The sequence below is a fragment of the Protopterus annectens genome, chromosome 10.part0, assembly GCF_019279795.1.
Source record: "Protopterus annectens isolate FY-2018-M chromosome 10.part0, PAN1.0, whole genome shotgun sequence".
In the NCBI taxonomy this organism is placed as follows: Eukaryota; Metazoa; Chordata; order Ceratodontiformes; family Protopteridae; genus Protopterus; species Protopterus annectens.
Genome location: NC_056744.1, coordinates 966426996 through 966499084, shown reverse-complemented (window position 1 = coordinate 966499084; position 72089 = coordinate 966426996).

Sequence of the window (72089 nt, the reverse complement as noted above, 5' to 3'; positions counted from 1 at the left end):
TTCACTCATGAATTTTCATAACAAGTATTTACAAGTTCTACTTATTCTATATGCATCCATAATTTCCTACTTCTTTTTATGACTTATCAAATGCCTTCTATACATCACATGTAACTAACCATGCCTCATTTTTCTATGAAAATCATACTTATTTCCTTTACTATTAACATTTCCTTTACTTCTCTCCCTTTTACAACACACAAATTCCTATTACTTAATTCTACATTTTTTGTATTATTCTCATAAATATTTTATAATCAGTATTCCCCAAAGTTACTGGTCTTCAGATTCTTATGTCTTTCATCTTTTTTCCATACAAATGTTACCACCCCCACTGCATACTTCTTTATACACCATCCTTTTATCTAACTTTTCATTTAATACTTTACAGAAAACCACATTTTCTTCCATTACCATTAGCTTGCAAATGTTTTCATTTAGTCCATCTAATCTTGGTGCCGACTCATTTTCCCTTCTTTTATTACTTCCTGTATTTCTTCTATAGTAATCTACTTTTACTGTTTTGTCTTCATACCTTTGGATATCTTAACACACTATTTCAGTTTTTAAACATATCCTCTTTCAAACATTTTATCTACAAATCGTTCCAGTACTTCCATTATTTATTTATTTTGTTTGTAACTTATAACACCCTCTTCATTATATATCACATCCATTCTGCCTTCTTTTATTTTCATTAGTTTTCTTAAATAAGGTAACAGATCCTCTTTCTTACCTTTCAAGAAAAAAATGTGCCTAAATAATAGATTTTTAACCTTCTCTTTGCTTTAGTAATATAACTTTCTTTCTACCTCTTTCTTATGCATTGTCTAAATTTCCTATCATTGCTCTTCCATTATTTCTTTATATTCCTTTTTATTTTTATTTTTTATTCTATATCTACTATCAAAACACTTTCTTCTACTTTTCTTTAAACACTACCTACCAGACAGATCAATTTTCATAAAATTTCCTTATTATCATATGTTATTCCTATAATTTCTTAATCTCCAGCTTCATTGCTTTTGGCTTGCTAACATCACCAGTTAACATTGTTATTCATTTACTTATTCTATTATCTCTTTATTCTTACCCACACAGCACTGTGATCAGAAATCTCTGCAATTTATTTTATTTACTCCATTCCATTACAACATATTACATAAGATATATCAGTTTTAAATATTTCTTTCTGATTAGTCCATTCTCTTTTTTCCCTAGCTGTAGTCTTCCACATTTCATAACTTCCCTCAGTACATTCGCATCTTATTTTACTCCAGCCTTCTACTTCCATAAATTACAGCTAAAGTCTCCTATCATAACAATAAACATATTACCCAAAACATATTTTTAGGCCTCAAACATACTTTTCTGTCTGTCATATTTGTGTATACATAAATTGCAAATAATCTTACACATCATTCTCCTTTTCTTATATCACATATCACCATCCTACTTGGTATTAGTATTGTAACATCTATTATTTTGATTTCTTCATTTTTTACCAAATTCCCTATCCAGAACATTCCTAATTTCTTACATATACTATAACAGTCTTTCTCCACACAGCCTAAAATGTATCTCTTTTTTCTTTATTAACATACTTTACAGCTAATAAACAGGGGTATGTCAGGTCGACAAAGGGAGTCTTGGCAACTGGAAAAATTTGAATAATATTCACCAAAATCAGTTTAATTGACAGTGGATTTTGTCTTTTTCTCCACTATTGTGCGACTGAGTTGATATATATAAGTACAGGGGTGTTGCTGGTGTCCCCCCACAAGGGGATATAGGAAACTTGTCTCCCTGAAAAAGTAAATTTCTTCCATTGTTCCCTGAAGATACTTCCAGAAAATGGCTTCTGCATATGCCAAAACTACCTTCAGTGACTCAATATGAATCCCTAATAAACATAATTTCTGCCCTCACTTTCTTATACCATTAGTTTCTAATCTCATTTCCAATATCTATTTATATTAACACTTGGTGTAGTTGCATCATTCTTTCCCTTCCTTTGCTTCTTTTTTTCCATTATTTTTCATTTTTCTTTTTCCTTACCATACCCTTCCTCCTAATGATTTTTCATTATTTTGTTCTTGTTCTTCTCCTTTCTCAAAATATCCATCTAGTCCTTCATCACTTCCTGGTACTTCATATCTATTCTCTTCTTGAATAATAACATATTTTTTCCAACATTTAACTCAATGTAATCCTGATGTATCTGTTCTTCTTCTATATTTTATTCCATATTATTCTGTATTTAATCTTCTTTACTATTCCATAAATCCATCCACAACCCCTTTTTCCCATTTTTGCACATGGGATTAGTGTGTCACTTCAACAGTGACAAGCATCTTCTAGAACCAATGTTAAAACCACCGGGTGGCTAGCCCTGCCCTGGATGTTCTTTCGTACCACACACACACACACACACACACACACACATGCACACCTATGTCCAATTTAGAGTGTACAGTCCACCTACTGCATGTCTTTGGAATGTGGAAGGGGATGAGAGCACCCAGAGAAAACCATGTGAACACAGGGGGATCATGCAGACTCCACACAGAAGGTACCCCAGCTTAGAACTGAACCCAAGAACCTCTTGCTGTGAGGCAACAATTATTTTCATTATTTTCTTCTGTTATTCCTACAACCTGTGGTATAGGACAATCAAACTTAAAGGTGTCCTACATTTTGATGCACAATATTTTTTCCTATATGTCCCATCTCTTCACAATGCCTGCATTGTCTTTTTTCATAGCCCAGTACCAAATGCCTTTCATTTCCAAAGAAAAAGGCCTTAGGTTGCCCCCCCCCCCCAGTATCTTACAGTCTCCGTCTTTCCATTAACATTTATACTTTTTGAGCATGCTGTATCCTTCCATCTGTAATATTTAATGTTATTAACACTTCCTGTCCCCCAGTTGAAACAATTCTTTCATCAAGAAATAGTTTATATCATGCATTTCTTTACAAAGTAATAGGAAAAAATATTTAAAGGGAATTTATAAAGGTACCATAATGTGTACACCTTCATATACACATTGTCTTAACCTTTTTGAATTCAGAGAAAGCCCTGTCACTGGAGGCAAAGTATTAGTACTTATTCATACTTCAGAAAGTACATTCCAGTAGGAAAGTAAACTATAAAGTTAGACAGCAACCCGAAAAGGGAAAATAAGAATAAGTCAATCATATGTGTGATAAAACCCTGTTAGGAACAAGCAGTAAAGAGAAAATTAGAAAAAATCTACCACTTGAATGTGTTAAAACTTCATAAATACAATAATAGGAAATCCCAAATGTCAGGTTCACTCAAAAATGAATGAATGACAACCTAAAATGAAGGCAACAAACAACATACAAACAAAAAAGAGCAGTAAGGAACCTTCTGAAAACAGGGATATTTTTTCAATAGTGCCAAGAAGGGTCAGTCATCCAAGGTGGCTATAGGGTGAACAGCTGATTCATTACAGCTCTCATAGTGTGAACAACATGAACTTGTTTAAAAAAACATTCAAAGTTATCAAATTGCATAAAATTAACTTACTAATAATTACACAGCCCAGATGACAGGAAAGAAAAAAATTGGGATAAGTAAGAGAAAATCAGCTATAAAAGGAGGAGAAAAACTTTGCTAAGAACCTTGCAGCTATTTAGAACAAGTCAGTTCAAGTTTCATCTTTACTATTAGAGATAGCTTCCAGTAATTTCAAGGAAAAATGTACCCAGATATCTTCAAAATAATCGAAACACTGGGTGAATATATAAAATCAAATGACAAAAGGCTGAAAAAAATAGAAGCTTTATGGGACAATTCACACGAGCTGATAAAACTGTAGAAATCAGAGGCTGAAATGAAAGAAAGACTGCCTTACCATGAAGCTTCTCAAGAAGTTCTCTTTCAAAATATCACAGAAAATGGAAGGAATAGACTGCGTGGATTTAATGAAAGTACAGATAAGCAACTGAACTGGTGTTACAGAGCAGGATTGGTTAACTGAGAGACCACACTATATGTGTGTTCCAAATCTAGCCACAAGAAAACAGCCAAGACCTATATTAGTAAAGATGGAATCAAACCAGCAGAAAGAGATTTTCCTGCAAAACTATGGAAAAGCATTTAAAAATGGGGACATTAGAGTGTTTGTGGAAAGTGATTATTCACTGTATACCAGACAGAAGAGAGGCAAGTTCATACTGGCAATCAGGGAGTGTTAAGATGCTGCTGTGAGATTCAAGTTACTGAAGCTAGTTGTCATCAGCATATTTTTCATGGAGAATCAAAGACATTTTTGAATGCAGAACAAGCTAAGGAGGAGATAAACAAAGTGTGAGACAGCAAGTAGCAGGCTGACGGGGTCTCTGTTTTTCAGCACACTGACAATAACAAAGCCCATAGACAGATTTTGCCAGTAAAATATTTCCAGTTGTTCTAAACAAGATTGCTTCAGTAGCAGAAAAAAGCCCAGGAGCTGACTAGAAGACTTAGGAATACCTTAGAATTGAGTCAGAGACCAGTGCGGGGAGGCAAAAATGATCAAGAAGAAGACCAGCAACAATGGAAAATTAGTGAATAACCCAGAGAACTGCTAGACATCAATCTCATTAGATGTAGTTTAGACACACAAACTGTGGTTCTGCAAAAATAAGTAACTGAAAAAGGACTGGAAGTTTGTTGACTCTCTTAAACAGGTGCGAGGACTCTAAAGCCTAGACCCCACATCATGCCAGTAATACTTAAAAGGACACTGTAGGGACTGAAGAAGCAACTGTAAAAAAAATAATTTTTATTCTTATCAATATTTCTCCAGAAATGTCATGTAAATTGAATTTTGTACTGGAAATCAATTTTATATACTAAGTAATCAGGGGGGGTTTAAATATGAAGTGAAGGTGCTTTATCAGTGGCTGCTTTAAATGCTAGTGATGTAAAAGTAAAAAGTGCTTTTTCTTAATTGTAATGTATCCATGCTTTACAATGTAAAAAAACACAAAAACCTGAAGTTAAAGTTAATCTAATGATTTGATCTTGGGCTGCTGGGGATCTAAATATATACTGATTATATTATATGTGGAATTAAAAGACATTAATTTCCATTTTTTGTGTGTTGTTTTTTTTAAGGGTGGCACAGTGGCACAACAGATAGCATTGTTGCTTCACAGCAAGAGGTTCTCTGGTTTATTCTGGAAGGTAAGGATAGCTTATTCTGTTGGTAGATAAAGGTAATGGCATTTCTAAGCCAGGAGGATGAAGTCACTTTGGAAACAGCTTTACCCAATCTGGGTCCTGCAAAGGCCACAAACAATTGATATGTTTTCCTGAAAAATGTAGTCCTGTCCAAATAACAATGAAGCTGCCAATGCACATCAAGGGTGTGCAAAAGGTACTCCCCTCTATTAGAATGCTCAGGGAAGAAAACCAGCAGGTCAGTAGATTGGTTAATGGAAAATCCAGAAATGACCTTCGGCAAGAAAGAAGGGTCAGTACGAAGGGATACCCTATCCGTGTGGAAGATCAAGTAAGGTCTCTTGACACTCAATGCCTGCAGCTCAGATACTCTTCTCGCTGAGGTAAGTGCTACTAGAAGTAAGGTTTTCCATGACAAAAACTTTAAATCGCATGTATCAAAAGGCTTGAAAGGAGGACCTGTGAGAGATTGAAGCACCAAAGTCATGTCCCAGGGTTCTGAGGGAGGCTTGACCAGAGGTTTAACGTGTAATACTCCTTTCAAAAATGTCTTGCATAGGTGGTGTGACATAATCAAAGAATTATCAAATCCATTATGAAAATTGGCGATAGCTGCTAAATGTACAGTGATTGTCGATACTGAGGCTCCTGCAAGTAAGAGAGTCATCAGGTATTGAAGGATCTTTTGAATAGACATAGAGAAGGGATATATGTTCTGATCTTTGGCTCAAATAGAGAACCTAGTCCATTTACTAGAATAAACTTTCCTGGTGGAAGGTTTGTGTGAAGCTAGAAGAATTTCATGAACAGGAGATGGGATGTCAGGCAGCCTGGCAATCTTTGTAAGTGGAGGAGCCAAGCTGTGAGCTTGAGACTGTGGAGACTGGGATGAATCAGTCCCTGAGGATGAGATAACAGGCCTTGAGAATGATCCAGGATCCATGGGCTGTGAATCAGATGAGGCCATAGAAACAGCAACCAGACTTGATAGGGCCAATAGGGCCAATGAAGATAACTTTGCTTCTCAACCTTTGAGCTTTCTGGAGAAATTTTGGAATGAGGGGAAATGGGGCAAAGGCATACAGTAGACCCGGGGGCTAATCGTGCAGTAGACCGTCCTTAGGGGGTTCTTCCTGAGGGGGGATCAGGACAAAGTAGCTTCTGCATTTGTTGTTTAGGAGAGAAGCAAACAGATCAAAGCAAGGCTTGCCCAGCATCAGAAGATCCGATCCACTGTTACAGGGATGAGGGACCACTCGTGAAGCATCAGGGTGTTCCTGCTCAGATTGTCTGCAATATGGGAATGTGCATTGCTATAAGAAAGTGGTTGGAAACTATCGCTCAGTGCCAAATCCTCATGACTTCCCTGACACAGGGAGTAAGACCTGGTTCCACCTTGCTTGTTGATATACCAGGCGACTGACATGTTGTCTGACTGAATTGCAATAGTCCCAGAAGGTAGGGATGTATGAAACACTTGCAATGCTAAGAGAACTTTCCTCATTTCCAAGACATTTATGTGCAAATTGGCCTCCATGGGGGACCAGGTGCCTTGGACCATCTTTCCCTAGAAATGCCTCCCCCACCCTAACAGGGAAGCATTCATGGTCATCGTGGCTGTGGGCTGGGGAAGACAGAATGGACGACACCAAAGATTTGTTTGTGACTTCATCCACCATAGCATTTCTTCCTTGCAACAGTTTGTAAGACATATCATGTGGTCAAGTGGGTGATATAAAAAAAAACATTGTGCGGAAAGGAGCCATTGCAAGATTCTCATGTGCAGCCTCGCCAGTGGTACTAACATAATGGCAAATGCAATGGAGCCTAAGAGTTGCAGTACAAGGCGTGCTGGTACACAGGTGTGAGGAAGAAGGTCTTGGATTTGGTGTCTTATTTTCGAAAGCCTGTGAGGAGGGAGAGGAGCTTGACAGGATGTTGTGTTGAAGACTGCTCCAATAAATTCCAGTGTCTTTGTTGGGGACATTTGAGATTTGTCCTTGTTGATTGTAATCCCCAAGCGGAGCGTGAGACCTTGAGTGTAAGAGAGGCTGTGGACTAGGAGATTCTTGGTCGGAGTGGTAAGGAGCCAATCGTCTAGATACGGAAATACCTGGAATCCTTGTAGTCGAAGAAGAGCTACCACAACTGCCATACATTTGGTGAACACTTGGGGGGGGGCTGTCGAGAGACTGAATGGTAGTGCCCTGAACTGGTAGTGATTGGCTCCCAGCCAGAAGTGGAGAAACCTCCGGGAGCAGTGATCCATCTTTATGTGGTAGTACACGTCCTGGAAGTCTATAGAGCACATCCAGTTGTCCCTCCCTAGGAAGGGGAGGATGGACTGTACCATGACCATCTGGAATTTTTGAGGTTTGATAAATTTGTTCAATAGGCTGAGATCCAGGATTGTCCTCTAGTCCCCTGTCATTTTTGGCACTAAAAAGAACCTCGAGTAAAACCCAGATCCTGTCTGGTCTGGTGGGACTGGTTGGATGACTCTTTTTCTTAGCAGCTGTTCTATTTCTAAGGTTGCTAATTCCCTCTGATTGGGTAGTACATCGGGGATTCATTTGACAGGTCTGGGAGTTAAATTGAATGGTATTTGGTAGCCTCTGGATATTAGTCTCTGCACCCAAACATCAATAGTAATAACTTGCCAGGCTGGTAGGTGCAGAGAAAAACAACCCCAGACTTCTTCCAGAGGAAAGTAATCAGGAAGCTGCTCAGGAGCGCTGGTAGGGTCTGCTGGAGAAAGAATCTCTAGCACCCTGGTTATGCGGACCCCCTCTACCCTGAAAGGGGCATCTTCCAGACGAGTTGCCCCTTCTGCTCCGATGGATTGCTCACCACCAGTGTCACAAAAAGATCCTTGGGATTTCTTGAACTACATTTTCCTCCCTTCTGGTTCCTGGAGTAGGATCTCTGGGGGTTGGAAAAGTGTATGCCCACAGCATACAAGGTCTTTCTGTCTTTTTCTCTTTGTGCAAGTGTGTCTCGTTCTTTGGGTCCAAAAAGTGCAGATTCGTCGACAGGTGCATTGACGAAGGAAGATTTAAAGGGTTCTGCAAAGTCACACAACTGCATCCAAGCATTACATCTCATGACAATGCCTGATGCGGCAGCTCAAGCTGCCCCCTCGGTGGTGTGAGATATCAAACACATCGAAGAATTTGAGATGGATTCAAGAGTAGCTAGCTGTGAGGTGACAGTGTCACACATTTCATCAGGCAGTACCCTCACCAACGAGGAAGACATTTCAGGCATTAGGTCTCTGTGGAGGTGAGTGAAGTGTGCCAGATAGTTCAGCGACCGAATGGCTAAGGTCGCTGAAGCATAGGTCCACTTCCCTAGTTGTCCATGGTCTGAGACTCCCTGTTCGGAGGATGAACAGTGGAACTATCTTCTGCCAGTTCCCTCTTGGTGGCCTCCATCATGACCATGGAATCAATTGTCAACTGCTTGGATCAGTGGGGCTGGTCTTCAGGTGTAGATAAAATTTTGTCTGGCCTCCGGGGGATAGGTTCTTTGCTGCCTGGGGCCTTCCAGGCACACTGCACAATGAGCATAACAAGGTCATTTGCTGGTGGGGTCACCCAGGAAGTAGATGGCTGGGCATGGAAGGTCTGCAATAACACCGATTCCTCAGAAGAAGGGTTAGAGGACATCCGGTCTTCCCACTGCTTGAAAATTTCAAGAATGTCTCTGAATGAGGTGACGTCTGGGGGAGACCATGGGGACCTTACCCCCATCACAAGCGGTGTCTTCAGTGATAGATTCCTCTGGGGAATCAAGGTGCTTCCTCTTGCACCATTTCTTCTGGGGTGGCTCCCCAGTGGAATCTTCATGTTCTGATCTTTGGCTCAAATAGAGAACCTAGTCCATTTACTAGAATAAACTTTCCTGGTGGAAGGTTTGTGTGAAGCTAGAAGAATTTCATGAACAGGAGATGGGATGTCAGGCAGCCTGGCAATCTTTGTAAGTGGAGGAACCAAGCTGTGAGCTTGAGACTGTGGAGACTGGGATGAATCAGTCCCTGAGGATGAGATAACAGGCCTTGAGAATGATCCAGGATCCATGGGCTGTGAATCAGATGAGGCCATAGAAACAGGAACCAGACTTGATAGGGCCAATAGGGCCAATGAAGATAACTTTGCTTCTCAACCTTTGAGCTTTCTGGAGAAATTTTGGAATGAGGGGAAATGGGGGAAAGGCATACAGTAGACCCGGGGGCTAATCGTGCATTAGACCGTCCTTAGGGGGTTCTTCCTGAGGGGGATCAGGACAAAGTAGCTTCTGCATTTGTTGTTTAGGAGGGAAGCAAACAGATCAAAGCAAGGCTTGCCCAGCATCAGAAGATCCGATCCACTGTTACAGGGATGAGGGACCACTCGTGAAGCATCAGGGTGTTCCTGCTCAGATTGTCTGCAATATGGGAATGTGCATTGCTATAAGAAAGTGGTTGGAAACTATCGCTCAGTGCCAAATCCTCATGACTTCCCTGACACAGGGAGTAAGACCTGGTTCTACCTTGCTTGTTGATATACCAGGCGACTGACATGTTGTCTGACTGAATTGCAATAGTCCCAGAAGGTAGGGATGTATGAAACACTTGCAATGCTAAGAGAACTTCCCTCATTTCCAAGACATTTATGTGCAAATTAGCCTCCATGGGGGACCAGGTGCCTTGGACCATCTTTCCCTAGAAATGCCTCCCCCACCCTAACAGGGAAGCATTCATGGTCATCGTGGCTGTGGGCTGGGGAAGACAGAATGGACGACACCAAAGATTTGTTTGTGACTTCATCCACCATAGCATTTCTTTCTTGCAACAGTTTGTAAGACATATCATGTGGTCAAGTGGGTGATATAAAAAAAACATTGTGCGGAAAGGAGCCATTGCAAGATTTTCATGTGCAGCCTCGCCAGTTGTACTAACATAATGGAAAATGCAATGGAGCCTAAGAGTTGCAGTACAAGGCGTGCTGGTACATAGGTGTGAGGAAGAAGGTCTTGGATTTGGTGTCTTATTTTCAAAAGCCTGTGAGGAGGGAGAGGAGCTTGACAGGATGTTGTGTCAAAGACTGCTCCAATAAATTCCAGTGTCTTTGTTGGGGACATTTGAGATTTGTCCTTGTTGATTGTAATCCCCAAGTGGAGCGTGAGACCTTGAGTGTAAGAGAGGCTGTGGACTAGGAGATTCTTGGTCGGAGTGGTAAGGAGCCAATCGTCTAGATACGGAAATACCTGGAATCCTTGTAGTCGAAGAAGAGCTACCACAACTGCCATACATTTGGTGAACACTTGGGGGGGGGGCTGTCGAGAGACTGAATGGTAGTGCCCTGAACTGGTAGTGATTGGCTCCCAGCCGGAAGTGGAGAAACCTCCGGGAGCAGTGATCCATCTTTATGTGGTAGTACACGTCCTGGAAGTCTATAGAGCACATCCAGTTGTCCCTCCCTAGGAAGGGGAGGATGGACTGTACCATGACCATCTGGAATTTTTGAGGTTTGATAAATTTGTTCAATAGGCTGAGATCCAGGATTGTCCTCTAGTCCCCTGTCATTTTTGGCACTAAAAAGAACCTTGAGTAAAACCCAGATCCTGTCTGCTCTGGTGGGACTGGTTGGATTACTCTTTTTCTTAGCAGCTGTTCTATTTCTAAGGTTGCTAATTCCCTCTGATTGGGTAGTACATCGGGGATTCATTTGACGGATCTGGGAGTTAAATTGAATGGTATTTGGTAGCCTCTGGATATTAGTCTCTGCAGCCAAACATCAATAGTAATAACTTGCCAGGCTGGTAGGTACAGAGAAAAACGACCCCAGACTTCTTCCAGAGGAAAGTAATCAGGAAGCTGCTCAGGAGCGCTGGTAGGGTCTGCTGGAGAAAGACTCTCTAGCACCCTGGTTACGCGGACCCCCTCTACCCTGAAAGGGGCATCTTCCAGACGAGTTTCCCCTTCTGCTGCAATGGATTGCTCACCACAAGTGTCACAAAAAGATCCTTGGGATTTCTTGAACTACATTTTCCTCCCTTCTGGTTCCTGGAGTAGGATCTCTGGAGGTTGGAAAAGCGTATGCCCACAGCATACAAGGTTTTTCTGTCTTTTTCACTTCATGCAAGTGTGTCTCGTTCTTTGGGTCCAAAAAGTGCAGATTCGTCGACAGGTGCATTGACGAAGGAAGATTTAAAGGGTTCTGCAAAGTCACACAACCGCATCCAAGCATTACGTCTCATGACAATGCCTGATGCGGCAGCTCAAGCTGCCCCCTTGGTGGTGTGAGATATCAAACACATCGAAGAATTTGAGATGGATTCAAGAGTAGCTAGCTGTGAGGTGACAGTGTCACACATTTCATCAGGCAGTACCTTCACCAACGAGGAAGACATTTCAGGCATTAGGTCTCTGTGGAGGTGAGTGAAGTGTGCCAGATAGTTCAGTGACTGAATGGCTAAGGTCGCTGAAGCATAGGTCCACTTCCCTAGTTGTCCATGGTCTGAGACTCCCTGTTCGGAGGATGAACAGTGGAACTATCTTCTGCCAGTTCCCCCTTGGTGGCCTCCACCATGACCATGGAATCAATTGTCAACTGCTTGGAACAGTGGGGCTGGTCTTCAGGTGTAGATAAAATTTTGTCTGGACTCCGGGGGATAGGTTCTTTGCTGCCCAGGGCCTTCCAGGCACACTGCACAATGAGCATAACAAGGTCATTTGCTGGTAGGGTCACCCAGGAAGTAGATGGCTGGGCATGGAAGGTCTGCAATAACACCGATTCCTCAGAAGAAGGGTTAGAGGACATCCGGTCTTCCCACTGCTTGAAAATTTCAAGAATGTCTCTGAATGAGGCGACGTCTGGGGGAGACCATGTGGACCTTACCCCCATCACAAGCGGTGTCTTCAGTGATAGATTCCTCTGGGGAATCAAGGTGCTTCCTCTTGCACCATTTCTTCTGGGGTGGCTCCCCAGTGGAATCTTCTGAGGAGGACTCCGGAGAAGGAGTTCCCTTCAAAAGAGGGTCTTGTGGCTCCCATGCCTGGGATCCCAAAATAGGGGGTTGGGACAGCTGCATGCTGAGGGGGGTCTGATGCTGATTTAATTGGTGCTGACTGCAAGCCTGTGGAGGCAAGGACCCTCTCCATCACCTGGAAAGCAGGCCCATCCGAGGAGGGATGGGAGCCCGGAACCAAGATGGACAACCTCAGAACTGGGGTCACACCCCACCCTGAGGAGCCCACCTCCAGGTGAGGAGCTCTGAGAGGACTGGAAGCCATTAGAGCCATGGACATAGATGGCGCCAGTGAGAAAATAGGCACTGGGCTAGGTACCAAGGTACAGATGGTCCAAGCACTGCTCCAAGAGAGAATCAGCTCCACCGGAGCCGATGCAGCAAGGGTGGTCATTGCCAACAGGGGAAAAACTGCTGTCGGAGCATTGGTACTGAGATCTCCAGGACCTGGGTAGAGGCCAGTGGAGGATAAACAGGGGAAGATGTAGTAAATAATTCTGAGCCAAGAGGGATGGAAGGTCAAGCTAGAATGGGTAATCCCCTAGCTGCCAGAAGATGGTCCACAACCCGCACTAGGTCTAATTCAGAAAAACTCCTGGTGGATCTAAAGGAGGTTGCTGAAGAAGAATTGGGTCTTTCTAGAAAGGGGCTAAATCTCTGCCCCAAAAAAGGGTAGTAAGTTGGAGAGTATCTTGTCCTTGGTAGATATTCAACTTTAGGAGCCGATGGAGCTGAAGAAACTATCGGCACCATGGCCGGGGATGGTGCCGAAGCAGGTACAGTCATAGGAGCCAATGTTGGATCCAAGACCAGCACCGAAATTAGTGGTGCCAAGGTTGGAACTGAAATGGGGTGAATATCATAGACAACACCGAGGGAGAAGATACAGAGCCTGGTGCCGAAGAGGTCTGCGCCAAGGGCCCGGAGAAGCACGGAGCTGTCTGGGTTCCATAACTGATGGAGATGGAACAGAGTGACTCCATTTTTCCTTATGTTTTTTGGTCTTTGGAGGGGGTGAGACCTCCGACCCAGATAGAGCCTCTGAAAAAGGTGTCTTAATTAAACCTTTTAAAATAAGCTTATTTTTATGTTCTGCTAGGGTACGATTACTTAAACTAGCACAAATGTCACAGTCATCTTTAATATGGTCCACGCCCAAACAGTAGACGCAACGAGCATGTCCGTCCGAGTTGGGCATCTTACACCCACGCTTGTCACACTTTTTAAACCCCAACTTAGGTTTGTCTGACATAGTAAGGCAACAAGGCTATCCTAATAGAAAAAAACAAAAGAAGGGAGAGAAAAAAGTGAGAGAATGCCAACAATGGTATTTAAAAAGTACCACAAGTGGTAAGGAAGGGCCTACCAAAGGCAGGAGAGAGGGACAGTACCAACAATGGCAGGAATTTAATTACCAAGGTGAAAGGTAGGAAATAGAAGTAGGTTATAGGCGACAGTGAGAAAAGGCTAAATTGACTAAAAAGCAAGAAATTTTGAGGAGAAACTATATTAAAATTCACAATTTTCCACTTAGGTTTGAAAGAGATGGCTAGCACATCTAATGAGGAACCCGGCAAATGAGATCTGGAGTAACTAGGAGAGGGGCATTGTGGGTAGGTCTTAGCTGAGAGTTTTTGGCTGGCGCGAGCTTGGAAATGGCCATATCGGTTCAGAGGACTGAACCAAAGTCCTGATAGTAAGGAATGAACAAAGATTTACAACATCACATCATACATTGTAGGCTCATAGTTAAGCATTAGGTAATCACTGTGCAGACCACTGCAAGCCTAACCAGAAAACACTTATTCAAAAATTTCCTCCAGCCTCAAGGAGGGAAAGACAAGATAGACTGGGGAGAATTTGAGGCAGTCCATCTAGTAATCTAGATTTGCCTTAAAGGTGGTATACATGGCACTCTACTTGACATGTAGTGGAAGTTTTCTTTCCAGAGGTGAGAGGATACATTGGGATATGAATTTATCATGCCAATGTGTCTTGTTTATCTGTTAATGAAGGTTTATTCCTTTAACATGTTAATTGAGGTACCATTTATTCTGTGAATTAATGGAAGAAAGATGGCTGGATCTTTTATGGTTCAACACAGATCATGGAATAGTCTGTATGAGAGAGAGTACCGAAAGAGAGCTGCCAGTCTGTCCTAATAAGTAAGATTTTAAGGCCACTAACATTTTTAGTTATGAATCTCAAGATTTCTCAGGTTGTGTGATATCTTTAAGCAAATACATGCCAAATGGTGTATTACATTCTATAATGCGTCTGATGGGATATTAGTAAAGAGGAATTCCTTGGATGTATTAGAGATGCCTTTGGAAAATAGATGAGCCAGACAAAAACTTTCTGAAGTGCTGTGGAAACATGATGATCAAAAAGAGTGTCTACATTCCTTGCAACAGTGTCAGATTTGAGGTGTGTGTGTCATCTATATGGTATGTGAAAATGTTTTGTTTACCCAAATGAACTATGCCATATTTTTCACATTTAATTTGAGATCAATGTACTTGCACTAATTGTTAACATGGTGTAATCCATGTTGGAGTAATTGTGAGTCAGTGGATGATTGAATAACAATACCCAATTTACTGTAATCTGCAAACTTAGATAACCATAGACCATTAGTATTGGTTTGAAGGTGGAGAAATAGATGCCAAATAGGCGATGGCCCACCACTAAGCCCTATAGTACACCACTGATAACTTTTTTCCTTTCAGAAGTGGCACTTCTGACTGTAACCACATGGGTACTGCCAGACAACCTGTTATCTATCCATCCACAGCACAAAATAAAAACTTCTATTCAAATTTACAACCCTGTCAGTAATGCCTGTGCAGGGAATAATATCAAAGGCTTTGGCCAGGTCTAGATATGCTTCATGTGCTGCATAACCACTATCCACTGCATTTACTTTAACAAAGAACTTAATGAGGTTAAAAACTCAGGACCTCCCTGACTAATGTAGTCTGAGATAATACCCTCCTTAGCTTTACATATGAAGCTAGTGAGACTAATAAATCTGTAGTTACAAGGGTATCTGGTTAGACTGCCTTTGTGTAATGGCATTGCAATGTTTTTTTTTCCCAGGCTTCAGGAATGTAACCAGTGGAGAAGCTTAGATTAAAGAAGTTAAGTTGTGGTTCATATAGGTTATATTCCACACTGATGACCAGGCAACCTGATATATTATCATCTGAGTTTTTTTTTTTTTAAAGTGAGATGGGTGGATGATGGAACATATATCTATTGGAAGTTTATTCCAAGCTTGGGCAATGGAGTGTTTATAAAGGAGTTTGCCTGCAGTGTTTTTAGGTTGGTAGATGTACAGTAGTTGCTGGTTAGAAGTGCAGAGAGTCCGAGGTGGAGTATAGATAGAGACGAAGGAAGAGAGAGCAGGACAAGATGAAGGCTTATAAAGAAAAAAGGAAGTTGAGATAGTAGTAGAAGTTGGGGGAATTCAAGCCACTGGAGTGAGTTTAGGACAAGGCAGTGATGTGAATTGTAATGAGAGTTTGTGGCAATCTATCTTATGGTAGGTTTGTTGGAGTTTGTTCAAGGTTGTGGTTTGAATGTTAGTGAGCACTGGGGGTGCATACAGGGGGGAGTAGAGGAGTAGGGCATGTGCAAGAGAGAGTCTAGCATTTGTGGAAAGAGATTTTTTATTGCGGTACAGTAAACCAAGTTTCTGGTGTGTCTTTTTTATACATTGGAGCATGTGAAGACTGAATTTAAGTTCATCATCAATGATGACTCCATGGCGTTTTGTGTGAGTTTTGGGTTGGATAACAGTCTTGTCAGAGGATGTAATAGCAAAGGTGGATTTGTGATGAATGAGAGACTGGGGAAGAAAGATTAACAGTTTGGTCTTTTTGGGATTGAGGATAAGTAGATAGAAATGTATGTTGAGTTAGAGTGTGGAGTTCAGAGATATTGTCAGAGGTGGAGATGAGGGTTGAGTCATCAGCATATTGGATGAGGGAGGATTCTTTACATCGTTGGTAAAGATGTTGAATAGGAGGGGACCCAGGATAGACCCTTGCAGTACACCGGTAGGGACAGGTATAAATGGAGAAGTGGAAGAAAGCTATTTGAAAAATTGCTGCCTGCAGTATAAATAACTGAAATCCAGGTAAGGTAGGAAGAAGAAAGATTTAGATTTGCAAGTTTAGATAGCAGAAGGGGATGGGAGTCTGTGTCAATGGCTTTGGAAAGGTCAAGGAAGAGACAAGATATGTACTGTGGAGAAAGAGTGAAAAAGCATATAGCAGTGTAGTGGATTAGGTAGGGGATTTCTACATAGTGGGGATGAGATTCTGCCTTTCCCCTCCTGTTTTGAGATCTTGGAGTTGGAATATATAATTATCAGTGGAGTATGGGGAATGTGGAGAGTGCAAGAGGTACAAAACATTGGCTCTTTTTTTTTTTGCTTTGTTTTTGACTGATTGAGCTTCGACCATTTTGCTCAATTGAGTGTATGCTGATTTAGTGAGGTGGCAATGCAGTGTGTGTGTGTGTGTGTGTGTGTGTGTGTGTGCGTGTGCGTGTGTGTGTGTGTGTGTGTATATATATAATATATATATATATATATATATATATATATATATATATATATATATATATATATATATATATATATACACACATATAGGTCCACTTCAAAATATTGACTTTCAAAATACCTAAACTCAAAATACTGGGACCAAAATATCTAAACCTCAAAATACAGAAAACTCAAAATACTGAAAACACACAGGATACAAACACATATTATATTCCAGCACAAGTACATACTGAAACAAATAAGACACAAACCATATTAGTCTTCTCTAAGTGTAAGAGGTCACTTCTAAATTACTCATAAGAAATAAAATATAAAGACAGTCTTTGAAATATTTTTGAATAGCTGAACATTACCCTACCCTATGATTTTTCTACTATGGAATTGCATCTTTTCAAATTATTTCAGATGGCTTCCTCAAATTCTACAGCTTCAGTATTGTTTTCAATAATGGTCAAGTCTACAACTGCAGGATTGTTTTCAATAGTGGTCTGAATCAATGAGGTTTAAAGTGGTACAATGATATTCCTGAAGTAACTAGACATGTCCTTTACAATCGGATAGCATACAGAATATGCTTTCCTGACTTTGGCAGATGCACACTGGACAAACTTTAATTTAATAAAACCAAAGAAAACTATAAAGTAATGCTGAATGGGCAATAAAATCTATACTAAAAACAATACTTAAATGAATCCAAAAGCAAAAAAAAAAACCAATCTACACACAATTTTAGTAACCACTTTTTAAAATAAGAAGACGTAAGACAGTTTAACAGTTTTGTCCTGAAAAAATGCCAAAGAGACTTCATCAAACAAATTCACAAACAAACAAACAAGCAAACAAAAAAAATCTACATTAACTAGGTTTTCAAAACATATCAATAACAACAACGGAAAATTATTCGATACAACTTAGTTGAAGAGATGTATAAAATATTAAAATGTATTTACATACAGTATTTAAAATGTATCAGTTTTATGGATCTGAGCTTTAATTCAGTATACAAATAGAATCATTTAATCTATAGAAGAAAGTATCATCTAACCTCAGCTGCCAAAACAATTTCATGTTCTCTAAATGAGCATTATACCTCCCAAATGAAAGCATCACACTTCCCAATAGTATGCAAACAAATATTCTGTACAACTTAACAATTTTTGTGTTTAAATACTGTATTTTTTTATAATTTATCTTTTATGAAATAGCATCTTGAACAACATTATTTCCTCTAGAAAAACATTTGCATCCTGAGCCAATAGCCAGGGAGACAACAATGAACTCCAACAATTGTCATGCCTGTTTACTGTGAATGTTCAATTCACATTTAAGTGCAATAACAGGTATTCATAAAGGATTATATGTCAATTTTATTTATTTATTTATTTATTTTACATTTGTTAACCGGGCTAGTCTAACTGGATATATTTTCATTTTCAGCAGAGGCCCGGGGAGAAAAGCTCCACATAGACATAGTAACTATTACATAGGATGCAATAAAGAGCAGCATAAAAAAGTAAGGAGGGAAATATACAGTATCTGGAGATAAGATAGGAATAAACAACAAACTAATTGCACACAAAATTAACAGTTGTACAACAAATGCACACAACATTCTTGTAATAAAAAATGCATAACTTATTTAGCATTATGTAAACCTCTTAAGAAAGAGAAAAAGACATTTAAAGACAATTTAGTAAGTAGATTAGTTATTTATATGAACACTCAGCAATCTGAGTAATATAATCAGGAGGAAAAGGATAGTAGAGTGGTGAGTGTTACGTAGTGAAGAAATAAAAAGAAGGTAACAGAAGTCACAGAGATGGAGGGGAAGTGGAATAGTAGAATAGAATACATGGTTTCAGTCTGGGTTAAGGCAGGGACATAGCCAGTGTTTTCTAAGGTGAATTCTAAGTTTTTGTTTGAAAAGGACAGGAGATAGAATAGAAGTCAGTTCAGAGGGGAGTTGGTTCCAGTGTTTACCAATGGTGTTAGAGAACAGGGAGTCACCTGCAAGGTTATTGGATTTTGTAGAAGTAACTAGGAGTTTGCTAGAGGAGCGGAGTGAGTTCAGATTAGAATAAGGGGTAAAGAGATTAGAAAATGCAGGAGTGTTGTTTGGCAGATAAAAAGCTCTTTGGATAATGGGAAGTTGGGAAAGAAGCAACATGTTTTGTAATTCAAGCCAGTGAAGTTGTTGTAGGTTCAGGCAGTGGTGAGTTCTGAACTGATTACCAGTAACAAATCTTGCTATACTATTGTAGGTGGTGGTCAGTTTAGAAAGATAATTTTTCTTCAGGTTAGTGTAAATTGGTGAGGCATAGAGAAGAGTGGAAATGAGATGAGAGTGTGCCAAAGTAGCTTTGGCTGTTGGGGATAAGAATGTTTTAATTCTATAGAGGGAGCCCAGTTTTCTATGTACAGTTTTAATAGTATTGTTTATGTGATAATCAAAGGTAAGATTGTTGTCAATCATCACACCTAGCAGTTTGGTCGAAGAGTCGGGTGATATGAGAGTATTGTTAATAGATGAGATAGAGAAGTCCAATGGGGGGGATCTGGTAGTGGGCTTGAAAAGGAGGAGTTTTGTTTTTTTGGCATTTAGAAGTAGGCAGCGTTTTAAGAACCATGCTTCAACAGTGTGGAATACCTTTTGAGTAATAGTTTGAAGCTCTGGGATGGTTTTTGCAGAGCAAATGAGTGTGGAGTCATCTGCATATTGTATGCAAGTAGCTTGGGGAATAGTTACTTGTAAGTCATTTATGAAAAGGGAGAATAGAAGAGGTCCGAGAATTGAACCTTGTGGTACACCGAGTGAGATAGGTAGAAGAGAGGAGAGTTTGTTATCCCAGAGGACAGCCTGTTTTCTGTTAGAAAGATAGGAAGTGAACCACTGGATGGCATTTGGTTCTATAGCAAGTGATTCCAGGATTTTTAGGAGGAGAGGGTGATTGACCATGTCAAAAGCTTTTGATAGGTCGATGAAAAGTGCTGAAGTTAGGGTATTATTATTGCGGTTTTTGTTAATGAAGTCAGTAAAGGAAAGGAGAGCAGTGGTAGTACTATGAAAAGGTCTGAAACCATGTTGACAATGAGATAGTATGTTATATTTAGTTAAGTGATTCATTAATTGATGGTGAATACATTTTTCCATGATTTTTGCTAGTGGAGACAGGAGGGCAATGGGTCTATAATTAGAATATTCTGTGGAGTTTCCTCCTTTATGTAAGGGTATAATATGTGAGATTTTCCAGATATCAGGGATGGTTCCTTCTTTAATGGTTCTGTTTATAAGAATAGATATGGGATAGGCTATTTCTGTGGCTGCTTTTTGAAGAAATTCAGATGGGAGTTGGTCAGCTGATGGGGTACATGGTTTAAGCTTTTGGATACATTTTTGGATAAAGATGGTAGAGATGTGCTGTATTATAAAGATTGGTAGAGTAGAAGAGGCAAGTTGAGGAACATTAGAGTTGTTTGCAGAAAGGTGAGAGGCTAATGAGTTGATAGTATCAGTAAAAAAGGAGTTAAAAGCGTTGGCAGTTTCATGGGAAGAAATTTTGTCTGACCCCAAGGGGGAGGGAGTGGAAGTTTGTCCAGGGTGAAGAAGTTTGTTCAAAGTTGCCCAGAATTTTTGGGGATTGTTGTGATTAGAATGCTGGAGGTTACTATAGTAGTTTTTTTTATCAGAAAGAATAGCTTTTTTGGTACTATTTCTTAGGTGTCTGAAGGTTTGATGATCTGAGGGTAATTTACTTGTTCTCCATTTTAGCCAGAGTTTGTTTCTGAGTAAAATTTTCTGTCTTGTTTCTTTAGATAGCCAGGGGGCTGGTTTGGCTTTTATTCTGATAGTTCTTTTTGGAGCATGGTTATCTAAGATTGTTAAGAATTTGGTATTAAAGTATTGAACAGCTTCGTTAAGGGGAAGAGTTTTTAGTGGATTCCAGTTACAGGCATCTAGCTCAGTTTTAAATAGAGAAGGGTTAAAATGCTTATTACTGCACACGGTCCTATGGGAAGGGGCATTTATAGTGATATTCTTTTGCCTTATGATATAGGTTAAGTTGTGGTCACTCATATCATCAGGCAGGGTACCTGCTAGGTAATTTAGGTGGGGTTTGTTAACAAGAATCCAATCTAGTATACTTTCTTTATTGTTAGGTTTATTAGTTCTAGTGGGGGTGTTTATAGTTTGGGTAAAGCCATGGAGATTAATATGGGAGGCTGGGTTGTTAGAATTAACTGAGAGCCAATCACGGTTGAAGTCTCCAAGTATTATAGTTTCTTGTGGGTAGGTGGTTGAAGCCCAACTAAGAATGCTTTCTATGTTTGTGGAGTTATTACCAGGTGGTAGGTAGGTACAGATAATATAGATGGCTTTATTAGGGTTAAGTTGTAGCCTGGAAATGAGGAGTTCAGTGTTGGTGTTCTCAGGGGGGACATAGGGAACTGAGGATATATTTAGTTCAGTTTTAAATATGAGAGCTACTCCCCCACCCTTACGAGTATTGCGGTCTAATCGTAGGATGTTATAACCTGGGGGAATGATTTCAGTGTCTTTAGTGAAGGGTTTTAACCAGGTTCAGTTAAACAGAGGATATCAAAAGAGTGACATTGCAGAAGAGAGTGGAGATGAGTAATTTTGTTGTTGACACTTCGAATATTGAGGTGTCCTAAGAGTAAAGTGTTTGAATTAGAGATTGGTAATGGAAGGGGAGAGTTTGAGAATATTGTGGTTTCTTTGGTAGAGATATTTGTTGGTCCAGGGTTGGGATGTATATCACCATCTGTCAGGGTAGTGGGCTTGTGTACTGAGTGTGGCTTAATGGTAAGGTTAAGTTTGTCTTTTAGTTTTCTTGACATGAGATTATTACATTTGGTGTGGGATAGTCTATGATATTTGGCTAGAAGATAGCAAGAGGTAGATGTAATGTTAGAGTGGTTACAATTTAGGGTTATGAGTTCAGAGGCAGTTTGCTTGGTAGAGGTAATAAAGTGGTAATTATGTTTTATTTCATAGGAGGTCAAGAGATAGGGGAGTGTGAGTACTAGAGAAGCAATTACCAGGGCTACTAGTTTATTTAGGATGTCTTTTGTTATAGAGGTTTTGGAAGGAGAACTATACAATTTTAGTTACTAGAAACTAGAAACATATTAAAAAAATGTACATGTTCAGCAATGCCTTCAGATTTGACCTATTTTTGTTGATAAACCTGTGTTTTGCTCCTGCTTTCTTTAATAATTCATTATTACCCATAAAAATCTTCCAGTTAATATTTATTACCTTTTTAGCAGCCATTGAAAGAGTACTATGGAACAACACTACTGCTATGCAACATTTAAAGGGGAAGCACCCTTTTTACTAACTGCAGACCCATTGCATGTTAACGTAGGAAAAGACACAGAATTTGTTTGCTTTGATACTTCATTTACAACTTTTTTTTCCAAAAGAAAAAATTCCAAGTTATATTCCCTAGCTACAAAAGCACATAATATAGACACTTTTTTTTATCAAAATCCACTGCTTTTGAAGTAAGGCTGGATGCCCTATTTATTTATTAATTTACATTTTTGTATACTAATGTAGTGGACTGATCTTAGACTGACCACTTGCAGGCTCAGCCAAGGACATGAATAAGTCATTCCTCTTTACATAGAAGTTGCAGAATCCATGCAGCTTAAAGATTATATTAGGAACAGTCTGGAAAGGGGAAATTCATGAGGGGTGCTCCGTAACAAGAGAGAAAAGCCAGTAAGGTAAGAAGGGTTAGGAGAAAAGGGGGAGATGAAAAAATAAAAAACAGCTTATGACAAAACTTAAAACTAACTAAAGAATCAAGAAATAACTAACAGCTGTTTTAGTTAAAATATAGCCTTGATGATGCTTTTCACAGAAAACATCCTTGAAAGGAAACATCACTTTCAGATAAAAGGAAGAAAGACACAGATGACAGACAGGTACTTTAAAATTTATCACATCTTCCAAACAACCTATTTTACATTAATACACATTAGATATTTTTAATCATGATTTATGAATAATAGAAACTACTCTCTAAAAACTAATATTTGAACAAAAAAATATATAAATATCTGAATAAACTTTAAAGCTATTATAGTGAAAATATAAAGCAACTTAAAATAATACTTAAAACATGACTAAGAAAATATTCCATCTTACTATTAGAACATTTACCTCTTTCACCATTCAAAAGCAAACTAAAGATGTTAGGAATACAAATCTAATTATAACAAGAACTTATAAGATGAAATAATGTCATATGGAAATTTACAAGTTTAACTATGTAAAGTAAATGATTAACATCACTATTACCTATATACGATGTTTCAATAAAAAGTCAAATACAGAGAAATAAATAAGCTACTGGTACCTAACTAACAGGTATTATTTAAGTAATTAAGTAACTTTTAGATAAAACATTTCAAGGAACGAACAAGGTTTTTGCACAATTTTTAAATGTATAAACAGACTACTTAGAACAAAATTCAGATTGTATAAATCCAAACAATAGTACTTAAGTTTAAGTAATCTTTCTAGAAATAGTCAAAGGAAAAGAGTAAACTGTTTCTGAGTAGTCACAGGTAATTTATTTGGAAATGCATATATTTTCTGACCAAAATGTGCACACTTTTGGAAAGATACTGCTTTTTAAGTTTGATCTCATAGGTTAACTCTGGAACTGGTTTAATATAAAACCCCTGCAGGTGAGGTCTCTTCATATTTTTACTAAGTAAAGATTTTACTCAGTAAAGAATTACTATCACATCTTCATAATATACACATTTTATGTAGACCACTCTGAGTGACTGTGATATAGTGCACCACAGTAAGGCACAAGTAACATATTTTAAATCCGCGGTAGTGGTGCTGCGGTAGCGTTGTCGCCTCACAGCAAGATGTTGTCCCGTTCGATTCTCAGCTAGAGCGTCTTCTGTGTGGAGGCATGCGTGAATGGGCGTGCCTTCGTTGAAGGTTGTGCGTCAGGGCTGGTAGCTCAGCATGTAAAAATCCACTACCAAACATTAGCGGACCGGAGTTCCGCTGTGGCAACCCCTGACTGGGATAAGCCGAAAGACACAACAACAGGTTTGGTGTCATTTAGACTGCATGAAAAAAATCTCAAGTCATTTGAATGTGTATTCTTTTCATGAACTTTAATTATGCCCTGACTTAGGAATGGAGTCATTTCCATTCGCTGTACTAAAACCATAAACACTTGTAGAAATTAAAAAAGGGGGAAAGATTTAGACAACTCATATAATAATGTTATATTTCTATAGTCACACACCACTGAAACCAAAACATTTTCCTTGAAATAGACAGTCATCACAGAATATGCATTTTGTTAACAGCCCTCATTTTTGCGTAGAGTCAAGCTCTTGGAAGGTTCAATTAATGCTGACTTTATTAGAGTGGATTCATTTATAATTTAACAATGTGCAACTTGTAATGTTAACAAAGATCCCTTCAACTCCTCAGATATCACAGATGTTACAGGAGAGGTACAACAATCTTTGTTATAAAATCTTTCATCATTCCTTCATATTTGAAATGTTATCACATTTTTAAATATTTGACCTTATATTCTAAGAAGGTTTTAATGCAGAGATAGTATGATGTTTTTCAAATTGTCTAAAGAATCTTGCATTTCCAGGACCATAGACTAGTCAGAAAAGTATATACATACATGTAAATAATTTCAGTCAGTGATTCAAATTATACTACCCCAATTATCAATTTAAAAATAGCTTATGCTTAGAGTTTCATCTTTTAAATTAAATGTGATATTTACCAAGAATTAATGGTCGAAAATGGCAGCTAGGGAAATGAGGACATACTAATTCACCAGTCTCTTGAAAAGCCCTACAAATTAATTGTTTTGCTGCTTATTTCCTAATGTTCAGAAATGTGTGATAATTATCTGTCTTTAAGTATTTTCTCAATCACACATTAAAATCATAGCTTATATAATTTTCAAAACTCACATCAGTAGTCTTATTATTCCAGGTATAACAGAGCATCAATATGCACTCCATAAATGTGTTTATATTGAGCTATTCAAAATATAAACCACAAAGTCCACATAGTTAGTTTTTTTTTTGTTTGTTTTTTTTTTTTTTTTTTTTGCATGGAAGTGTTTGCACATGCATTTGCATGAGTCTATGTCACATAACTAAACAACACTTCACCAAAACTCATTTCATATAGACGTAAAGACCGAACGTTCAATAAAGTGAACGTTCAAATCAGCGAAAAATGCCACAGGGAAAGAAAGCACTTGGCCACCTTATAAATGAACCTCTTCCCACCCCGTAACTATATATACCAACTCTGAGATTGCACTACAGTGGGGAAAAGGACAATTTCCTAACATTAGCCAACTGCTTCCTTTCCCTGTGGTATTGTTTGCTGATGTGAATGTTCATGTTATTGAACATTCACTCTTTTCGTCTCTACGAAAAGAGTTTCAGTGAAGTATGGTCCAATTATGTAAAGTAGATCCATATACCCTAAGCAGATTTCAAAGAATTTTCCTAATGTAGAAAGCAAATGCAGGAGATGTGACAGTAAAGAGAAAAAAAGAACTGAGAATATGTTTTTAAATTTTTAAAAATTCCTTGCAGGTTATTTTGACAGAAATATTGGGGGAACAAATTGTTGTAACTAAGGAAATGTTTGAAATAGGATATAGTATGGCGTTATTAACTTTAATACATCTGGCTGCCCAAAAAGCAATTAATAATAAACTGAATTAAAAATCTAAAGCAACTGCAATTGCATTATTGAATATTGTACAGGAAACAAAATATCTGGTGGTGAGGTCTATAGAAAAGGGAAGGAACAAATTACTTAGAAATAAATGTAATTTGTGGGAACAATAAATGCTGAATAGTTTTTAAGGGGAAGAGCAAGGCTAAAGGGAAGCCAGGAATTGAACAATTTATATAATGTTAGAATGAAATAAATAAAGTTTGTTAAAAAGGAAAACATGAATATTGCATGACAAAACAATGGAAAAATTACTATGCTTTGTTTTCTTGTCTATTAATGTATTTGTACTCATGTCATTCTTTAAGATGTGATGATTCAATAAAGATGTTTAACAGTATATAATCAGCTGCATGCTAATAAGTGGCAGACTCAATGTAAATTATATGTTCTCTAATAGTGTGGTGCTGTTACTTTTTTGCATGTCTTTAGAGTGATCTCATACAATTTGTGCAGATTGTCCTAATGGGAAAGTGTTCTATATATTTGATATGCTGTAGAACATGGCTGTCTTTATAACTCAGCACTTTTTTACTTTGGCATATCTGCTATAGAAGTCATAGCTGTGGCACCCTTGGGAGAGGTGCTGTGCTGACCATTCAATTTCTGAGCATTCGTCTTCATCCCACCCATGAGCTACTTGCTTCATTGTCTAGATCAGGAATGAGATGAATTGAAAGCTCACAAAGAGAAACTGTAAAGTAGATGGTATGGCCATAGTGGGAACTTTGGCAGTAGTGTGAGAGAAGATTTTTTTAATGCTAGCAGGGAGCCAGATAAGGGCAATGGAAAACTTTGGAAGAATGGACCAGCAGTTGTGTATTTGTGTGAAATGGAATTGTAATGCATTATTATGACCCTTATTTCATTTATTTTCTATTTTTTTTACTTTTATTGCAGTCAGACATCAGAGATGCAGATTCACAGCAACATTTATTAATTGCTGAGAACAGAGATAGTCATTTGTTCATTATTCAGGCTATGCATGCCTAATGTGATTTGTGTGACTTGGAATACTTTGGCTACTGTTTGTGTGAAAAAAAAAAGTTGAAATAACACAATGGCTATTATTTGTACTGAAGTCATTGAGGTGGACACAGCCAATAAAGTGGCTATAAATGCCAGAAGAGGAAAGGAACTATCTGTGGATGAAAGTAATTGACACTTTTGATCATTTGCTAAGTTTACAGTCAGTTTTGCAGGGCCAATATGTATTTGCATGAAGTAACTTGGAATACTTTACTGTACTTGCTGTGTGCTTGAGTGAATTACAAACACATTACTGTGACCGTTATTAATTACTTATTTCAATTTATACAATGACCCCCCATTAATATTCAAAAACGTGCACGCTGATTGGTCAGCGTGCACATTGTAAATCAGAGTTATAGTAATGGAAAAAGGTCCGTCGCCGGACTTTTCCATTACTATAACTCTTTACAGCAACGGAGAACACAAGATCTCTGTTGCTTCACACTGTCTCGCTATGTTAAACGAGTTTAACATAGCGAGACAGCGTTAAAAAAAGCAACTGAGGTTCTCTGTTGCTTTTTTTAAAGCTGTCTCGCTATGTTAAACTCCTTTAGTAAGATCTTGCTTTCTCCGTTGCTTTTTCAAAACTGTCTCGCTTCACCCTTGTGACCAAACCACACCAACCATGGGTAAATCCAAAATTACCCACAGCCAGGCATGGGTTATTGCTATAGTATATCATAACCAGAGGTCTGATATTTATGCATTCAACAATACAGTTATAATTGCTAGGTATAAGGACTATCTACAGGTGAATATAAATGAGCCTGTTGTCATAATTAACTTAAACAGTCACTAATCTAACTTTGCAGAAGTAGCATGCATGGGTAAAGCAAGTTAGTATATGTTACTGTGTATCACAATCAGATATCTGAGTTGTATACGGTCAATAAAGAGGCTTTAATTGATGGGTTTGGATGCTGCCTATGGATTAAGTTATTAAACAGTCATTGTCATTGATATGGTGTGACAGAATAGTCCTACACAAAATATTGTATTTGCTAAAATCAGTGTAAAACAATCATTGCTATAGTGTGTGCCTGTAAATGTTTTGGGGGCATTAAAGTCTATTTCAGAGTAACAAGTTGGCCATAATTGATTTAACTTTCCTTCATAGTCAAACATCAGTATTACATGTAATAACTGGCTATATTTGGTGGTTTGGGCAGAATGTGTGGAAATAAAAGATCACTGCACAGTGACACAATGAGTATCATTGCCATTTTACAGCTATGGGCTTTCTGTGTCACTTCTTGGCTGTAGTCCCCTCTGTGTGGAATCTGCATGGTTCTCCTTGTCTCTGTGTGAATTTCATCCAGATGATCTGATTTCCCTCAACACCCAAAAAAACATGTACAGATGAACTGGCATTCTTTCAAATTGCCTCTAAGTAATAATACAGTGTGTGTGTGTGTGTGTGTGTGTGTGTGTGTGTGTGTGTGTGTGTGTGTGTGTGTGTGTGTGTGTGTGTGTGTGTGTGTGTGTGTGTTTCTGTGTATGCCTGTTTGGGCATCTTGTGATAGACCTTACCTGTAAGAAGCATTGTCACTGTGTGTGTGTGTGTGTGTGTGTGTGTGTGTGTGTGTGTGTGTGTGTGTGTGTGTGTGTGTGTGTGTGTGTGTGTGTGTGTGTGTGTACATCAGTGCATGTTCTAATGGACTTGGCTTGTCAAGGGCAATGTCAGTGTGTGTGTGTTTGTATTTCTGTGTATGTCTGTTTGTGCATCTTGTGATAGACCTTACCTTTAAGAGGCAGTGTTAATATGTGTATGAGTGAAAAATCAGTGCACGTTCTAACAGACTTGGCTTGCCAAGAGCAATACCAGTGTGTGTGTGTGTGTGTGTGTGTGTGTGTGTGTGTGTGTGTGTGTGTGTGTGTGTGTGTGTGTGTGTGTGTGTGTTTGTGCTGTGTATGTCTGTTTGTGCATCTTGTGTGTGTGTGTGTGTGTGTGTGTGTGTGTGTGTGTGTGTGTGTGTGTGTGTAAAACCAAATAAATAAATCTTCTGGGTAGAAAAAAAAAAGTTATGTCATTATCTTAAAATAAGATAAGGCATAATCTTCCCTGCAATACATTTACACCTTCTGAACTTCTAGAGGCCTAGCAGCCTACGCCCACCCTAGGCCATATAAGTGGATTTTGACACATGCCTAGGGGACACCTGCCTTGGGTCCAACCTGGTACAACACTTGTCTTGCTCAGAAATGTGCATAGAACATTTCTATGGTTTGTGTGGGGATGGGAACAGCGTGGTCATTATCTCCTTTAATTTTTCTCAAAACCAAACCTCACAGATCTATACAGATGGTTAATGTAGCTTGTGTAGATGCTTGGACGGTGCGGTCATTATTTTTTAACTTTCTTCACAGCCAGTCCACAGAGATCTACACAGAGGATCACTATAACTTTTCTGAGGGAAGTGTGCTGTCTAGAAGCAACTTGCCAGAATACATTACTATGATAATTATTGTTATTTTTTTTTTACTTTCTTCACAACTAAAAATCATTTGTATACAACACTGATTATCATTTGGGGTAGGGGTAAGAAGTAATTCAGTGAAATATGTTGCTGTATCCTATTTCTTCTTTCTCTTTTGTCCTAATCTGACATTCGAAAGATATATGGAAGGTACCTGCCTTTTGGAAGAAAGGATGAGGACGCATGTTTTACAGATGTATAGCAGCAGCAACTTGAAATATTTGACTGTGGCCATTAGTTCATTCACTTTTATCCCATTTTAACATGAGAAGGATAATAAGGTGATTTTTTTTTGTGTGTGAAGGTAAGGAGGCACTAGTTCCATTTACAATGTATGTGTAGTTTCAAGCACTTGTCTTCTCATTTTATTCATGCCTACTATTTTGTTAGCTTTGTTCACCAAGCCTTGGACACTGTTTATTTATTCATTGAAAGAAAAGAGTAAGACTGAATTTATTTTATTAGTCATTATTTTTGTTTGGGCCATCACTGAATCAAAAGACAGAAAAAGCACTAAGATGCACCTCACAGCATCTAGAATCCCATGGCTACAGGTAGCTTAGTGATCCCCGGACTCCTAGCTTAATTCAGGTCTTTCCTCCACAGGAAAAAAGCAGAAGAATAACACAGTGTGTGAGAAAACAGCAAAAGAGTCATCTGGATGTGTAAGGACATGAGGATGGAGGGGGGAAAATGAGGGCATGGGGACAGCATGGGAAGGAACAGTGGACAGCATGCGGATGGGGGTGCCATGGAGTACTTTTCATAGGGCTTCATTTCACCTAAAATTAGCATTGTTGTATAGTCTAGTGTGAACCACTGTCTCCCCCTCCTCAAGACCACTGCAAACTGACTGTTTAATGCAAGAATGTTGGGTTGTTCAATCTTACAAGCATATATCAAATGGGGAGTGCTTGTATTTCTGGTGTACTATATAGTTTTGCATGAAAGACATAATCTTTATTACAGCACATTTATGCTTTCAGAGCTTCTGGTGGCCAGGTAGCCTGCCCCCACCCCAAGCAATAAAAGTAGATTTATATACAGGCTTAGTAGGGTCATCTGACTTGGGCCCCACCTGGTCCAGCACTGGCCATGCTCAGAGTTGTGCACACAAGATTGCTATGGCTTATGTAGGAATGGGGACAGTTTGGTCATTGTCTCTTTAATTTTCATTAAAACCAAACCTGAGAGGTACACAAAGAAGATGGATGTTGCTTATGTAGAGGCTGAGACAATGATCCACCAGTAGCAGTGATCAAGCAGTTGTTTTGCACCTAATTCATTGTGATACTGTTCAGTTTATATCTTATTGCTTCACGGTGGAGACAATAGTTATCGATAAGAATAACATCGTTTTTAGCAGCATTCCCTACTTTAAAGGCATTCCCTTATTCAAATGTCTCGGTGCTATCATAATACATTTGGAAAATATCTTAATTAAGAAACGTAATAATATCATAAAAAGAAATTTTAACTTTTGAATGAAAAATCCACACATAAATGGAAAATACTTTATTCTCCCTAGCTCCTCGGCTTAATGGTAGGGAGACAACTAACCACACATCACCAATAATACATCATTTAAACACTTCTTCATTATTCAATTAATCTAGTTACATTTAATTAATTAATATAGTAATTGTAAATAATGAATACTTTTACGGATGTTGAGTTAAACATTATTTAAAAAAGTGGATTATCTTATTAAACATGACAAATCAACTTCATTATTTAATTCTGATGGATAAAGTGTTTTGAATTTCAGTATAAAGTTTCTAATTTATTTAGCTGAGAGCATTATCACCACTCCTCAAAAAATCACCCAGATCAGATACTATCATTCTTTACTATAAAAGCTAACTCATACTCTGCTATACACTGTTATGAGAGAAAGGTTAATTTGTTATTCCTTATATTGCTTTCTTGTATTTTGTATATTCCAGAGTCTTTTCATTGCACTATGTTTAACTGCATTCTAATTTCCATAGATTATTTAAAGTAAGAAATAAACCAAAGCTGTGTCTCTTGAGAGTCGGTGAAATTCTCTGTAGTTGTCTGCCCCTTGACCACATAATTCTTTCCCTCTCCTCTTAAAGTGGCTGTTATCAGAAAGCACAAAACTAACATTTTATGAAATCACTCCCTTAAGCAATTTAAATGTATTTGCCCGCTCACTGTATACCCACCCCCATCCAGTTTGTTTTAGTATTTTAAAATTAGTGTCTCTCCCCTTAGAGTGCTAAATCTCAAGTTACCTTCCCTTTCATATCTTCCTAACTGCTTAATGCACACTGCAGTTCTTAGAATATTGACTTATTTCTTCCATCTTACTTTTAAAATCTGCAACATCTGGGGCAAGACTACCAATCACAGTAGAGGGTATGTTCCATTTTTCAGTAATCATCTTGAAATTAGTGTCTTTGTTTTGCTTCTTGTGATAGAAGAAGCAGAGGAACATCATTTTCTACAGACTACTGTTCAGTGGAAAGCCAGTTAACTGCTTCTTGGAAGTGAGCACTACTGTTTTGGTCATGATGAGAGGAGCATTTGGTCATTGACTCCTGACAATCACTGATTGAGCAGGGAATAAATGTTTACTTTCCTGATTGGTCTAGTTGCTATCCAGTGCATCTACTAGGAGAAGGTAACAACAAGCCTAGAGACCCCTGCAATATCTAGGATGAGATTGCTGATCTCCAAAAAGACTGCAACTTGCTTTTCGTTTTGGGATTAGTACTACTGTTTTGCGTCTGGTCAGAGAAGAAGCAAAGGGACAGTGATTCCCAACTGTGTGAAGTTGTGGTGGGACCAGAAATTGTAGTAGCAGGGAAGTAGCCAACTGTTGAATCACCACAATTCATCATTCTTGACCAACCTAATTCGGTCTTTTCAATAAATAATGCTAGATTAACTGCCATCTAAACTAACTTCAGAGTATATCCTTAAATACTTCATCCAAAAATCTTCAAGGTCGACTATATCAGTTTCCCTACAAACTATGAGTACTATGCAAGCCCCAGTCCAGCACTTTCTGGCAGCACGGCTCAACAGACTGCTCTCGCAACATCTGTGGCCAGTCTAATAGTATTACATGTACTAGGACAGTGTAGCAATGCTCTTATGCTTATTGACTATTCACGTCTTCTACCAGTTGATAGTACAACCTTTGAGAGAGGTAAATACTTAAGAAGCATAGAGGTAATCCTCTCACATCAGCCCATTATTGGTAAGCATCATACCTCCACAGTATCACATCAATTACAGCACACTATTAAACCCATAATATATGTTGAAGCTGTAAAGCAAAATGTTGCCAGAGTGTCCTAAAGCTCACAGTGAAATATTCCGGCCACCAGCACATAAGACAATACCTATGCCTTCTCCACTCACACATACTGCAAACCCACAGAGCTTAACCATAGGTCATAAGGAAAGCATGCCTAAGTCCTTAAGGTCCACTTAGTCTGCATTCACATGGGGAAATATTTTAATGATAGGTAACTCTATAGTTAGACATACATACTCCACACTCACCAGATTGGACAAGCAAATGATAACTGCAAACTGATTGTTCAGTGTCATCATTTCTGATGCTACTAGGGCCCTAAGGTACATTAGGCTAGACGTATATGACTACAACCTAGTGGTGGCCCATGTGGGAGTGAATGGTCTTGAATATATGGTATTCGACATTTTGGACGTTCGAATATATGACATAGAACCAAATTAAAAATGACCCTAACTTGGACCTCTTGGAGATCCAAATCACTCTAAACAAATCCAGTTATTACTTCATTGCTAGCTACAGATACCCATCATTTTCATCTAAATATCATCGATATTATCTCAACACCAATGAGGCATTAAATTTCAAACTATATACCTTCTTACAAGGGCACTCCAATTACCCAAGCATTGACTGGCACTCTTACACTTCTAAAATAGTTATGCTCAATGTTTCCTAGACTTCATTAAAACCAATGCATTGGAGCAAATCGTGAAACTACCCACTAGGGACACTAATATCCTTGATCTGTTCTTTACTAACCAAGCCCCCACCTGCACCACACCCTGCATCTCCTCACCCAGGCTTAAATCTGACCACAGATCAGTCACCTTCTCTGTCAGATGTACTAATACACCCCACCATCAAATTAAACCATCTTTCTTTTGAAAAAAAAGAAAAAAAAGAAAACTAAACTATCTTTTCCAAGGCAACCCTACTTCAGTTTGTAAAAGGCCTGTGTTGAATTAAATAAATCTTCACTGCAGTCTATACAAAATAAACCTGAGTTCTGTTATTGATGTATTATCCAGTACAAGAAATACTGACAGCTAAGGGAATAGCAAATTACATACCATCCTAACAAGGAAAAGCTATTTATTAAATTCTGGTTATGAAAACTAGGTAGGAAAGTATGAATACAAGGAAGCTGTTGATGTTACCTGTTTGTATCTCTCTGTGTGTCTGCCTGCCATCCATATATCTATTTTTTGATTGATTATTTGTTTAATAAACAGGGGACTGGGTGATCCCCAGGTTACAGACAAAAACAGTACATGCAACAATCCCTTGTGAATGGACTCAACTGAGGGGGATGTCACGGTCCTTCATCTACTTCATCTACCCTGATGGATTAACATGACTTTCCTTATATTCACTAGCCAACAGGCTGCTATTAGGTGACCTGTGTCTTGCTTTTTGAGCATTGAAAGACCCAGTCCTATTTAACCTCCTATTTCTTTGTAAAACCAGTGGCTCTACAAACACCACACAAAGGACCTAAATGTACACCAACAAATAAAAAGATTCACTGGAGGAATAGGTTCCTCACTCAATATATTTCTAGCCTATGAAATACGTTACCACTACTAGTCAAACAAAGTAGAACTTTGGCTGATACCAAGGCTAGTCTTGATGAAGGGATGAGTAAACACAAATTATAGCAGGGTTACCCTGTGCAGTCCTACTTGTTTTGAGAGGTGAGCACTATTTACTTCTTGGAAAGGGTGGCAAAAAAGTTTAAGTTTGTCTGCTTAAAGATGTATATGGCTGAGAATCTTATGGTCCCCATGATCACTTGCCTAGTATGTTCCTATGTTCCTCTCTAAAACCAAAAACATTAGTTTCATTGGTACTGAAAATATTCCAGGCTATTTGATAGTTAACTGTTATGCACCACTTAATTCAACACCTTTTAACCCTCTTCAGTCTGAGTTAGTTCTCAAGGTATGTCCTAGAAGGCCTAAAAAGAGCACCAGTAGTACTACCTCACAAAAGTGGCACTTATAACTGCCTATTGATCTATTAGCTTTACTAGTATCATCTCTCATGCAGGAGTGATAAATAAATTCTTCCAACTCAGCATTAGCCCACATGTTGTCTACTGTACAGACAAATAGCTTACAGATAGAATACACACTGTGAAGGTCAGGGGCACCTCTTCCTGTTTGAAGAATATCTCTAATTTGCTCCACAAAGCTGTGTTCTAGGTCTAAGTGAAATCTGATGTCAAAGGTCCTGGATTAGTTGTTTGCAAATGACTGCAACTAGAGTGCAGCTGTCAATATCCCCTTTCAATATCCAGATTCTCTATCAGGGTCAGAGCACACCAACACCTTGAACATCAATGACAAGCTCACCCAAAATGCAAACAAATACAGTAATGCAGTAAAGTTGTATCTGGTAAAGCCATCACTTCTCCTCTAAACACATCACTGGTTAGTAACCCTTCAAAGCAGACTCAGTAACATGGGTACCCACGTTGATAATGAGGTCTCATTTTCTATCATTTATTAAGGTTTAGGAATTAGAAACCTTTAGCAGCTTATACCTTGATGTATGTAATCCAGGTCATATGAGATCTTATTATCACTACATTCCTCACTAATTGCATCCATCCTTGATTAGAATCCCCACTTTGGGAGGATTGTATGACTGTAATGTTTCTGGATTTTCCAAGTTCAGTCCTAAACAAATAGTTGGTCATTGTGTGGAGTTTGCATGTTTTACTTGACTTCTATATAGGTTTTCTCTAGCTACTCCAGTTTAATCCCACCTTCTAAAATCATGTTGATCAACTGAATGCTCTAAATTGTTCTTGTATTTTAGAATTATCCTTGCCCTTGTGGTTTGGATCATGGTTGTAAAGGGTCAGATGATGACCAGTAAACAAATGAATACATTAAATTAAAATTTCCCAGGACTCCACTGAAAATGGGGACTTTTTAAGTAGACATTCCCAGTAAACAAATATAAATAAATAAGTCAATAATACTGCACGGAGAAGGACTGGTGTTTCTCTAAATAAACAAATCCTCAGCACTTGGCTAGCACCCCTTCTTCTCTAGGACAGAATCCCAATATGCATTGCATGCCTCAAGGTTAAGCCAAAGCATAGGGTCCCATAGTAACCCAATGTGATGCAGATTACATGACTAAAAGCTGCACAGAGTGGGAAGGTATGCCCTTAGACTAGGTGCAGCATATTTCTGCATACAGGAGGCAGAAGCAGAGCTTTTAAGTCTCTTGCTTTATGTATGTCACTCACGTTGTTCTCAAAACTTCTCTGCACTAAAGGTAGACACTGCTGATGGTATTTAGAAGAAAAAAATATAATAATGTACGTTACTGTGTAATCTGCAAACATTAATAACATTACTGTACTTGATTTCATTGTGGTTCACATTCCTAGCCTAAAGTTTGATCAAGTGCCATACATTTTCCTACTTGTCACACATTTTGGTAAAGAAGGGTTATGAGGTATGATGATAGATGGCCAAGATTCCATAGCTGGGGACACTCTGCCCCAAGACAGTGAGCATTAGTGCACTGTTAAGGAGGTGTGGGTGCCCCTGTACAATGGACATTTTATTACTGCATAGGAAGTATGGAGAGCTGCCTCAGAACAATAAGCAGTTTATTTATGTATAATGGATAGAGTAAGACAGCAAGCATTACATTATGCAATAATGGAAAGGGGAACATAATATCTGAACAAGAGTGTATATTATGGTTTACTATTATAATTCTGACATTTATGTTGTCAACACCACTACAGCGAACGGCAAGGGTCGAATGGTGGCAATGTCGAACCCAACATTGTCGAAGTACAAATCTCGCCCCTATCTCGACCCATGTTAAAGCCCGTTTGGAGGTCGAATTCGAGATGTACTTTCGGCAATGTCGGAATTCAACTTTGTCACTTTAGCACTTAGGAATCGGAGATACTGGCTTTCGACAGAATGCACTTCGGTGTTATAATAGTAAACCATATATTATATGTCAAGAGGGGTTACACTGCTTGTACAGCCCTACTTTATGTAAGGCTTGCTACATGCTTTGATTGGAAGGCATAGCAGAGAATACCACCATGCCAACATGAAGCTTAAAACATTTGGGGCATATGCAGCAATTGCCATATAAGGAGGTCAATGGTGGCTCTATACTGCATAGTGCAGCCTATGCTAATACAATTCAACTTTCATAAATCCTAGCTCAGGCCAAAAAATGATTTCTTATTGGTGAGGTTTATGGCCCATCTGTGTGCATTATGTCACTTTCCTGTTAATATCATTTTAAATAAAACAGCAGGAAAAGGATAGGTAAACTGGATTATTGAAGATTTAAGCATAAATGAACAGGTATTTCTTTGCTGTGGCACCACTGTCATTGTCATCTTATTTTATTAACTTACTGCATCTACAAACTGTAAAACACTCACATGTGCTGTCAATACTGTATTATCACGTGGAGGATAAGCCATCCATTCTGCTCTATTAAATATGTACTTAATTAGAAAAGGCACAATAAAATACAAAGTAAATAAATCTTTACTGCAGTTTTTTATTGAAGTATTATCCAGTACAAGAAATACGGACAGATAAACAGCTAGCAAACTGCGTACAATCCTGCCAAGGCCAAGATATTTATTAAATCCTGCTAAGAAAAACTAAATATGATTGCAAGCAATTTTACAGAAAAAAACAGTACATATAGCAACATGCACATCAAGATATACACTTTTACAATCAACTAAAATTAGAACTGTATACACAAATGCCATCTGAGTGAGCATTTAATTGCATAGATAATAGCAATCTAGATGTTAACACCTCCCTTACAGTTAACAGTACAGCAGAACCTTAAACATAATTTAAAACAGACACAATCAAATGTTATTAGGCAACTGTAAACAAACAAAAGGAAAGTCATTGTACATATCCTAGTGAGACACCATATTAAGCATAAATAAGTTAGATATGTGCTTAGGTAGGTGTGATACTCTATGACCTAATGCCAGCTGGAAGATAGGAGCTTTAAAAGCTGCAAAGAATGCAAATTGCTTAATGGTGAAGAGAAGCATTCCATAATATGAAAACAAAGAAAAAGCTTTGTGCTTTTTACAAGTTTGTGGATTTATGACTACTAAGTAGATCGAAGGATTGTTGTAGTGCAGTCTAGTTTAGCTTGTTATCAAATGATGAGCACAAGCCTAAATAAAAGAATAGAAGATTGCAAAGGAGAGTGCAACTGAGGAACCTGGTTCACAATGGGATTCATAGTCAGTTTGCTTATCTGCTAGTATAGCAATGTTCACTCCTAGGTGACAACAAAATAAGAACATTTTGTTTTGCAGTGTTGTAAAGAAGGTAGTAAGGGAAATAACTAGGAAACTGCTAGTTCAGATGCTGTTATTGTGAAAATCATAACTCTGGGCCAAGTATTGTGAATGGAAGGGTGTACTTACTTGGAGCTGTGGTTACTCAAGATTAAGAAAAGTCAGGGGATATAAGGTATAATGCCCCATGCATGAGTTAGTTTGGGTAAAGGCCTGTTCCATAGAAAAGTGCTGTCAAAATTTACACAGGCCAATTTCATTTCTTATCTCTGACTATAAACTGCTCATGACAGCACTGGCTAGGAGAATTACTGCTTGATTGTCAGAGTTAATTCATACTGATCAGCCTGGATTTGGTAAACAAAGACAAACATTTGGCAATATCCTTAAGACCCTTCTGCTTATTGAAGATGCCAGTAATATAGGAAGAGGACTCAATGATTTTAGTTTTGACACAGAAAACGCATTTGATTGTGTTGATTGGAGATGTGCATTTCTTGCTCTAGAGTTATTTGGCTTCCCTGGTAGATGTGTTGAATTGTTGAGAAAGCTATATCAGGGTGCATAGGCCAGAGCAAGAATAACACGGTGGATCTCTGACGATTTTGAAATAAAGAAGGCACCTGACAGGGCTGCAGACTTTCTCCAACTTTATTTGCATTTTCTTGGTATTGATGTTAAGGTTGGTTATGCTATGCTATGTCATGCTATGTTATGCTATATTTTATGTTATGTTATGTTATGTTACATTACATTATGTTATGGGTGGTTTAAAGAACCTTTTCAGCCATTTCCTAGGCCTAAAGGCAATGACAGTTTTACAATGCCTTTGAGTTATACAAGCAATAGATAATTGCTACTATTCAAGGTAAACAGTATTTTCAAGAAGATATAACATGACTAGCATACAGAAAATAAGATATAATTGTGTGTTAATAAGATGCTATATTGTACTTGGTTCACCTATGAGAAATTGAAAGCAATTGCTGTGTTACATTGCAATATTTTAGGAAGAAAAAGAGAATGCAGCTCTGAAAGATTAAGAGGTGAGAAAGAGATAATCTGCTCGGCCTATGTCTGAAGACATAATGTAATAAAATTAATTAACTAGGTGACCAATACTGGCATTTGTCAGATGAGATCTCAACACAATGTAAGTATTAGCCAGGATCTATGAAGCATCTGCATACTGCTTGTTGCTGAAGGTGTTTCCTGAGAAGGTTACAAATGTCAAGAAGGTTACTGATTTGTCTTAATTCATCTGACAATGAGTTCCATGTAGTGAGGAATGATTCAGAGAATGCACTTTCACCAATAGTTAAGTGACAGGGTGGTCCCTGAAGAGTTATGTTATTGTGGGTTCTAAGAAGATGTTCTTTATAATTAATTCACAGTTTATTAAGTAGAGAAGGGTAGTAGGAGTCATTTAACAGTTTGTATATTAATACAAAATATGACTCAGTCATTGTACATGCCGGTGTGAACGACCTGAGACGTACCTCCCTGGACTACATGAAAAGAGACATAGAGGAGCTCTCTGATTATGTAGCCCAGGCCGGTATGACCCTGACCCTGAGCAGCATCTTACCCTCACCAAGAATGATGCCACAGTACAAAGACAAAATGATCAGTTTTAACAATTGGCTTAATTACTGGTGTCATTCTAAGGGGATCCAATGTCTGTCTGCTTGGGATGACATGCTTGACAAGCCACGCTGCTTCACAAGGGATGGCTTGCACCTGTCACCCCTGGGCTTCCGGATATTGGCCAAGGCTCTTGCCACCCCCATAGTGCCTTTTTAGGCAAGGCTCAAATGACAAACCTACCTCCCTAGAAAACACAAGTGGAAAAAAACTAAGGGTAATGCTGCTCAATGCCAGAAGTCTAAACCTCAAGATGCACGCCCTCTAAGCCGAGAACATCGATGTCTGTGCAGTGACTGAAACCTGGTTCAAGGCTCCTGAGAGCACCCCAGCACTATCAGGTTTTACCTCATATCATGCTTTCCGGCCCCAAAACTTGGACCGAACCACAAAAGGAGGGGGAGTATCCATTTTCATCAAAGATACCCACACCTCCAGGTTAGTGGCAATGCACGAAGCATCGGAGACTATCCAGGTGCAACTAACCATAGGCAAAACTGCCTTACAGTTTGTAGCATGCTACAGACCACCCTCTCAAACTCAGGAACCCCACACAGCCTTCCTGAAGACACTGGAGAGTATGAATGTCTCTCCAAATACCATCATTTTGGGAGACTTCAACTACCCAAACATAGACTGGGAACATTACTCAAGCCCCAACACCCTAGCCCAAAGGTTCCTAGAATTCATAAACTCAAATGCAATGGAACAACTAGTCACCTTTCCCACAAGAGGAGACAATATACTAGACCTGATCATCACAAACATGGGGACAAAATGCTCCACACCGGAAGTATATCCCTCTTTGGTAAGATCAGACCATAAATTAATCTCACTGGAAATCCACATCCCGCCCCCACCCCCTGCACAAAAGACCATAGTGAAGAACTTCTCAAAAACAAACTTCACACTTCTTAAGACTGAAGTGGTATCCTTCAAGGCCCCTGGGCCAGTGGAAACCACAACCCACACTGCTGAATCCTTTGCAAATGCCTTCTATGGGCACCTTCAAGAATGCATGGATCATGCAATCCCAAATAAAACTAAGACCCATTCCCCCAAAGGCAGGTGCCCGGTCTGGTAGACCCCAGCCATAAACAAACTTTACAACAGTAGGAGGAAGCTGCTACATGACAGAGCAAAATCCCTAAAAGGGAAGGCGTCTCTGATCAGTACTAGCAAAAAACTACGATCACTCATAAAATCATCCAAGGCCAACTTTGAGAGAAAAATCACAAAAGACACAAAAGACAATCACAAGGCCTTCTTTAGCTATGTTATAAACCTGGGTGGAAACTCCCAGATATGCTCAGAGTTAGTCCAAAATGACACAAAATACACTGAACCCACTGACATTGCCAACATTCTGGCAGACAGGTTCAGTGCAAATTTCTCCTCCCCCTCCCCCCAAAAGGAGAAATAACTATCCCAGCAGAGTGTAGCCTCCCTAACATCTCAGATGCCCAGGTAAGAGCCGCCCTCTCTAAAGCTAAAAACACAGCATCAATGGGACCGGATGGTGTCCCGGGCTGTGGGCTACATGAACTCCAAGAGGAACTAAACCCACACATAAGGCTGCTGTTTAATCTTAGCCTTACTACAGGATACGTACCCAAAGAGTGGTGTACAGCAACAGTGGTCCCACTTCACAAAGGCGGTGCTTCTACGGACCCTGGAAATTACCGCCCCATAAGCTTGACGAGCCTGGTCTGCAAAGCTATGGAGAGGATCATTATGGAACTCATAAACAAAGACACTGGGGACCTACAGACATTGGATCCTACCCAATTTGGCTTTGTCAAGGGCAGATCCTGCCTTTTGAACTTGGTCGACTTTTTTGAAACAGTCACTAAGGCCATTGATGAGGGTAAGGCAGTTAACACAGCCTACCTTGACCTTGCAAAAGCCTTTGACACAATACCCCACTCGGGCATCATAGACAAACTCACCAGCTTAAATGTAAACCCATATGTCACAAGATGGGTTGCAAACTGGCTCAAGGACAGAACCCACAGGGTCAGAGTTGCTGGAGCCATGTCAGACTCTAAGCCAGTCACAAGCGGTGTCCCACAGGGCTCAGTCCTGGGACCCCTCTTGTTCGGCATTTATTTTTCTGAGGTACAGGCAAACATAGGAGGATTGTGGCTGACAAAGTTTGCAGATGACTGCAAACTGGGCGCCATAATTGATACTCCAGCGGACACAAACATCCTTCAGAGAGGCCTCATAGAAATGGATAATTGGTGCCAGAGCCATGGCCTTAAGCTGAACGCCAAAAAATGTATAGTCATACCCTTTGGGAAAAACAAGGTACCGACAAATTACCACATAGGCGGTAATCCATTAAGTATGGAAGAGGTAATCAGGGACCTAGGGACCCAGGTTGACAGTAACCTCTCATTTGACACTCACATTGCCAAAGTGGTTAGGAAGACCTTCTATATTGCCCACCTTATCATGAAGGGCTTCACTTCTAGATCAAGAGAGGTCATTGTGCCCCTGTACTCTTCTCTTATCAGGCCAATGATTGAGTACAATGCCCCATTTGGGATGTATCTCACCCGACACCTGCAGCAGTTGGAAAGACCCCAAAAGTTCCTCACCAAGAGGATAAAGGGTCTTAAACATATGTCATATGCTGCCCAACTGAAAAAACTCCAGCTCTATTCAGTCACATACCGCCTACTCAGAGGTGATCTGTGCCTGACGTACAAGGTCATGTCCAATTCTGAATTAATGGACATGCTCCACCTCAGAAAATTCAAATCCATCAAAGCCACGAGAACAAGTGACTTAAACCTCAACACAGAAATAAATAGGACGTGCTGGAGGGACAGATTCATAACCCATAGGCTCCCTACACTCTGGAACAGAATCCCAGTCCATGTTAGGCAGAGCCCCTCACTGACTCTATTCAAGAGAAATCTCGACGAGTGGATGGGAGATCGTAGGTTTACCCCGGGGGTCATCTCTGTGTCACTACTAGACAGAGGCATAGTAAACTAAACCCTAAAAGGGCGTAGAATTCTCATCCTAAGGGGTGGTGTAAGCCACATACACTCTGGCTAGGCTTATAAATGCCTTAGGGCAGATAGCCTAGTACGAACCTATGAACCTATGAACCTATGAACCTAATACACTGTGAAGAAAAAGCTACACATTGTTTAATAGGCAGCCAATGTGCTCAAAATACATTACAGATATAATTGTGAGTATAATAATTTCATAACATCACTTTATGTAGATTACCTGTTCTTATATTTAGCAAATCCACTTCTCCAACTTGCAGTGATCTTAGAGGTCTTGTTTCTTTAGACAGAATATCTGGCTATAAGTTAAATCAAGATAAGATAATGATTATAGCTATAAATTATAAGCCCTCTGGATCAATCAGGCAGAAGTGCCCTAATTTGCAGAATAATGATCATTTGAAGCATTTGGGGATAGCACTTAACCCCAGATTTAGTGAGCATCTCATGTAGAGCCTATGATCATTTGGTAATGGATTGTAAAAAATATTTTACTTTGGGGGGAGTTTGGTAATGGATTTTTAGCAGAAAAAAATAATTTTGGGTAGGTTAAATATTTATTCTCGCTCAAGTCTATTCTATTTCTCTCAGGCAAAATTGATGCCCACTCCAGACAGAGCATTTCAAATGAATTCAGGAAAGAAGGATTTTCTCTGGGGTATGGTCCTCACAGATTATCTTGGACTAAATTATTGTTATGGTTGGACAAAACTGGCCAAGGGGGTCCTAGAACTTGACAGTTATCAGGCAGCTACTCTTCTCAAATATTTATACATTCTTCTTAACAACAGATATCAGGTAGGTTAGAAAACATTTTATTTTGAGAATTATATGGATCAATTTAAGTGAAGTGAAGGAATGTAAGCAGTCCTTGATATTGAACCAAATATGACTAGGTGCCATTAAACTTGGTAACACTCTGTTACTGCTCTCAGTTAATGGACACATGAATTTAAAGCCCCCAAGATAATCAGTTACAAGCCTTATTGTTATTTTTATGTAAGAAATGTATAACAAAAAAGTAAAAAAACTAACCCACCAGTTATTAGTGAGAAGTGTCTTTAATGAATGAGCTCTCAAAGTCAGAAATGACAATTGCTGATGCCCAAATGAGTACAAAATCACAACAGAAATGATCTTCCTGGTTGATGCGGAGAGCAAATCATCACTAATTAAAGATGAAGTGTTACTTTACATTTAACTGATATACAGTTGTGGGTGACTATTTTAAACATTGGCCCTGTTTGCTTTAATTTTGTTTTTCATGGGTGAAGATACTGTGCATCTTACAATTCGGTTTGTATACTGTCAGTATATATTGTCAATGTTAATATGGTGATGACATTGTGATGACAATGATGTTTACTGTCATTTTGTATTTTTGTAGTGATGTTTAATAAAGTTTAACTTGATAAAAAATGATTGTTAACATCATACACACTGTGATTTAAATACAAACGTGAAAGGATAATATTAGCTCTGAGCACTATTATTATCACCCTTTTACTTCTACGATTCTAACCGTGCTCAAGCAGATGACTTCTCAGTATTTGTGCACGTATATGTGTTTAGAAATGTGAAACTGTTCTAGCTTTTAGATCCCAGTATCTTATCTGGGAAAAATAATCTTCTTTTTAGGGATAAATTATGTGATGTTCTGTGGAGTTCTTACTTGAAAGGACAGTAATCTTATCATGGATTTACATGCAACCCTGATGTCCCAGTACTTAGACCTGCAGTTTATGTAGTCATTAAATAGGGCATGAAGATCAAAGTAGACAAACAAGTACATAGCAGTACAATTTTCACTGTCTCCAGTAGCTCAGAAGAGATACTTCAGTTTTGAGGGGCTTGTTGTAGCTGTACTGAACACCACCAATTTTGTTTTCTGGAAATCAAAAAAAATAATTGTTGTTTTAAGCAGAGCCATTGGACTATCTTTTATTTGTCCAGAACACACTCTTTAGAGATTAGAGATTACTGGGTAATTGAGTTAACACCTTTGGAACATTGGATCATCTACTTACATTACCATGGTGAAGTCAGAAAATCCTGGGTCACTGAATATACATTAAATTAAAACAACAGTGGTCCAAGAACTGACACTGTGTGATCCTGTCTGGATTTTGGGGCTTTCATTGCTACACACTGAGAGGGCTCTTTGAATTCAGTAGCTAGTGAACTAAATTATCACTTGCTCATTAAGCCATTCTGCATCAAGTTCCTTAATCTCCTAAAAATTAACTGTGTTGAATGCTTTTCAAATATTGACAAAGTGGGCTCCTGTCAGTGTTCAACTATCCATATTTTAGTATGTAAGAGTATACCATAGTTTTCTTAGCAAAAATTGACACACTGATACATTAATATCTCTGGTAATTTCCAGGTGGGTATGGCGGGAGGGTGTTTCAGAGATAAGCCAAACCATTTGTAGGTAAAGGTGCAACAAAAGCCAGTGTCTGGCAGCATTGGTTAGAACTTGTTATAATGGATCTAGTATAAACAATTCTAAAGGGCTGTAATATAGGGACACAGAGCTTAGGAAATTTAGATAGCAGTCCATGAGCACCTCAGGACCCACAATGTGGTAGTTTAAATACTTTGTATCTAATGATCCTCTTGAAAAGGAATAGAGAGCTCCTTTAAGAGACATGGGAACTAGCAAGCATTTAAAATGTGTTAGACTAAAAGGGTAAGGGGGGGGGTCTTTCAAGGGAGTAACAAATCAGAGGAAAGTTTATCTGCAATAGTTGAACTATCTGTGATACGCTGGCAACTGACGTCAACTTCATAGTCCAGTGAGGTGGTTAAGGTTATAGCACAACAATCAAGGATGACTATAACAATTATTTTTGTCCTTTTCTGAATTAGGAGATTTTAGCTGCCTTTATCTCATTCTTACACCTATTTATGGGTGTGATATAGGTGTTCTGCAGGGCTTGGGATCCTGTTGCTCTGCAGATAACCCATGAGCTAGCTCTCATCTTGTTTTTTTTTTAAGGAGAGCTCCATCAAAGTATTCCTCCTCAGTCAGCAGAGAAAAAGAAGTTATGTCTTACCATAACGTTCCATCTGTATTGTTGATCCTCATTCAGTCATTATGCATGGTGGTATCAGTTCCGAGCTCGGAACCGAGCCGGCCATTTTCCAAGCTCATGTCAGCTTCAAACTCTCAATCTAAACTCTTACCCACAATCCCCCTCTCCCTGTTACCTCAGATTGAGTTTGCAAGTCAAAGAAGGTAGAGGCTACCTCTGGTCAAATAACCTAAGAGAACTGGATGGTGAGATCCACTAGAAACCACAGGAGGGGGAAGGAGGGAGGGTCGTAATGACTGAATGAGGATCAACAATACAGATGGAACGTTATGGTAAGACATAACTTCTTTATCTGATATTGTTAATCCTCATTCATTCCTTACACATGGGACAGAGTCCCCAGCTACCTCTATTCCTGGGAGGCTCTCATGGAAGGACATTCCTGAGCACCATAGAACCGAAAGATGCTCTTCCCCTGGAGGCCAAATCCAATTTGTAATGATTGATGAAGGTATGAGGCGTAGCCCAAGTTCCAGCTGTACAGATGTCATGTAAAGAAGCACTGGCATGGAAGGCAGCAGAAGTTGCCACCGACCTTGATGAATGAGCTTTCATAGTATTAGGCAACGAGATATTACATTGTGTGTAAATAAAGGTCACACAGTCCTTCAGCTATCTAGCTAATGTGACCTTATCAACAGCAGATCCTAATCTAGGTCCAGAAAAGGCCAAAAATAACTGGTCAGATTTACGAAAGGACCTAGTCCTGTTTAAGTAAAAATGGATTTGCCTGTGTATATCTAGGGTATGTAGGCAATACTCTCTTCTGTTTGAATGATTGGGAAAGAAAACTGGCAATTCAATGGCTTGATTAATGGACATTTCAGAGATCACTTTAGGCAGAAATGACAGATTAGTTCTTAGAGACACTCTATCTCTATGAAAAATCAAGTATGGACTCTTGATACATAAAGATTGAAGCTCAGAAATACGTTTGGCAGAAGTAATGGCAACCAAAAACAAGGTTTTCCATGACAAATACTTGAGGTTGCAAGAAGAGGCTGGTTCGAAAGGTGACATTTTCAGAGCTTGTAGAACTAATGATAAATCCCATGGTTGAATAGATTCTCTAAAAGGTGGCTTCAGATGATTCACACCTTTTATGAAGGTCTTGCACAATTTATGGGACATAAGAGAGGAATCTTGGACACCCTCATGAAAATTTGAAATTGCAGCCAAATGAACTCCAGTGGTGGAGACCGATAGACCCAATTGAAACAGGTCGGCCAGATAGTCTAGTATTATCAACACTGGTGCTGAAAAGGGGTCTACTTGTTTATCTTTCAGCCAACAAGTAAATCTTTTCCACTTGCGCAGATAAGTAATTCTAGTGGAAGACTTATGAGAAGCAATGAGAATATCACGTACTGGTAAAGAAAGATCATTCTGCCTGGCAATCAAGGGAATTGGAGTACCCAAGCCGTGAGCTTCAGGCTGTTCAAGTTGGGATGAATCAGGTTCTGTAGATGTGAGATCAATTCCGGGGTTGGATGGAGAATCCATGGTCGATCTAGTAGACGAGGCCAAAGGAAGGGGAACTAAATCTGCCGAGGCCAATATGGTGCTATGAGGATCACCTTGCTCTTCAACCGATGGGCTTTCTTCAGAAAATGGGGAATGAGAGGAAAGGGTGGAAAAGCATAAAGAAGACCCGAGGGCCAATCATGGACTAGAGCGTCCCTGGGTGACTGTCCTGGAGGGGGAATCAAGGCAAAGTAGTTGCTGCATTTGTAGTTGGTCAGGGATGCAAAGAGGTCACAGCAAGGACGGCCCCAGCGGTGGAAGATCTTCATCACTATCAAGGGATTCAGGGACCACTCATGAGGTTGAAGAATGCACCTGCTGAGTCTGTCTGCTATCACGTTGGAACTCCCGGGAATGTGCGTTGCTAGAAGAAAACAGTTGGTAGCCATCGCCCATTGCCATATCCTCATGGCCTCTCAACAAAGGGGGTAATATTTGATTCCACCTTGCTTGTTGATGTACCAGACCACCACCATGTTGTCTGATTAAATCGCAATTGTCCCAGATGGCAGCAGGGGATGGAATACTTGCAATGCCAGAAGCACCGCCCTCAGCTCTAGAACATTTATATACAGATGGGCCTCCAGTAAAGACCAAGTGCCTTGGACTGTCTGTCCCTGACATAGCCCCCCCCCACCCCATTAGGGAGGTGTCTGTGGTCACTGTGGCCTTGGGTTGCTGGGGGGAGAAGGGGCGAGACCATTGTGAGAGATTGTGTGACATCCACCAATTTAAATCCTGTTTGCACCTGTGGGTTACTCGAATCATGGCTGAAAGAGGATGCTGAAAAGGATACCATTGGGTAAGCAGTAGCCATTGTAGAAGACTCATGTGAAACCTGGCCAGGGGAACAATGGTGATGGAGACTGCCATAGAACCCAACAGCTGTAGAACCGAGTGAGCTGTGGATTTTTCCTTTGAAAGGATTGGAATTAGTTGTTGCTTTATCCTTAGAATTCTGTGCTCTGGAATAGTAGCTCTGCAGTTTTTTGTGTCCAAGATAACCCCTATGAATTCTGTCGACTGAGATGGGGTGAGATTGGATTTTTGCCAGTTTATGGTTATGCCTAGCCTTTGAGCAGTGAGGAGAGAGTATGCCAGGGCTTTTTCCAGTAGATTTCTGGTGGGGGCGGAAATGAACCAGTCGTCTAGGTATGGAAACACCTGGAATCCTTGAAGTCACAAGTGAGCTGTGACAACTGCCATGCACTTTGTGAATACTCTGGGGGCTGTAGAGAGTCTGAAGGGCAGTACTCTGAACTGGTAGTGACTGGCTCCCGCATGGAAGTGCAGAAATCTTTTTGATGGCCTGTCCACCTTTATGTGGTAGTACACATCTTGAAGATCTATAGAACACATCCAATCGCCTTTTTCCAAAAGCAGGAGGATAGACTGTATTGTGACCATCCAGAATTTTTGTACTCTCACAAACTTGTTCAATACACTGAGATCCAAAATTGGTCTCCAGTCCCCCGGTTTTCTTTGTCACCAAAAATAGTCTTGAGTAGAATCCTGATCCTATCTGGTCTGGAGGGACTATTTGGATGACTCTTTTTCTTAGCAGCTTTTCTATCTCTAGTGCTGCTTCTTCCCTTTAACTGGGTGGAATGTTGGGAAGGTTTTTTGAAGGGACGGGACAAAGATTGAAGGGGATATGATAACCTCTGGTTATATTCCTTTGTACCCAAGAATCGGTGGTGATGGTTAGCCAGGCAGAAGGGTACAAGAAGAAACGTCCCCCAACCACCTCCAGAGGAAAGGAGTTGGGCCACTCTTCAGGAGCTCTGGTAGGATTGACCAGGGAAAGAAACTCTGGAACCCTGGTTATGCGGACCCCCTCTACCCCGAAAGAAGCATCTTCTCTGTGAGTTTCCTCCTCTGCCTCTGGGGGAGAACTCAGCCTGTGTGTCACGGAAAGGACCCTGAGATTTCTTGAACCATATCTTCCCACTCTTTTGGTTTCAGGAGAAAGCACGTTGAGGGGAAGAATAATGGACACCTGTGGCAGAAAGGGTCTTACTGTCCTGTTCACATCTGGCCAGTGTGCTTTTAACTTTGGGTCCAAACAATGAGGAGGCCTCAATGGGGGCATTAAGAAAGGAAGACTGAAAGGGTTCCGCTAAGCTGCACAAGTGCATCCAGGCGTGTCGTCTCAAGACCGCACCTGAACCCACTGTTCTAGCTGCTCCTTCTGATGCATGAGATATCAATTGCATAGAGGAGTTAGATATAGATTCAATGGTGGCCAGCTGAGAGGCCACTTTGTCACGGACCTCATCAGACACGACACCAGCCAAGGTTTCAGAGAGCTCAGAAACCAGATCCCTCTGAAGCCTGGTAAAATGTGCCATATAATTCAGGGACCTGATAGCAAAGGTCGCTGAAGCAAAGGTGCACTTCCCTATCCTGTCCAGGGCCCAGGACTCTTTGTTAGGCAGATGGACAGTCTGGCTTTCTTCTTCTGCCAGATACTTTTTTGTTCTGGCTGCCACCACCAAAGCATCCACAGGAAGACCTTTGGACCAATGGGGATCTGAAGCAGGAGGGGACAAGATCTTATCTGGCCTACAGGGAATAGCTTTGATGGTATCAGGAGCCTTCCAAGCATGCTGCACGATGAGCCTGACAAGTTCATCGGCAGGTGGAGTAACCCAGGAGGTAGGGGGCCGGGCGCAAAAGGCCTGCAGGAGCACAGATTCCTCAGAGGTCAGATTAGAGGTCTGCCAGTCACCTCTCTGTTTCAGGATTTTGAGGATATCACCAAAGGATACCTCAGAGGGTGACTGAGGGGATCCTTCCCCCTCATCGAAATCTGCATCTTCGGTGAGGGACTCCTCTGTGGAGTCCATGTGCTTCCTCTTACACAAACTTTTCCGGTGGACCTCCTCAGTGGGAGAAGCTGGAGAAGACAGTGGAAAAGGGGATTCCTGGGGGAATATGTCCTGCGGCCCCTGCACCCGGTGTCCATTAGGTGCGACTTGTGAAACCAGTGTACCAGAAGAGGGCGGAGGTATAGACAGTCCAGAATCACCAGCAGCAGCGAAAGCCTTCTCCATCAGTTGGAAGGCTGGACCACCCAAAGAGGAGTGCATATCTAGGACAGGGGTCACCCCTCCCCTAAGTGGCTCAGCCTGCCGAACCGGAGTCCCTGGATGGCTGTGAAGCAGCAAACTATGCATGTCACAACTAACATCCTGGGTCATAGCAAAACTTTCCTGCCACGAAGGCAACTGCAGTTCCTTAGTGAGATCCATAAAGGGAACCGCAGAAGGGAAAGACTGTGCTATATCCATGGACTTCAAAGGCAATGAAGGAGGAGAATAAGAAGGGGTCTTTGGAGATGGGTGATCACCTCCCAAGGAAGGATAGTTCCTGAGGGGTGGGATACCTCTGGCCAAGAGTACCTGCTCCACAAGACACAACACATCATGTTCGGAAAGGCTTCTAGTGGACCTCATGGAGACTGAGGGAGAAACAGGCCTGTCCACAGAAGAGGCAGACTCGGTGCCCATCTCCTCTGACCGCACAGAGGGCAACGGTGTCTAGAGAGACTGGACTACTGTTGTCTGCACTGAAGAAGTCATCAGTGCTGAGGTCATGGTCTGCACCGACACAGGGATTGGTGCCGAAGCTGGGACCGACAAGACAGGAATCAACAATAAAGGCATTGGTTCTGATGAAGATCTCGGAGCCGACATGGTCAAGGTCTACCCTGACTGAATGGTCTGTGTCAATACAGTGGCAATGGTCTGAACCGAGGAGCCCCTTGGTGCTGATACATAGAAGGCTGCAGGAGAAGATGGAGCTGAAATCACTAATGGAGCCGAAGGCCTCGGTGCCGAAGGTCTAGGCACCGAAAGCACTGGGGCTGACTGAGAGAGCTCTGGAGCCAAAACTTAAGCCTTTTTAGGTTTTGGTTGGTGGGAGTCCCCAGCCGGGGATGAAGGCAAAGATTTAGCCTTAGCAGGAACATCCAAAGTTTTCTTATGGGCTCTAGGAGGTGTTGAGGCCTCTGACCCAGAAATAGCCTCTGAAAATGGAGATTTTAGAAGTCCCTTCAGTAACAGCTTGTTTTTCCTTTCCAACAAGGTTCTATTAGAAAAGTTCTCACAAATAGTACAGGGTGGGTCAACAGATAAATGGGAAGCTCCCAAACAATACACACACAAAGAGTGTGCATCAAAAATAGGCAGTTTGTGTCCACAATCAGAACACCGCTTAAACCCCGGACTACTTTTCTTATCTGCCATGACAGTAAATTAATTAATAGAGAAGGTACCAGCAATGGTACAAGAGAGTACCCAAAGGTATGAGAGAAAAGAGAAAGGATTACCAATGATGGTAAAGAGAGAATACCTCACAGTAAAAGTGGTAAAGAAAGAAGCAGAAAAACCTGAAGAAATTATGAACGCTAGATGCAATAGGGTAAGAGACAATAAAATATGAACTTTCCTGACAGAAAAGTAATCTGTAAAACTATTAAACAACAATTGAATGTACTTAGCTCAAGAGAAGTAGCTTGACACAACCGAATGGCAACGCAACAAACAAAATCTGGGGTAACAGGGAGAGGGGGATTGTGGGTAAGAGTTTAGCTCGAGAGTTTGAAGCTGACTCGAACTTGGAAAATGGCCGGCTCGGTTCTGAGCTCGGAACCGATATCCCCATGCATAAGGAATGAATGAGGATTAACAATATCAGATGCATTTATATTTTAAGGAAGATAAATCTTTATATACCAGCAAGCAGTTCTGGGTCACTTTGCAACATAGGTTATGCCAGTTTCCTCTTTTGGTAATTACCATACAAATCATATTTCTACATGCACATTCTACCATTCTTAAATGTACCTAAGCCCCAACTTATTCTCTGAAGTCTTGCATTTTTATTTATACCTTGCCCTTCACATCTACAAATTCTTTCTTTTCTTTTTCTTACTTTCTTGTAACCAAAACTAAGAGAGGCCTTCACCTTCTAGCCAGATCCCTTCTTATCCTTTCTTAGTCCTAACAGTTGTTGTACCTCCTTAGCTTTATCTATAACACCAATAAGACTATAAATTAAGTGATTATACCAGCAACTGTAATTAAATGAGTTGTCTCTATTCATTGGGCCCAATTCATGAATGGTTCACAAAGTACAGCTATTATGTAGGTGGTGTGTAGAGCCTCAAAACAAGGGTAAGCAGCAGCATATGCTACATACCAATTAACCAATCTAACAAGGTGGACCTATTCAGGAACCTACAAAGCAATCAGGTAAACTTAGTGTAACATTTGCCCTGAAATCTAAAACTCTTTGAATTACACCCACAATTACACTTAGAAGAAATGCATGTTAGTGGTTGCTGCTGCCATCATTAACATATATGTGCAACAGGCTTTAATTAAAAGTGCTGCTGCTGCCAGACCTCGGCCAAGAAGAAAAAGACGGACATTTAGACCCTTTTGACTTAACATGTTCTGCATGACCCAAAAATTGTAGCGCGATACTGGGTGGACGGGGAAACACTAGAGGAAATATGTAACCTCTGCCGCCTTCTTGGACGATGCAGTGGTGCAGCAGTAGTGTTGTCACCTCACAGCGAGAGGTTTTTCGGTTCAATTCTCGGCTGGGGTGCCTTCTGTGCAGAGTCTGCATATCCTCCCTCTGTCCATGTGGGTTTCGTCTGGGTGCTGCGGTTTCATGCATCTGGAGCATTTCTCCCCGGGCCTCCACTGATAATTGGCTTCGTTCCAAGTCGGACTTTCTCGGTTAACAAATGTTAAATAAATAAATAAAATAAATATATAAAAATTCTCCTGATGCCCCAGGGGAAATCATGAAGAACCCACCCCAGTGGAAACAAACGTATATGTAGCTTTACATATACTAGCTACAGGTACTTTCCAGAGATCCAGAGGGGCTATATTAGGGGTGTCTCAGGCCTCAGCTTCCAGAATATCACATCAATTTTTAAATGCCATGCTACAACATGCAAGGGAACATATCTATTCCCACTCACTCCAGAAGAGAAAGCAAGAACCATGGACAAATTTTTTTGCAATTGCAGACTTTCCTGAAGTTCTGTGGGCCACAGATTGCACACACATAGAAATAAAAGCTCCACCCGGTGAACAGGGAAGGAACTACATTAATAGGAAAGGATACCAATCTGTTAATTGCCAGGTTGTATGTAACTCCCAAGGGATCATTTATAATGTCTGTGCAGGTAACCCAGGCAGTATTCATGACTCACAATTATGGCACACCTGTGAGGTGTACATGTGGTTTGCTAGGGTGACTTTCCAGAAGATCATCTAGTGGGGGATGCAGGTTATGCACTGGGACCTTGGTTCTTGACACCCACACAACTTCACCAAGTAAGGATACAACGATGCCCACACTCAGACTAGGAATGTCACAGAATTTGTATTCAGCTTGCTCATCTCAAGGTTCCAGTGTCTAGATGCAGCAAGAGGTGTCCTGCAGTACTATCCAGCAACCTCTGCCAAAATACTCACAGTCTGTTCCATGTTGCACAATACCATTCTCCAGAAACAGATTCAACAAGGACAAGTATGGGCAGGACCACACTTCCCAGTACCACAGGTAGGGCCAGCAGCTGCAGCAGATACAGGTGAGGAGTCTGAGGGAGAACCACCAGTCGCAGATGTTGCTGGCAGACGTAGGCATGCACAAAATGTCATGGCTCTGGTTAAAAGGAAAAGAATAGCACACACACGCTCTGATTATCTAAGTGAAAAACAAAGAGCCTAAGCACACACAAATATTAAAAGTGATGCCTGTAAAACCGCACAACCTTTACTTAACTATATAATCTTTATGTTCTGTTACTATCAGACAAAGACAACCCCCAAGGGCACATCTTGTATCTGCAATATTAATAAGGTAAGTCTGGAACATGTATAAAAAAAAAACAGTAGAGTTACATAACTGATTACTGTCATAAAGAAATTCTCATATGTCCCTAAGGTGAAACATGCCCCACTTGTACAGTAATGTCAGTAATAGTTTATGACTTGATGTTTGCAATATACATCTATGGATTTTGCCCAATACTGTGCATTAAGCATTTCAGTCAACCACTGCATATAAACCATTAAGCAGGTGAATGATAGCATCATTTGCACATACATTGAAGGTCAGCACTTACAGAAGCAATCATTCACCACTGTTTATGAACTATAATTAAAAAATGTATTCTGTCGTATATTTACATTAAAAGAAAGCTATGAGTAAGCATGCATTAGCTATCCGCTTTGTGCATCAGACATATATGCAACCCAAAGTCACAAAGAAATATGTAAAGTCAGGGCATAGTCATCATTCCTTGCACAAAGTGGTGGAGGGAAACAGGAGGGCAAGCCTGAGACTAAAGAAATAAGTGTAAGTAAAACAAAAATGTATTCCTTAAGTATCCAATTTGCAGGGTCAGTAGCAAGATATCTATAGCAGTCAACAGTAATGCTCACATAAGGTGTGTGTGTGTGTGTGTGTGTGTGTGTGTGTGTGTGTGTCTGTGCGTGTGGGTGTGGTGGTATGGGCAAGTATTTGTTAAATATGTGTATGTGTGTCTGCAAGAACACAATGAATCACTTTGTTAGCACTACATCCTGGCATTTCAGACAGGTGTGAGCCAGGCATGGTAGACTAGTCAGTTCAGTGTATTCACCACTGACCTCAAGAACTACTTCTGCCAGAAGTTGCACTTCTAATTCCATGGCCCTGTCTAGAATTTAGGGCGCTGCTTGAAAATGAGAGATGTCTGCTAGATGAACTCTCTTCACGACTACATCCTAAACCAGAACCATATAGCCTACCATGTCTGGGTGTGGACATGGCAATCACTGACAGAGCAGTGGAAGTAGTGCCACTATGGGAGCAGGATCTTGCACAGCCACATCAGCTAACACCGGATGATGTAATGGCTCTCTGGCCACATGGTTGCTGATCTCCCCAGCAGACATTACATTACAGGCACTGCCCAATCTGGTGTGCCATTTGTCGTGTTCAAAGAGTCAATACAACATTTAGAACTTGCATTATCTCTTCTGAGGATGTTGTGGCACATGCTAGTGTCTCCTTGACAGCCCTACACATACATTGTTTGGCACATACTGACACAATAACATCAGCAGGAGGGTGGACAGCAGGCCTCCTCCAAGCACCTCTAACAACCTGCCTATGTGGCTTCTTGCCCTCACAATGGCTACAAGGAGAATCAATCAGTTTTGCAGTTGGAACCACCACACTACCCTGATCAACTGTGACACCCTTGACCTGTCCTATGTCTGAGGTCTCTGTGTCATGGGTATGCTTAGGTATAGTGGCTGCGTATGAAATAGGGCAGGATATATTGGCACAACCTCAGTGTAAGAATGGCCTTTGCATCCCCAAACTGTGCCTCTTCATCATCACCACCATCATCAGCCAGTAGAAGTTCCTCAGTGCCACTAGCAGAATCATCTATGATAACAAGTAATCAACACAACAAAGAGAGAAATAGAATAAACAGTGATCAAACTTATGTTCATGTGAAATCCATCCATCCATCAACAACCCCTTTTTCCCACTCGAGTTTCATTTCAGCAGTGACAATCATCTAGAGTCAATGTTCTCACTGCCGGGTGGAAATATATATTAAAAATTAAGAGATGCTAAGGCAATGAAAACAAATACATTTTAGTTACACATGCATCTACCTTTTGTACGTTAATAAGAATACAGAAGGTGTGCTTACCATGTGCAAGTGGTTGTGCAAAAAGAGAACCAGATCTGCCTAGATATAAAAAAAAGGAGATGAAACACGGATAATAACCATCACAAGGCAAATGACATAAGAAACAGAAAACAATTCCCTTTACGACTGTAGAATAAGATACAACTCATACAAAATTGTACTGTCCAGTTGACTCCCTCCTTCCCCCTCCTTCTCCCTCTCCTTCAGTGTCCCTTTTATCCCACCCTTCTATCTGTCCCTCCAGCGCTCTCTCTTTATATATATATATATATATATATATATATATATATATATATATACATACATACATATGTGTGTGTGTGTGTGTGTGTGTGTGTGTGTGTGTGTGTATATATATATATATATATATTAGCCTCACCTCAGGCTATGTGCCCACTGAATGGCGCACAGCGACAGTTATCCCACTCCACAAAGGGGGAGCCACCACAGACCCCGGAAACTACCGCCCCATTAGCCTAACAAGCCTGGTCTGCAAGGCTATGGAACGTATCATCATGGAACTTATAAACAATGATATTGGTAATCTCCAAACTCAGGACCCCACCCAGCTGGGGTTTGTAAAAGGCAGATCATGTCTCCTAAACTTGATAGACTTCTCTGAAGCAGTCACGCAAGCCGTAGATGAGGGTAAGGTGGTTCACACAGCCTATCCAAATCTCACCAAGGCTTTCCCACTCTGGAATTATAGATAAACTCACTAAACTAGGTATAAATCCCTATGTCACAAGATGGGTTGCCAACTCCCTCACTGACAGAACCCACACTGTGAAAGTAGCAGACTCCAAATCCAACTTCAGACCAGTGACAAGTGGAGTACCACAGGGTTCAGTCCTGGGTCCTCTCCTGTTTGGTATCTACTTCTCTTAAGTACAGGCCAACACAGAAGGTCTTTGGCTAACAAAGTTTGCAAATGACTGCAAACTAGGAGCCATAATCAAAACTCCAAAAGATGTGGACATCCTACAAAAGGGCCTCGCTGACACAGATGCCTGGTGTCGAAGCCATGGCCTAAAGCTCAATGCCAAAAAGTGCATTGTCATCCCTTTTGGTAAAAACTCAGTACCAATGAACTACCACGTAGGTGGTAGTCTACTTAACACCGAATGTGTGAGAAGAGACCTTGGGACACAGGTGGACAGAAGTCTCTCCTTTGATAATCACATTGCCACAGTAGTCAGGAAATCCTTCTACATGGCACACCTCATCACAAAAGGTTTCTCATCCAGGAAAAGAGGTCATTGTTCCCCTCTACTCATCACTCATTAGACCCATTATAGAGTACAATGCCCCTTTTGGTATGTACCTCACAAGACATCTACAACAACTTGAAAGGCCACAGAAATACCTCACAAAGAGGATTACTGGCCTCAGAGATGCCCTATGCAGACCATCTCAAAAAACTGCAGCTTTACTCCATTGCATATCGCCTACTCTGAGGTGATCTCTGCCTAACACACAAAGCTATGTCAAACCCAGAGCTTTTAGACATGCTCCACTTAAAGAAATCCCAATCCCTACGAGCTACACGCTCTAGGGACCTAAACCTCGTCACCACAATAAACAGAACATTCTGGAGGGATAGATTCCTATCCCAGAGACTTCCCATACTCTGGAACAAACTACCTATCTATTATCAAACAAAGCTTCTCATTAGCACTCAAAGAAAAATCTTGATGATTGGATGGGAGATAGAAAATTCACCCTGGGGATCACTTCTGTGGCTCTGCTTGACAATGGCACAGGAAAATAATTTTCTTGGGTGGCGAAAGCCAGGGTACCTTTGGCTAGGCTTATATAGGCCCTAGGGCCAATAGCCTAGTACCTACCTATGAACCTATATATATATATATATATATATATATATATATATATATATATATATATATATATATATATATATATATACATATATATATATATATATATATATATATATATATATATATATATATATATATATATATATATATATATATATATATATATATATATATATATGTAAATTATATATGTGTGTGTGTGTGTGTGTATATATATATATATATATATATATATATATATATATATATATATTAAACACTGAAAGGATTTTTGCCAGGTCAGAAATGTAACAGTTCACAGATAGCAGCATTTGATGCATCTCTGATGGTTGTTAATGCTAGGAGCTTTAATAATAAAGTGTTTTTATTAGAAAATTTGCTACGTTCCCACAAGACTGATGTTGTTATACTTTGTGAAACATGGTTAAAGAACAATGACTGGAAACCAGTTCTGTCAGGGTATAAATATTTTTACTGTAACAGACATTCTAACAAAAAATCAGGTGGAGGTGTTATGATAGGCATTAAAGATAGCTATGAGACTTGTGATTATTACATGTTCAATGATAATACCAATACTATAGACTGGGTAACTGTGACAATAAAGACAACCCTGGAACATATAACAATTGCTGGAATGTACAGACCACCAAAGTCAAGTGCTGATGATCTAGAGGAATTCATACATTTCTTACATGAAACACAAGAGAGAAGAATAATATTAGCTGGGGACTTAAATTTACCAGAAACAGACTGGAATAATATTGATTCAACAAAGTTAGTAAATAAATTATTCACAGAGTATATTCAGGAACAACAAATGCTTCAGATTGTAAAAAAACCTACCAGGGGACGGAATTTACTAGATATTGTTTGTGTTCCTAAAGAAATTACTATAACTTCAAGTCAAGTTTTACCACCATTGATGTGCAGTGATCATGGGGTCATAAAGGTTAATTTGTTGCTAGATAATTCTGCCAAACTGAAATCTAAGCCAGTGTACAGAAGGTTAATTACAGATTATAGGGAAGCAAAACAGTTGCTATATAAAACTAACTGGAGTGAGGTGTTCAGTGGAAAAACTGCAGATGGAATGTGGAACGTTTTGAAAGAGAAATTGTTTGAGTGCAAAACGTCAAAAAATGTTTAACATCAGGATCTAGGCACTTAACATCAGGGGGGGTATATTTCCCTAAGAACAAGACACCTGATTAAGGCGAGAGACAAAAATTTAAGAAATGGAAAAGAGGTGGAACTACAACTTTGAAAACTGAAATAAACGAGCTGGACAAACAGATTAAGCATAGTGTTAGACACAATCAAGAAAAATTTGAAGAAAATTTATATAAAGATATTGAGCATAATAGGAAACCTTTTTATAGATACATAAGATGTGGAAGGAGTAAAGATACACAAATTGATAAACTGTGTGCAGATTCTAAGATCTATTCTCAGACACAACAGATTATAAATATATTTACAAAATCTTATGCAAAACAGTTTGGCTCCACAAAAGGGGTGGTAAGTTGTCCTAGTGACATCCAGGTAACCCCAGGTACCGGAATCAAATTAGATTATATTGAAAAAGAACTGTGCAAACTGGATGCAAACAAAGCACAGGGAGGAGAAGGAATAAGTAACAATGATTTGAGAACACTTAAGCAAGTACTTATACTGCCATTACATCTATTATTCACTAGGTCATATAAATATGGGGAGATTCCTCAAGATTGGAGACATGTACTTATTAAACCTGTCTTTAAGGGAAAGGGGAGTAGAACAAATCCAGAATCATATAGACCCTTAAGTCTACTTTCATGTTGTGGAAAAATAATGGAGAAGGGAATACTGGATAAGTTATTGTCAGAACTGGATAGGTTGGGACTTGAAACCATATATCAGCATGCATATGTTGAAAATAGATCTATTACCACCTGTAACATGATGTTCTATAACAATATAATAACAGCTATGAATGAAAAATGTTGCTGTGATGTGATTTATATAGATTTAACTTCAGCATTTGACAGGGTCATGCACAAAATACTGATCAATAAATTAGTACAACTAGGTATTGATGTACTGTTGATAAGATGGATAGCTGCATGGCTTGCAAATAGGACATGGCAGGTATCACACACCAACTGGACAGGTGAAATTCTTGGTTACAGTCAAGGTGTCCCACAGGGCTCTGTACTAGGCTCTTAATTAGATTGCATCTTTCAGACCTTACTTTTTCATCTGAGGTGTTCTACAGTCTATATGCTGACGACCTGAAATTGGGTAAACTGATTACAAGTGTTACAGATAACACATGTAGATTACATGTCTGCAAAATAATTTGACTAAATTGACCATTTGGGCACAGGAGAATAATATGTTGATAAATACATCAAAAACTAAGCATATGAGATTTGGGAGACATAAACTGAAAGGTGAATATTTAATACAGCACACAGTGATTGAAACTGTAGACTCATTTAAGGACCTGGGTATATGGGTAGATTCAGCTTTGAGTTTTTCTAATCATATCAACCAATTGGCTAATGATAGTTATAGAACTATAGGTTGTATAAAAAGATTTATAAAGTCTAGGAAACCAAACATTATGAAGTCATTGTTTGTTAGTTACATTAGACCCAAACTTGAGTATGGAATAATAATATGGAAACCCTATAGGAAAACAAGCATGAATAAACTGGAAAGAGTACAGCGAAAATATACTAAGGGCATCCATGGATGTGAAAATCTAAGTTATTATGAAAGACTAAAATATCTCAACTTGTGCAGTGTCTCTTACAGATATTTAAGAGATCTTATTCAGGTATATAAGGCATTTAGGGACAACTACCTCTGGGAATGTTTGGGGTTATCAAAAAGTACTAGAGAATCATCAGATAACCTATGTAGAAGATTCTATAGGAATGAGAAGTGTACTAATTGGTTCTCTGACAGAGTAGCTGATGCTTGGAACAGACTACCAAATTACATTAAAGCAAGTACTAGTTTGTCGCCTCACAGTAAGACGTTGTCCTGTTCGATTCTCAGCTAGAACGTCTTCTGTGTGGAGACATGCGTGAATGGGCATACCTTCGTTGAAGGTTGTGCATCAGGGCCGGCAACTTGGCATGTAAAAATCTACTGCCAATCATTAACAGACCAGAGTTCCGCTGTGGAGACCCCTAACTGGAAAAAGCCGAAAGACACAACAACTAGTTTAGATATTTTTAAGAACAGCCTGGGCATTTATTATGGGAACAAGTGTTTTGGCATTTGTATGTATGTATGTATGTATAGCTATATATATATATATATATATATATATATATATATATATATATATGGATTCACTTCAGAAGCTCGAATTTACAAAATCTGGAACTTCAAATAACCGAAACCAAAACATCGAGTTTTGTAAACTCGAACTTCTGAAATGAAACCAAAAAAAAAAAAAAAAAAAGACAAACTTCGCTTTGCCCCCCACACCCCCCCCTACTTAAATATACCAACTCCAAGATCGCTACAGTGAGGAAATGGGAAATCTCCCATCTTGCTGTATGCGAAGCAAAACGGGAGATTTCTCATTTCCTGTCAACACCACACACAAAAAAAAAACATTACGTACTCACAGAGCGTACAAGAATCCTTGCCTCTGTGTGTACGCAATGTATTAAGGTAAGTAAACTTTTATTTTTCAACACTACACATATTCGATTTACTGAAATCTCGATCATATGGTCTCGACCATACGAAATTCGAGATTTCAGTAATTCGATTATGTGAAGTGTACCCATATATATATATATATATATATATAGAGAGAGAGAGAGAGAGAGAGAGAGCATATACTATAGATATATATATATAGGGCATATACTATATATATATATATATATATATATATATATATATATATATATATATATATATATATATATATATATATATATATATATATATATATATATATATATATATATAGATAGATAGATATAGATTTAGATATAGATAGATATGCAATGACAGTTATTTCACTATACTGTATACCTGGAAGTTCTGCAGTGGACACACTTGGGTTTTCTTCCATGTTAGCCCCAATATCAACAGTTCTGATGCCATTAGCTTAAAAAAACCCTGTGGTCTAGATCTTTGACAGTGGACAGGAACTATTCTGTTTTAGTCAGTGGTGGCTCAGTAGCAGGACCAACTTTCCATAGCCATATGTACATGGGCAATTACAGCTACCTGAAGTCTGGTCAGTGTGATCATATCACTGACCCTGTGCCTTATTTTGGAATATGTATGTCCATGGTCTCTGTTTATATTAGCATCATTGACCACCTGATCCCAGATACAGTCACAGGATGACTTGTCACCTCTGCCTGTCTCTAAAAAGAATGACCCATGGTGACATAATGCCTGAATTATCACATCATTCTCAATGTCACTGTATAGCAGTTTACCAGGTGCAGATCTCTTGGTAGCCATAGCCCTGAATGAGAGGAAACATAAAAGGAAAAAATACATAAATAACCCAAAAATGATTGTTAACAAAACAAAAATATATTTGAATGTATTCATCCATCATACACAAAATACATGCAAAAGTAACATTCCATAGGGGTATAAACAACTTAATAAAGAGTCCCACCTCAATTGCTGAAGAAAATAATTAATAAAATATAACTAAGAAGAACAAATGTTTCTGTAACTATGTAGTAGACTGCAGAATTAACAAAAATATTGTACACCTTTCAAGTAAAAATGGATAACAATTTTGTGTGCTATCCACTTCTGTGGAGGGCAGTCAGGTATACATCACAGGCTTAATAAGTGCTAATAATGCAAAATGACATGACTTTGCTAATAAGTAGTACAACAGTCTTTTGCACTAAGTGTTCAGATTCCCAGATTAAACTTCCCATTAAATGTCAGGGAGTATTATTTAGAAACATCTTAAGAAATAACTAATATACATGGCTATGTCAACAGCTAGTGAGAATAGAGGTATTGTGAAATACAATGCATTAGTAATGTTAAAATACATCAATCTGTAAAAAAAGCAATCTATCTTTGTAACAAGTCAGTTGTTAAAGTAGAAACAAGTTTTTAAACAAAATAGCCGTATCAAGCTCCCTGGATGCAAACAGGCTTCCCTACTATGATACCAGTTCCTTACCTATATGATTACCTTTATATAGTGCAGATTCAGCCCTCTCAGCAAATAAGTATGCAAATGTGGTTTGAACACATCAGCATCCATGAATTCCACAATCTGCACTAAGTGCATGGCAGGTAAACATGGTGTAAGGACCTACATGATTGCATGCATGCTCCCTAGCACTGCAAGGACAAGCATTGACATGCATTACCTGCTAAGGGCTTGCAAGTGTGAATAATTAGTCTGAGTGCAGGAACAATTAGGGTTTCACAGTCAGTCCTCTTTGATGCACACTTACCAAAAATTAAATTTCTGATATGGCAAGGAGATGTGATATGATGAATGTGTCACTGTAATGCACTTCTTGCTCTGGTCATTGTTAGGTATACCCTGTGACTGAATTAATTTTCTTTTCATCTTTTTTACTATGTTATTTTTTTATTACACTTTTTGATTTTGCTCTCCACTTAGTAGCATGCAAGCATGATTCACTTCCTATGTAAAAATGAAAACATTATAATTCAGGTTGCCTTTTTCGGTGCATTGCCGTCAGCACTACTGATAGAACTCAGTGAAGAAAATCCACATGTCAGATAATTGTCTCTGTGGTACAAGGTGTAAGTGCAGTGAGCTTAAAGAAAAAGGACAGCTGATGCAACTTTCAAATGCATTTTACAGATGAGGTCCAAATACAATTTTTCAAAAAATTTTGATCAGAAATGTAACAATAAATGCAAATGTGTGATACAACTATATAGTATTACTACATATATCATTACTGCTTGATATAAAAGTCCAGTATAATGTGTGCAAATTATGTTAAACATGACAATGAAGATATTTAGTTTAGAATGTACATGTATAGATATGATGTGCACGATATTTTTGTTAGAACTATTATGAGTTATTACATATCATAAGTATCTGTTTAGGGCAGTATGTCTTGTGAAGTATGTAACATAACCCACCATGTATTACTTGGGTTATGTAACTGCATGCATATGAAATGTATTTACAAACACAAATACTGCCTTTTACATAGAAATATAATCCCATGACTAAGTAAAGTCACAGACCTACAAACATCTCTTAAGTATAACTCCATTCATTTTTAATTCATATATTTCTAATTACCATGTTAAAAACAAAATTCTCCTATTGACAGTTAATAAGCAAAGTTTTAAAATGTTATCTTTTTTTCTAATGTGTTTGATTCCCAAATGGTACTTCTCAGTCTTACCAATGAGTAACACCCAACTGGCCAATATGTCACAAGTCATACCACTTTTCCTCCAACTAACCATGATTATAACAAATACCATAAAACATTTCATTGTTTAACATTGGAAAATGTACCAATAGTTTGAGCACCACACATGGCCAAATCTTACTGCCATATTTCACACCTTCTGTGCTTTTTGATGTAATTATTAACAATGTATCTGCCAAGCTATTTCTGTGCTTTCAATTGCACAAATGCAGTTGGCAAGGCTGTGAGTTTTTGCACAAAAGCTGTTATACACAAGATCTGAATTGGGTGGCAGTTCAGCCCCACACGTCTAGCTTGCTTGCTGCAGACATGGCTTGTGATGGCAGGGATTGTGTTCTATTTAGAGCACAAAGGTGGGATATTGATGAGTGCTACAGAGGGGTTATACTGGGTCTCAGTATAAGGCTGAGGCTTGGAATAGCTTGGCCAAAGCTGTCTCCACTGCAACTGGCATACCATCCAATGGGGAGCAATGTTGTCACAACTACAGTGACATGAAGAGATGCAAGCGAGACCTCCTGAACTGATGGGAGGATGAATTTAAGACTGCAAACACCCTTCAGTTGTGTAAGTATACTGACTCATCAGCTGTCTATGATATGGCATTAATTAGCCAGCCAATGCAGTTATTTATTACGCTTTCATATGTCTTTTTCTTTCCTCTATTGTACAGCAGCAATAGATAGCAGAAACTGTGATGTTTAGCAAGAGATTAACTTGCCTTAGAGAGGCACAGGGTAAATATGCTTCAGGTCTGAATGCAAGGCAGAGAAGTATTTTCAGACCAAATCAAGAGATTAACATGCCTTAGAGAGGCACAGGGTAAATATGCTTCAGGTCTGAATGCAAGGCAGAGAAGTATTTTCAGACCATCACTGTTATGCTTCAGTGAATGCAAGGCAGAGACGTATTTTCAAACCATCACTGTTTATCATCTTGAGCAGGCTTACCTTAACTTTTATATAAACCCTACATGCTTGCTCCAATATTTCTTGGTTATTGCATTACGCAATGAGTACACCAGCTTAATTGTGTGTGTGTGGGTTCAATACCTAGAAACAGACATTAGATTTTTTTACAGGATAGTATTTGTAAGATATTAACTACAATACTGCATGACATTAAGAATTAAATATTTGCAAATGAAGTTATTAAATTTGAAGCTATACATCCTATATGGCATAGTCAAATATATGATTCTATTTGTCATATCTACCTTGTGATTGATTTTATGACACATTAATACCTTTATATCATATCTGGATGTTGCCAAGATGTACATATTTATTTCTCATATTGGTTTATGTATTGAAATAAAAAGCAATGTGACATGCCATTGATCTAATTCTCCATTCTCTTTTTTCACACTTCCTATCTCTATTTTATATATGTTTATAGGTTCATAGATTCATACTAGGCTATCTGCCCTAGGGCATTTATAAGCCTAGCCAGAGTGTGTTTGGCTTTCGCCACCCATTTTAAATTAATTTTGCTATGCCCTTTTTTGAGGTTAGTATACTGTGCCTCTGTCTAACAGTGACACAGAAGTGATACCCGGGGTAAACCTATGATATCCCATCCACTCATCAAGATTCCTCTTGAAGAGAGTCAATGAGGGACTCTGCCTAACCTGGACTGGGATTTTATTCCAGAGTGAAAGGAGCCTCTGGGTTATGAATCTGTCCAGCATGTCCTATTTATTTCAGTGCTGAGGTTCAAGTCTCTCAAGCGAGTAGCTCGATGGGATTTGGATTTTCTGATGTGCGGTGCAGCATGTCCATTAATTCCAGGTTGGACATGGCTTTATACGTCAGGCACAGATCACCTCTGAGCAGGCGGTATGCCACTGAGTAGAGCTGGAGTTTCTTTAACCGGGCAGCATATGGCATCTGTTTGAGCCCTATGATACTCTTGGTGAGGTACTTTTGAGGTCTTTCCAGTTGCTGCAGGTGTCTGGGAAGGTACATCCCAAAAGGGGCATGGGCCTGATGAGGGATGAGTAAAGAGGCACGATGACCTCCCCTGATCTAGATGTGAATCCCTCCATGATTAGGTGGGCTATATAAAATGTTTTTCTAACCACTTCGGCCACGTGGTTGTCAAATGAGAGATTGCTATCAACTTGGGTCCCCAGGTCCCTAATTACTTCTTCTGTACTTAATGGATTACCACTTATGTGGTAATTTGTGGGCCTTTTGTTTTTGCCAAAGGGGATGACTATACACTTTTTGGAGTTTAGCTTGAGGCCATGGCTCTGGCACCAGTTGTCTGTTTCTATGAGGCCCTTTTGAAGGATGCTTGTGTCAGCTGGAGAGTTGATTATGGCACCCAGTTTGCAGTCATCTGAGAACTTGGTCAGCCACAGTCCTTCTGTGTTGGCCTGTACCTCCGAGAAATATATACCGAACAAGGGAGGTCCCAGGACTGAGCCTTGTGGGACGCCACTTGTAACTGGTTTGGAGTCTAACATCGCTCCAGCAATTCTAACCATGTGGGTTCTGTCCTTGAGCCAGTTTTCAACCCATCTAGTGACATAGGGGTTTATATTTAAGCTGGTGAGCTTATCTATAATGCCCAAGTGGGGTATTGTATTGAAGGCTTTTGCGAGGTCCAGGTAGGCTGTGTGGACCACCTTCCCCTCATCAATGGCCTTGGTGACTGTTTCAAAGAAATTGGCCAGGTTTAAGAGGCAGGATCTGCCCTTAACAAAGCCAAACTGGGTAGGATCCAGTGTCTGTAGGTCCCCAATATCTTTATTTATGAGGTCCATGATGATCCTTTCCATAGCTTTGCAGACCAAGCTAGTCAGGCTTATGGGGCAATAGTTTACAGGATCCATTGAGGCACCACCTTTGTGGAGAGGGACCACTGTTGCTGTACGCCACTCTTTGGGTACATATCCTGTAGTAAGGCTGAGATTGAACAGTAGCTTTATGTTTGGGTTTAGCTCTTCTTGGAGTTCATGTAGGATGCAGCCCGGGACACCGTCTGGTCACATTGATGCTGTGTTTTTGCTTTGGAGAGGGTTGCTCTTACCTGAGCATCTGAGATGTCAGGGGGGCAGCACTCTGCTGGGATAGATATCTGCCCTTTTGGTGGGGAGGGGGGAGATGTTTGTGCTGAACCTGTCAGCTAGGATGTTGGCAATATCTGTGGGTTCAGTGTATTTTTTGTAATTTTTGACTAATTCTGAGCATATCTGGGAATTCCCACCCAGGTTCCTAACATAACTAAAGAAAGCCTTGTGATTATCCTTAGTGTCCTGTGCAATTTTTCTCTCAAAGCTGGCCTTAGATGATTTTATGAGTGCCCGTAGTTTTTGCTAATACTGATCAGAGATTTTGTTCTATCATGTAGTAGCTTCCTCCTTCTATTGTATAGTTTGTTTATGGCTGGGGTCCACCAGACAGGACGTCTGCCTTTGGAGGATTGGCTCTTGGTTTTATTTGGGATTGCATGATTCATGCATTCCTGAAGGTGTTCATAGAATGCGTTTATAAAGAATTCTGAGGTCTGGGCCATATTTTTCACAGGCCCGGGGGCTTTGAAGGATTCCACCTTGGTTTTGAGGAGTGTAAAATTTGCTTTAGAGAAGTTTTTCACTGTGGTTGTCTGGGCAGGGGGTGGGGTCGGGATGTGAATATCCAGTGAGATTAGTTTATGGTCTGATCTTACCAGTGTGGGATACACTTCTGGTCTGGAGCATAGAGTCCCCATGTTGGTGATGATCAGGTCCAGTATATTTTCCCCTCTTGTGGGAGTGGTAACAAGTTGTTCCATAGCATTTGAGTTTATAAATTCTAGGAACCTTTGGGCTAGGGTGTTGGAGCTAGAGTAATGCTCCCAGTCTATGTTTGGGTAGTTGAAGTCGCCCAATATAATGGTGTTTGGAGAGACCTTCATATTTTCCAGTGTTCTCAGGAAGGCCGAGTGGGGTTCCTGGGTTTGGGGGGGTGGTCTTTAGCAGGCTATAAACTGGAAGGCAGTTTTACCCACTGTTAGTTGCACATGGATAGTCTCTGATGCTTCGTGCTGTGCCACCAACCTGGAGGTGTGGGTATCTTTGACAAATATTGATACTCCCCCTCCTTTTGTGGTTCGGTCCAAGCTTTGGGGCTGAAAAACATGGTATGAGGTATAACCTGGTAGGGCTGGGGTGCTCTCGGGAGACTTGAATCAGGTTTCTGTTACTGCACAGATATCGATGTTCTCCATGCTAAGGAGAGTTTCAAGTGCGTGCATCTTGAGGTTTAGACTTCTGGCGTTGAGTAGCATTACTCTTAGTTTCTTATCCCTTGTGATACCTATGGAGGTGGGTTTGTCTTTTGAGCCTTGCCTAAAAAAGGCACTATGGGGGTAGCAAGAGCCTTTGCCAATATCCGAAAGCCCAGGGGTGACAGGTGCAAGCAGTCCCTAGCGAAGCATCATGGCTTGTCGAGCATGTCATCCCAGGCTGACAGGCATTGGATCCCCTTTGAATGACACCAATACTTAAGCCATTTGTTGAAATTGATCATCTTGTTTTCATATTGTGGCATCATTCTTGGTGAGGGTAAGATGCTACTCAAGGTTAGAGTCATACCGGCCTGGGCTACATGCTCAGAGAGCTCCTCTATGTCTCTTTTCATGTAGTCCAGGGAGGTATGTCTCAGGTCATTCACACCAGCATGGACAATGACTGAGCCATATTTGTACTTGCCTTGGAGTGACCTGAGTGCTTTTGTTATGTGGTGGTTCCTAGCGTCCGACAGGCAGCTCACCGTGACCTTCTCCTTGTTCAGCCTGGTGAGTGGGACGTCAGTGTGCCTGATGATAGAGTCACCTATTACAAGTGTATCAGGTGTGTTGTTTAGCCTTAAGGGCTGTGACTGTTCGGCACACTGGCTTTGTGAGCTATGTGTTGCACGTGTTTTGTTTTGGGGTAGCGGTTGCTTGGGTGTCTGCTTTGGAGGTCTCTGCTGCTTAGGCAGATTTTTATTTAGAGCCTCCGAGTATGTTTTTGTGTGTTTATGTGTTTGGTTTGCTGTCGGGGTAGGTCTATGTGAGACTGGAATTGTAGTGAGTGTGGTTTCCTTCTCCTCCTGACTGGTTATGCCAGTACTGAGTTGAGAGAGCTTAGCCTCCAGTTTGGCTATATGGTTGCATCTCTCACATGTGTTAGAATTTGTTGGGAGGAGGACAGGGTTATCTGTGTACATGAGGCAGTTGTAACATTGCCTCAAGATTCCCAGATTCACCAGCTGGACCGGAGAGGAGATTGACAACTGACCTTTGGACATGCTAGAATAGTATTGGGAATTCCTTTATAATTGAAAAAAGGGTCAATGGGGAACAAGGTACTCAAGGGGAGTTTGTGAGGGTATAGTGCTTTTAATTTTTTAGTGCTGACTTAGTGAGCAAGTGCCAGGTAACTTAAATGCAATGTGTTATAGGTAACTTAAATGCAAAAACGACAAACAGTAACTTTCTTTCAGGTGAAACAAGGAAATAAGTACAGTAAGCAATGCAGATATCACTAGGGATCCACAAAAGTGCTGAAAAGCCGCGTTTTAGTTGGAATTAGCATTTCAGGGAAATAACAAGCAAACAAACAACAAGCATACAGACAAAGCTAGATTTAGCAGGCCTGGATCTAGTCTATGCTACAGCAAACAAGGTGTACCAATTTCAGTAAGAAACAGTTCAAATATGCAGGCACTATAAGCCTTTAACCAGAAATTCCCAGCTCAGAAGGGCAGAGTCCAGCCTCTCCGCCCACAAGAGTGCAGACCACAAACTTTCTTAATGTAAAATAACTGGCCTGAAGCCCAAGTGCTTAAACCAGAACTAATACACTTTTAGAATAACAGACACTGAGCCCCCAATCAGCAGTTCCCAACTTAGAAGGATGTAAGCTACCTGTCCTGCCACCACAGTGCAGGCCACAAACCTTCCTAATGTAAAACAACTGGTCTGAAGCCCAAGTGCTTAATCCAAAAGACTTAGAATGATAGCTACACTTTAATCAAGTTACTACCAATATATATATATATATATATATATATATATATATATATATATATGTGTATTTAAATGCATTGCTGCTGCAAAGCAAAATTACCATTAGCTGAGGGAGCTAGACCAGCCATTGCAGTTCATCCCTCTACACCTCCACAGGTGCACAGAAACCCAGCACATCTGGGTCACAACCTGTCAATATTGCCTCCATAACTCCTGCCCTACCTGCCCATGAATCAGGTAGTTTTGCCCCAGCTGCTGGTCCAGTGGTATCCTCCAAGAGTAGTAGTAGCAGAGATGGTGATTTTTGTCACCTGTCAAGAACTGACAAAGTTGGTGGAGGCCTTAATGGACAGATGTCTCAGTGCTGGATTTGGCAAGGTTGAAAAGGTCCTGTGTTGAATTGCCAAAATAATGCCACATCCAACACAGGAACTGACAGACAGGGATGACAGTTCTGAGGGTAAGGACTAGATTCTCACTGTTATCAAGCTGGATATGAATCCACCTCCAAGGACCCCTATCTATCTCCAGTCATGGGGTCTTCCAACCTTTTGTGTCTATCATCCTTGTTTATCTTGCATATCCTGTATGTCTGCACCTGCTACATAACCAATCATACCTATCTGACCTTCTCATTCCTAATCATCTTAACCAACATTGCTCTCTCTCAAGAAAGAAAAAGAAAATGGGTATATGTCCCCCAAAAAAAATTACACCCCACACATAGCTCTCCATTTTGGCTAGGTGTCATCTTGGCACACTTGATTTGGTCCGTTTAGCTGTACAACACTATTCTGTTGTTGTCACCCAGCCCTGGTGTGCTGCTGACTGTCCAAAGTCATGAAGTCCTGTGGGCAATTCTACATTTATGTTGTGAAGCAGTGGATAGGCATGGTGGTCTCTTACCACTATCTTGCAAATTCTTGTATTCTTTCCCTTGTGTCCTACTCCACTTTCACCACTGTCCTATCCTTCCCTTTTCACATATTTAATGTGATCAAAACATAGAATCACACAGAACACACACAGCCATGAATGGCCCCTCAAAAAGCCTTCACTGTTTGTCCTCAGTATTTGGGTGGAGATTGGCATCACACACCAATGCTGAGTGATGGTGAATGGCATTTTACTTTCCATGGCAAAACCTGAAGATGTTTATTTCAGAAGTGCTAGCAGCAATCACTTCCTGCAAATCTGCTTTATTACATTGTGCTATAAGACTAAAGAGTTACACATCACCACTAACTACAATTTCTCCTCTGTCCATTTATCTTCCTAATGTAAAACAACTGGTCATAACTTCTCCTTTCATATCTCTCATCATTTTTAAGCTACATTCTACTTGTATGCCTGTAAATTATTACTAAACACAAAAACACCCCAGTTTGATCTTTCTGTGTACCTTTCATGCTATAAATACATTAATTAGTGTATGTTATTTTTCTAGTCAGTAATTAGCCAATTTGTGTTAATTTCTCTCTTGATTTGTTGTGTTAAAATGCTATGTTCATGTAAGAGATAATTAAAAATATCTAAAAATCATGTAAATAAGCTGATGTGTAGATGTTTTTACCCTGCAATTATAAATATACATAATGTGTAACTTAAATGTGGAGCTTTTGTCCCCAGGCCTCTGCTGAAAATGGGTTTTACCCAGGCAGACTTTCCTCAGTCAACAAAATCAAATAAATAAATAAATAAAATCACTATTTTAAAACAGTTACTCTAATAGTTCTTAGGCTACTGGATGCAAATAATTTCCTATGTAATGTGCTGAAATAATTCCCGTCTCTAGACTGATGTTTTTGCACAGTGTCATGGGTTTGATTACATCTATATGTTTAATTATTATTTTGTGGTATTTTATATTTCTATCATATGTTTAACTCCAAATGTCTGTATTTACCTCCAGTTACAACATTTCATTAACATACCATTTGAATAGTGCAGCAAGAAAGCATTTTCAAAAACATTTCATCCCCAACATAGAGACTCAGTAAACCACCCTTATCCTGTTTATGTGTTAATCTTGTTTCTAACTCTCCTACCCCTTCCGCTTCCTATAGCGAGCATTTTATTG